This window comes from Elephas maximus, chromosome 3 (genome assembly GCF_024166365.1).
Source record: "Elephas maximus indicus isolate mEleMax1 chromosome 3, mEleMax1 primary haplotype, whole genome shotgun sequence".
NCBI classification, from domain to species: Eukaryota; Metazoa; Chordata; class Mammalia; order Proboscidea; family Elephantidae; genus Elephas; species Elephas maximus.
In genome coordinates, this window is record NC_064821.1 from 7,268,002 (window position 1) to 7,336,213 (window position 68,212).

General features: G+C 51.3%; 5 protein-coding genes across 13 annotated transcripts in view; 4 read left to right on the forward strand and 1 right to left on the reverse strand.

Moving 5' to 3' along the window:
* The first annotated feature begins 1,829 nt into the window (after positions 1-1,829).
* On the forward strand, positions 1,830-14,335 carry EBI3 (Epstein-Barr virus induced 3). Of its 2 annotated transcripts, none has more exons than XM_049875788.1 (5): positions 1,830-2,081; positions 3,629-3,752; positions 4,649-4,827; positions 7,325-7,482; positions 13,923-14,335. In XM_049875788.1, exons 1-5 carry the CDS (start codon positions 2,015-2,017, stop codon positions 14,073-14,075), a joined length of 681 nt encoding a protein of 226 aa, XP_049731745.1. In that variant the 5' UTR covers positions 1,830-2,014; the 3' UTR covers positions 14,076-14,335. The 2 variants fall into 2 exon arrangements, with proteins under 2 accessions (XP_049731745.1, XP_049731746.1); XM_049875789.1 differs by having other exon boundaries at positions 3,632-3,752; positions 13,923-14,334.
* Positions 14,336-16,470: 2,135 nt separating this feature from the next.
* Positions 16,471-34,433, forward strand: YJU2 (YJU2 splicing factor homolog). 6 transcript variants are annotated; one of them, XR_007516424.1, is made up of 9 exons: positions 16,471-16,574; positions 18,903-19,003; positions 21,241-21,385; positions 22,701-22,835; positions 22,988-23,169; positions 26,185-26,305; positions 28,785-28,929; positions 31,388-32,646; positions 33,522-33,542. XR_007516424.1 is itself a non-coding variant. In XM_049876431.1 (9 exons), exons 1-9 carry the CDS (start codon positions 16,551-16,553, stop codon positions 33,599-33,601), a joined length of 1,005 nt encoding a protein of 334 aa, XP_049732388.1. In that variant the 5' UTR covers positions 16,471-16,550; the 3' UTR covers positions 33,602-34,433. The 6 variants fall into 6 exon arrangements, 3 of the variants coding, with proteins under 3 accessions (XP_049732388.1, XP_049732389.1, XP_049732390.1); XM_049876431.1 differs by having other exon boundaries at positions 31,388-31,459; positions 33,522-34,433; XM_049876432.1 differs by having other exon boundaries at positions 31,388-33,615.
* Positions 34,434-39,552: 5,119 nt separating this feature from the next.
* SHD (Src homology 2 domain containing transforming protein D) lies at positions 39,553-48,202 on the forward strand. The gene is made up of 6 exons (XM_049875790.1): positions 39,553-40,394; positions 42,411-42,516; positions 42,595-42,786; positions 43,996-44,119; positions 45,833-45,952; positions 47,831-48,202. Exons 1-6 carry the CDS (start codon positions 40,098-40,100, stop codon positions 48,015-48,017), a joined length of 1,026 nt encoding a protein of 341 aa, XP_049731747.1. The 5' UTR covers positions 39,553-40,097; the 3' UTR covers positions 48,018-48,202.
* Positions 48,203-50,254: 2,052 nt separating this feature from the next.
* TMIGD2 (transmembrane and immunoglobulin domain containing 2) lies at positions 50,255-63,694 on the reverse strand. 2 transcript variants are annotated; one of them, XM_049875792.1, is made up of 5 exons: positions 63,601-63,694; positions 61,854-62,213; positions 51,173-51,208; positions 50,992-51,093; positions 50,279-50,701 (listed from the first exon to the last, which is right to left on the reverse strand). In XM_049875792.1, the coding sequence occupies exons 1-5, from the start codon at positions 63,644-63,646 to the stop codon at positions 50,364-50,366; spliced, it is 882 nt and encodes a 293-aa protein (XP_049731749.1). In that variant the 5' UTR covers positions 63,647-63,694; the 3' UTR covers positions 50,279-50,363. The 2 variants fall into 2 exon arrangements, with proteins under 2 accessions (XP_049731748.1, XP_049731749.1); XM_049875791.1 differs by having other exon boundaries at positions 50,255-50,663; positions 50,992-51,208.
* A 1,723-nt stretch (positions 63,695-65,417) lies between these two features.
* Positions 65,418-68,212, forward strand: part of FSD1 (fibronectin type III and SPRY domain containing 1) — a 10,964-nt gene continuing 8,169 nt past the window's right edge. For both annotated transcript variants that reach the window (XM_049876438.1, XM_049876439.1), the window contains exons 1-3: positions 65,418-65,482; positions 66,478-66,573; positions 66,702-66,833. In XM_049876438.1, coding sequence (XP_049732395.1) covers positions 65,468-65,482; positions 66,478-66,573; positions 66,702-66,833 — 243 coding nt within the window. In that variant the 5' untranslated portion in view covers positions 65,418-65,467. The remainder of the gene's footprint in view (positions 65,483-66,477; positions 66,574-66,701; positions 66,834-68,212) is intronic.

A 68,212-nucleotide genomic window follows, 5' to 3' on the forward strand; every position in this document is an offset into this window, starting at 1 on the left:
CCCAATCCCAGGCCTGGCCGGAGCTGCCCGCTCACAGCCTCCTTGCCCCTTGGCAAATCCCCTGAAAGCCCCTGGGGCTACTTGGCTCTTCCCAGCTGAGGGAGTAGGAGGCAGGGTGTCATCGTGAATCCAGCCTGTCCTTGGGGGTTTTCTCAGGTGCCCAGGGCAGGCACTGAGCCTAGGAAGGGCTCAGCATGTCCCTGGGTGTCCCCATCGTTGGGAGAATCCCAGAGGGTAGAGGCTGCCTCCCCAGGGCCTGGGCTTCTGTGGGCCTTGGGCTGTTTCTCGGGGGCTGGGAGCATGGCTGGCAAGCAGGAGGTTCCCGAGGGGCGGCTCAGTGGTGAGTAACTTGCCCCATGTCCATGCAGGAGCCCTGGTGGCACAGTGGTTAAGAGTTCAGGCTCCTAACCAGAAGGATGGCAGTTCTAATCCACCACCTGCTTCTTGGAAACCCCACTGTATGGCCAACTGGTATCTGTGTAGACCGTCCCTCTCCGCAACCGTCCCTCACTATGGCTTCATCTCTGTGGGTTTCTGTCGTTGTTTCTCTCTCTTTATCTCTCCAAATGTGTCCTTCTCTATCTCTCTGTGACTCATCTCCCTGTTCCTGCCTCTCTGTCTCCCTCTCCATCTGTCTCTGTCCTCCACCTATAGCTGTCTCTCTGTGCGTGTCACTTCCCCCGTCTATCTCTCTCTCTCCTCTTCTGTCTCTCTCCTTTCCTTATCTCTGTCTCTCTCCTTCCCTCTGTGTCCCCGTCTCTGTTTCTTTGTGAGTCTGTCTCTCTGTCTCTCTCCTCCCCTCTGTCTCTGTGTCTCTGTCTGTCTCTTTGTTTCTGTCTGTCTCTTCCCCCTGTATCTCTCTGTCTCTCTCCTCACCCTCTCTCTGTCTCTCTCTCTCCTCCCCCCTCTCTGCCTCTGTCTCTCTCCTCCCCCCATCTCTCTCCTCACCCTCTGTCTCTCTCCTCCCCCCCATCTCTCTCCTCACCCTCTGTCTCTCTCCTCCCCCCCATCTCTCTCCTCACCCTCTGTCTCTCTCTCTGGCTCTGCCTTCTCCTCCCTTTCTCTCTCTGTGTCTGTTTTTGTCTCTCTCCTACCCTGTCTCTCTTCTCATCCTCTGTCCCTGTGTCTTTGTCTTTCTCTTCCCCCGTCTCTCTTCTCATCCTGTCTCTGTCTCTCTCCTCCCCCTCTCCCTGTCTCTGTCTCTCTCCTCCTCCCTCTGTCTGTCTCTATGTCTCTCTCTCCTCCCCCTCTCTCTGTCTCTGTCTCTGTGTCTCTCTCCTTCCCCCTCTGTGTCTCTGTCTGTGTCTCTGTCTCTCTCCTCCCCCTCTCTCTGTCTGTGTGTCTCTCTCCTCCCCGTCTCTGTCTCTGTGTCTCTGTCTCCTCGCCCTCTGTCTTTCTCTGTGTCGCTGTCTCTCTCTGTCTCTGCCTTCTCCTCCCTTTCTCTCTCTGTCTCTGTTTCTATCTCCTCCCCATCTCTCTTCTCATCCTCTGTCTCTGTCTCTGTCTCTGTCTCTGTCTCTGTCTCTGTCTCTGTCTCCGTCTCCGTCTCCGTCTCCATCTCCGTCTCCGTCTCTGTCTCTGTCTCTGTCTCTGTCTCTGTCTCTGTCTCTGTCTCTGTCTCTCTCCTCCCCCTCTGTCTCTCCTGTCCCCCTTCCCCTCGCCGGAGTTTCCCCCTTGACTCTGCAGCCGGAAAGCAGGACGGAAGGACCAGCCTTGCTGGGAAAGGCCACGGGGTCACCACTTCTCCCTTCCCAGCCTCTGCCCGCCCCCCTGGGACATTCCAGCCCCACCCCCACCCACCCTTCTCTGGGCGGCTGGGCGGGGGGCTGCTCGTCCCACTGACAAACCCTGCAGTGAATCAGGCAGAGGGGAAGGCAGTGAGGCCCAGACCCAGCCTGGGCTTCCCCGGGCGGATCCCAGCCCCCTGCTGCCCGAGCACCATTCAAGCGCGTCGGATTGACTGAGCAAGTCTCCGAGGTGCTCCGCTCCAGCCCCTGAAGGCAGCGCCTGCATCATGACCCCCAGGCTTCTCCTGGCTGTCGCTCTCTGGGCCGGCTGTGCGCCCTGCGGTGGAAGGGAAGGTGCGTGGGCCCCCACGGTGGAGGAGGGAAGGGAGTCCCCCAGGCAGTGGGCCTTGACCTGCGGACCTCGCCCTTGACCTCCTATGTCATGTCTGGACAGGTCTGGGACGGGCAGAACTCACACCTAGTGGCACAGGGTTACCAACCCACTGAAGAGATGGGAAACAGGCAGAGAGGGAAAAACCAAAAAACCCACTGCGGTCTAGTTGGACTCATAGTGACCCTATAGGACAGGGGAGAACCGCCTCATAGGGTTTCTGAGGAGCGGCTGGTGGATTCGAACTGCCCACCTTTTGGTTAGCAGCCCATCTCTTAACCACTGCGCCACCAGGGCTCCAGAGAGGAAAAGAGATGCAGATACATCATAGACAAAGATAGAGATATGGATATGGATGAAGTCCCCGGGTGGCAAAAGCAGTTTGCACTCGACTACTAACCTAAAGGTTGACAGCAGCACCACAGAAGAAAGGCCTGGCAACCTGCTTTTGTAAAGATTATAGCCAAGAAAACCCTATGAGGTGGCAATGAGCTAGAATCTACTGGATAGCAATATGTTGTTTTTTTTTTTTTAAAGAGATATAGATAGGGATACAAATATAGAGGGGAAAGGAGCCCTGGTGGTTCGATGGTTAAGTGCTTAGCTGCTAACCTAAACTTTGGAGGTTCGAACCCACGCAGTGGCTCCATGGGAGACAGACCTGGTGATCTGCTCCCGTAAAGAGTATCGCCTATGAGGCAGTCCTACTCTGTCACATGGGGCCACTGTGAGTCACAATGGCTTGTTCGTCAACTAGCACCAAGAACATAGCGGGGCCATTAATGGGTTCACTGGTAGGATTCTTGCCTTCCATGTGGGGACCTGGGTTCCACTCCCAGTCAGTGCACCTTATGCAGAGCCACCACCTGTCCACCAGTGGAAGCTTGGGTGTTCCCAGGACAGTGCACAGGCTTCAGCTGTGCTTCCAGACTGAGACGGGCCAGGCAGAAAGGCCTGGCGGTCTGTTTCCAAAAGCCAACCAGCGAAAACCCTACGGGTCACAACAATCCAATCCACAGCCAAGTAGGGGGATGGCACAGGGCCGGGCAGCGCTTCATTCTGTTGTGAGTTAGGGGCTGACTTGATAGCAGCTAGCAACAACAACACAGATGTGGGTAGAAATATACCTTTTAATTGTGGGTATTCATTTTGGAATAGGGAATGCAGCCATGTGCTTCAACACAAAGATGTTGCAAAATAGAGATACAGTTAAACATCTCCCTCCTGCCTGGGTTCCTGCCACCTAGTGCCCCTCTGTGGCTCACTGAACCTCAGTTTCCCCATCTGGAAAATGGGCTAATAACTCCTGCCTTGGTGGCTTGTAGAGTGGGTGAGAGATGGTGTAGATGAATTCATTCATTAACTCATTCCTTCCACACACATTTATTAAGCACCTACTGTGTGCCTGGCACTGGCTGGCAATATAGTAGGGCTGGGCACACAGTAGGGCTTTGACAATCTTGGGTGAATTGGAAGCTCACACTCCTCGGTCTCCCTCCCATGGCCCCAGCAGGTCCCAGCCACCTCAGGGTGCAGTGCCGAGCCTTCAGGTACCCAATCGCCGTAGACTGCTCCTGGACCCAGCCTCCAGCTCCAAACTCCACCAGGCCCACCTCCTTCATCGCTACATATAGGTCAGAGAGCTAGGAGGGGAGATGGGAAAGGACCTTGGGGACACAAGGCTTCCTGGGGACCCCAGAACTCAGGCTGGGTTTGAGTCCACCCAGAGGTGCCTTGGAAGATAGGCCTGGTGATCTATTTCTGAAAAATCAGCCAGTGAAAACCCTATGGAGCACAGTTCTACTTTGACACATGTGGGGTCACCATGAGTCAGGGTCAGTCCTACTGGTTTTATTCAGATTTGGACAAAATTTGCAGTTGAAGAAACAGATGTACACATCTGTTTTGTTCCTAAAGACTTCCAAGTTTTCTGATAACTGAATGGAGCATCAGCTTTTAAATTTAAATCAACCTAAAACCTAACCTCACCCATTGCCTTGGAGTGAATTCTGACTCATAGTGACCCTATAGGACAGAACAGAACGGTCCCAGAGGGCTTCCAAAGACTGGCTGATGGATTTGAACTGCTGACCTTTCGGTTAGCAGCCAAGCTCTTAACTACTGTGCCACCAGGGCTCCAAATTTAAATTCAGTGAAATTAAGTTAAAAAGTCTCACTTGGTGGCACCTGCAACCACACCTGGCTGGTGCCTGCTACATTGGACAAGGCACAAAGAGAGTGTCTTGAACATTCCAGGCATTCTAATGAACGGTGCTGAGCTGAAGTCTCTGCATTCTAAGGCCTGAAATCCTGGTCCCAGAAATCTAGAGTCAGGATCCTCTCCTTACACATTCCAGAATCTGAGACTCTGTAGGCCTCTGTAATGTTGGAATTCCATAGCTGGGATGTTGCCATTCCACCTCTTGGCTCACCAGCCTGTGCCCCCCTCCGCCCCCCGTTCCTTGCTTTCATCTGGAATTTGGGGTCTAGCCCGGCCCCAAAGCCCTCACAGCCCCCCGCCCCGTGCCAGGCTCGGCATGGCCGCCCAAGGGGAGAGCCGACCCTGCCTCCAGCCGACTCCGGAAACCCCCAGCTGTGCCATCTCCGACGTCCAGATGTTCTCCAGCGTGCCCTACGTCCTCAACGTCACCGCCATCCACCCCGGGGGCGTCAGCAGCACCCTCCTGCCCTTCATTCCAGAGAACATCAGTGAGTGGGGGACGCGGGGGTGTGGGGGGCCACCATCACGTTCCTGCTCCTCCCTCCTCTCTCGCCCCCACTTTCCGCCTGTCACCCAGTCCCGTTGGCTCCGCCTTTACAATCTATCCAGACTCCGCCCACTTCCCCTCCTCTGCCTCCTCCTGGTCCCCACTCCCCACAGCCTGTTCCCCCTGCAGCGGCCAGAGGGCGCCCGTGAGCACCTGAGTCAGGCCCGTCCTCCTCTGCTCACAGCCCTCCAGGGTCCCACCCTCCTTCAGGGTAAAAGCCCAAGTCCTCTTGGAGGCCCACAGGGCCCTGCACACCCTGCCCGGTCGCCTCCGTGCTGTCCCCTCCCGCCCTCTCCTCCTTGCTCACTCTGCTCCCACCACACGGGCTTCCTCACTGTTCCTCCAACTCACCAGGCCTGGTCCTGCCCCAGGGCCTTTGCACACACTGTTCCCCTTGTTTGGAATGCTTTTCCCATAGATACCCACCTGGCTTCCTCCCTCACTTCTGTCAGGTCCCTCCTCATAGGTCACCTCCTCAATGAGGCCTTCTCTGAACACTCTATTAAAACTTGCAAACCCTTAGACATGGCTGGTGGGAATGTAAAATGGTGCAGCTGCTTTAGAAAAGAGTTTGGCAGTTCCTCAGAACTGAATTATCATATAAACCAGTTCCTATATAACAATGAAACAAGGTACCACAAAAATTTATACAGGAATGCTTATAGCAACATTCTTCATAAGAACCCAAAAGTAGAAACAACGCAAGCGTCTATTGGCAGATGAATGGATAACCAAAATGAGGTCCATCCACACAATGGAATATTATTCGGCCGTAAAGGAAAATGAAGTTTTGATACATGCTACAACATGAATGAACCTTGAAAACAGTGCTAAGCGTCTTAGTCATTTAGTGCTGCTATAAATACCACAAGTGGATGGCTTTAACAAAGAGAAATTTATATTCTCACAGGTTAGGAGGCTAGGAAGTCCAAATTCAGGGCATCAGCTCCAGGGGAAGGCTTTCTCTGTTGGCTCTGGAGGAAGGTCCTTGTCATCAGTCTTCCCCTGGAATAGGAGTTTCTCTGTGCAGGAACCTGGGCCCAAAGGATGCTCTCTGCTCCCAGCACTGCTTTCTTGGCACTATGAGGTCTCCAACTCTCTGCTTACTTCCCTTTCCTTTTATCTCTTGTAAGATAAAAGGTGGCGTAGGCCACACCCCACGGAAACTCCCTTTACAGGGATATGACCTGAGCAAGGTGTTATATCCCACCCTAATCCTCTTTAGCCACAGGCAGAGATTATGATTTACAATGCATGGGAAAATCATAAAGTGGAGGACTACCACACAGTTCCGGAAATCATGGCCAAACAAATTGGGACACATATTTTGGGGGGACACAATTCAATCCATGACACTGAGTAAAAGAAGCCAGTCACAAAGGACCATGTATTGTATGATTCCATTTATATAAAAAGTCCACAATAGGCAAATCCACAGAGATAGATAGAAAGTGGATTAGTGGTTGCGTAGGGCTCAGGGGCAATGGAGAATGGAGGGTGACTGCTAATGGGTCTCGGGTTTCTTTTGGGGGTGATGAAAATGTTCTAGAATTAAACACTCATGATGGTTGCACAATCTTGTGAATATACTAAAAACTACTGAATTGTCCACTGTCATGGATTGAATTGTGTCCCCCCAAAATGTGTGTCAGCTTGGCTAGCCCATGATTCCCAGTATGGCGAGATTGTCCACCCTTTTGTCATCTGATGTGATTATCCCATGTGTTGTAAATCCTAACCTCTTTGATGTTAATGAGGAAGGATTAGAGGCACTTATGTTAATAAGGCAGGATATAATCTACAGGATTAGATCATATCTTGAGTCAATATCATTTGAGATATAAAAGAGAGAAAGGAGCAGAGAACAGAGGGACCTCTTACCACAAAAAAGCAGTGCAGGGAGCAGAGCGTGTCCTTTGGACCTGGGGTCCCTGTGCTGAGAAGCTCCTTGACCAGGAGAAGATTGATGACAGGGACCTTCCCCCAGAACTAACAGAGAGAAAATCTTCCCCTGGAGCCGACACCCTGAATTGGGGCTTCTAGTCTCCTAGATGGTGAGAAAATAAATTTCTGTTTGTTAAAGCCATCCACTTATGATATTTCTGTTATAGCAGCACTACTAAGACATACACTATAAAAGGGTAAATTTTGTGGTATGTGCATCATGTCTTTAAAAAAAATTGCAACCCTCTCTCCACCCCACACTCCGAAACTTTCTTGCCTGCTCCATATGAGCTGCTAATTTCTTTCCTGTGTCTTATCTTCTCCCCTAATGGATTGTAAGCTCCAGGAGATCTGGGATTGGATCTGTCTTGGTTACTGTTGTGTCCAGTGTCTGGGATAGCACCCAGCACTCAGTAGATGCTCAATAAATATTTGCTGGTTGAATGAATGAATGAATCTGCCCTCCCCTGACCTTGTCTCCTGCTTGTCCTCAGTCAAACCAGACCCTCCAGAGGGCGTCTGCCTGAGCCACATCCTTGGGAAGCAGCTGCAGGTACAGTGGGAGCCCCCCCGGTCCTGGCCTGTCCCAGAGATTTTCACACTCAAATACTGGATCCGCTACAAGCGTCACGGATCTGCCCATTTCCGGCAGGTGAGGATGGTGAGGGGGAAGGCAGAAAGGGTGGTTGGGTTGGTATCAGCCATGGCGGGTAGAGGGAACAGTACATGCAAAGGCTTGGAGGTGTGCGGGGGCCTGCATGCACTTTGTGGTGGCAAATGTGTGAAACATAGGAAGCCAGCAATTCTGCTCCTAGGTTTCTGCCCGTGAGAAATGAAAACATGTATCCATGCGAAGACTGGTACACCAGTGTTCACTGCAGCACTATTCACAGTTGTCGAAATGTGGAAACAACCCAAATGTCCATCAAAAGATGAATGGATAAGCAAAATGTGGTATATACGGGTGATGGAATATTTTTCAGCCATAAAAAGGAACGAAGTCCATGTCGTTGCTGTTGTTTGGTTCTGTCAAGCTGATTGCAACTCATAGTGATCCTGTGTACAGCAGAAAGCAGCACCGCCCGGTCCTGTGCCGTCCTCACAACTCCTGCTGTGTTTGAGTCTATTGTCGCACCCACTGTGTCAATCCGTCTCACTGAGGGTTGTCTTAGGCAGGTTCTCTAGGGAAGCAAAACCAGTGAAGAAGTGTGTGTGTATATACATATATACATATATATATGTAAAGAGAGAGAGGGAGAGAGATTAATCTCAAGGAAATGGCTCAGGCAGTTGTAGAGGCCAGCAAGCCCCAAGACTGTGGGTAAGGCCTCAGGCTGGAGGCTTCTCCTGACTCCCAGAGCTGCAGGGGCTGACAAACCCAAGATCAGCAGGTCAAACGACAGGTTGACGGCTCACAGATTGTAGAGGCCAGCGAATCCCAAAATCAGCAGGCAATATGGCAGGCTGCTGGCTCAAGTTCCAAGAACCAGAGGTCAGATGATGACGAGTCAGATGCAGAATCCAGAGAGAGCAAAAGCCGTCGAGCTTTGCCAAAATGGCCATATATATTGGATGCAGGCCACACCCCTGAGAAACTCCCATTACAACTGATTGGCTGATCACATCAGGTCACATCATGGAGGTGATGACACTATATCACAAAATGGAGGATAACTAATCATTACATAACTGCCAAATTATGTCATTACATAACTGCCGGAGCACTGAGATTTCAAAGGGCATCTCGAGAAGAAAAAGTATTATAATGACACTGCAGAAACCTGGGGATAGAAAACCAAAAGGGAAGAACACACTCAGCGTTTCTCAAGCTGAAAGAACCGAGGAAAGAATTCAAGAATCGAGTTGAAATAGTGAAGGATTCCATGGGGAAAATGTTAAATGATGCAGGAAGCATCAAAAGAAGATGGAAGGAATACACAGAGTCATTATACCAAAAAGAATTAGTCGATGTTCAACCATTTCAAGAGGTGGCATATGATCAGGAACCGATGGTACTGAAGGAAGAAGTCCAAGCTGCTCTGAAGGCATTGGCAAAAAACAAGGCTCCAGGAATTGATGGAATATCAATGGAGATGTTTCAACAAATGGATGCAGCGTTGGAAGTGCTCACTCGTCTATGCCAAGAAACTTGGAAGACAGTTACCTGGCCAGCCAGCTGGAAGAGATCCATATTTATGCCTGTTCCCAAGAAAGGTGATCCAACCGAATACGGAAATTATAGAAGTTTTTTTTTTTTTTTTTATCATTAGTATCACACGCAAGCAAAATTTGCTGAAGATCATTCAAAAATGGCTACAGCAGTATATCGACAGGGAACTGCCAGAAATTCAGGCTGGTTTCAGAAGAGGACATGGAACCAGGGATATCATCGCTGATGTCAGATATTCTCGGCTGAAAGCAGAGAACACCAGAAGGATGTTTACCTGTGTTTTATTGACTATGCAAAGGCATTTGACTGTGTGGATTATATAAAATTACGGATAACGTTGCAAAGAATGGGAATTCCAGAACACATAATTGTGCTCATGAGGAACCTTTACATAGATCAAGAGGCAGTTGTTCGGACAGAATAAGGGGATACTGATTGGTTTAAAGTCAGGAATGGTGTGCGTCAGGGTTGTATTCTTTCACCATACCTATTCAATCTGTATGCTGAGCAAATAATACGAGAAGCTGGACTATGTGAAGAAGAACGGGGCATCAGGATTGGAGGAAGACTCATTAATAACCTTCGTTATGCGGATGACACAACCTTGCTTGCTGAAAATGAAGAGGACTCGAAGCACTTACTGATGAAGATCAAAGACCACAGCCTTCAGTATGGCTTGCACCTCAACATAAAGAAAACAAAAATCCTCACAACTGGACCAATGAGCAACATCATGATAAACAGAGAAAAGATTGAAATTGTCAAGGATTTCACTTTACTTGGATCCACAATCAACACCCATGGAAACAGCAGTCAAGAAATCAAACAACGCATTGTATTGGGTAAATCTGCTGCAAAAGACCTCTTTAAAGTGTTGAAAAGCAGAGATGTCACCTTGAAAACTAAGGGGCGCCTGCCCCAAGCCTTGCTATTTTCAATCACATCAAATGCATATGAAAGCTGGACAGTGAATAAGGAAGATCAAAGAAGAATTGACACCTTTGAATTGTGGTGTTGGCGAAGAATAGTGAATATACCATGGACTGCCAAAAGAACGAATAAATCTGTCTTGGAAGAAGTACAACCGGAATGCTCCTTAGAAGCAAGGATGGCGAGACTGTGTCTTACATACTTTGGACATGTTGTCAGGAGGGATCAGTCCCTGGAGAAGGACATCATGCTTGGCAGAGTACAGGGTCAGTGGAAGAGAGGAAGACCCTCAACGAGGTGGATTGACAGAGTGGCTGCAACAATGAGCTCAAGCATAACAACGATTGTGAGGATGGCGCAGGACGGGGCAGTGTTCCGTTCTGTTGTGCATAGGGTTGCTATGAGTTGGAACTGACTTGACGGCACCTAACAACAACAACAACAACTGAGAATCATGGCCCCGCTAAATTGACACACGACCTTAAATATCACAAGGGTCTTCTTCTTTTTCCATATGACCCAGCAATTCCACTCCTAGGTATATACCCAAAAGAAATGAAAACAAGGCCTCGAACAGATACATGTACATGTACATGTGTGTTCATGACAGCACTATTCACAATGGCCAAAAGGTGGAAACAACCCAAGTGTTCATGTACAGATGAACGGATAAACAACTTGTGGTCCATTTATACAATGGAATGTTATTCAGCCATAAAAATGAATGAGGTCCTGACACATGCTATGGCATCGGTGGGCCCTGAAAACATGGTGCTGAGCCAAAGAAGCCAGACGCAAGAGATAACATGTTGTATGATTCCACTTATATGATATATCCAGGGTAAGTAAACCCATAGAGACATGAACTGAATTAGGTTGCCTAGGGATTAGGGGGAAGGGGAAATGGGGAGCGACTGCTAATGGGCACAGGGTTTCCTTTTGGGTTGATGAGAATATTTCGAAACTAGATAGAGGTGACGGTTGTATAACATTGTGAATGTAATGAATGCCACAGAATTACACACTTTAAAAGGGTTCATTTTATACTACGTGAATTCCACCTAAACTAAAAACAAATATATTTAAACAAACAAAGGAGCTTCTGAGAGCTGACAGCTGTGTCCCTGGTGGCCTCAAATGCTGGGCTGAGGAGCTGAGCCTTTGCAGGGTTTAGGCTCACCACTCTGCTTGCTGGAAGGGAAGAGAATTTGAAGCACTTACTGATGTACATCAAAGACCACAGCCTTCAGTATGTGTCTTAGTCATCTAGTGCTGCTATAACAGAAATACCACAAATGAATGGCTTTAACAAAGAGAAGTTTATTATCTCACAGTCTAGCAGGCTACAAGTCCAAATTCAGGGCATCAGCTCTAGAGGAAGGCCTTCTCTCTGTTGGCTCTGGAGGAAGGTCCCCGTCATCAGTCTTCCCTTGGTCTGCGAGCATCTCAGCACAGGAACCTCAGGTCCAAAGGACACGCTCTGCTCACGGCACTGCTTCCTTGGTAGTATGAGGTCCCCCTGTCTCTCTTCTCACTTCTCTCTTTTATATCTCAAAGAGATTGGCTTAAGACACTATCTAATCTTGTAGATCGCATCAGTATAGCTACCACTAATCCATCTCATTTCATCATAGCGATGGGATTTACGACACACAGGGAAAGCACATAAAATGATGGACAACCACACAACACTGGGACACATGACCCAGCTCAGTGAACACATATTTTGGGGGGATACAAGTCAATCTATGACAGTATGGATTACACCTCAACATAATACAAAAATTCTCACAACTGGACCACTTAGCAACATCATCACAAACTGAGAAAATACTGAAGTCGTCAAGAATTTCATTTTGCTTGAATCCACAATCAATGTCCATGGAAGGAGCAGTCAGGAAATCAAACGATGCGTTGAATTGGGCAAATCTGCTGCAAAAGACTGCTTTACAGTGTTAAAAAGCAAAGATGTTACTTCGAGGACTAAGGTGTGCCTGACTGAAGCCATGATATTTTCAATTGCATCATATGCATGTGAAAGCTGGGCAATGAATAAGGAGACTGAAGAAGAATGGGCACCTTTGAATTATGGTGTTGGTGAAGCATATTGAATATACCACGGACTGCTAAAAGAATGAACAAATCTGTCTTGGAAGAAGTACAGCCAGAATACTCCTTAGAATCGAGGATGGCGAGACTTTGTCTCACCTACTTTGGACATGTTGTCAGGAGGGACTAGTTCCTGGAGAAGGACATTGTGCTTGGTAAAGTACAGGGTCAGTAAAAAAGAGGAAGACCCTCAATGAGATGGATGGACACAGTGGCTGCAACAATGGGCTCAAACATAGCAACAATTGTGGGGATGAAGCAGGCTGGGTAGTGTTTCTATCTGTTGTACGTGGGGTCTCCAGAAGTTGGAACTGCCTCCATGGCACCTAACGACAAATGCTGTCCAATAGAACTTTGTGCGATGCCCTGCGTCTGGGCTGTCCCCAGTGCTCTGATGGGAGTCACTAGCCACGTGTGGCTGCTGAGTACTTGAAATGTGGTGAGTGCGACTGAGGAAAAAAAAAACCAAACCCACTGCTGTCCAGTCGATTCCGACTCATAGCAACCCTATAGGACAGAGTAGAACTGCCCTGTAGAGTTTCCAAGGAGCACCTAGTGGATTCGAACTGCCGACCTTTTGGTTAGCAGCCGTAGCACCTAACCATTGCGCCACCAGGGTTTCCAAACTGACTTTTAAATTTTATTTAACTTTTTTTTTTTTTTTGCAATTTTCTATTGAGTAGAACTTACATGTTGCAAAATTCACCCTTCTGAAGCATACACAGTTCAGTGGTTTTGCGTGTAGTCACAAAGCTGTGCAACCATACGGTCATCTATATTTAAAACTTAAGGAGTCCGTGGGTGGTGCAAATGGCAAAGCACTGGGCTGCTAACAGAAAGGTCAGTGGTTTGAACCCACCCAGAGTTGCCTTGGAAGAAAAGCCTGGCTATCTGCTACTGCAAGATCAGAGCCTTGCAAACCTTATGGAGCACGGTTCTACTCTGCATACGTGGGGTCGCCACGCGTCAGAATCGACTCAACGACAGCTACCAACAACAGAACTGGCAAATGTTGTGTTATATATGTATTTACAACAATAATAATCATTTTAAAAACTTTAATAGCCAAATCTCCATGTTGGAGAGCTCAGGTCGAGCAAGGGAGGCAGGTCTGGGGCTGAAGAGATACCTTTGGCAGCTGGGATGGAGCGTGGTGAGACAGGAGGCAGAGAGGGCCAGCATCTAGGAGGAGAGTGTGGAGCCGTGGGGACAGAGAGAGGGCAAAAGAGAGAACAAGACATACAGAGCTGTCAAAGATTGGACAGGCCTATAAAGCAAAACGAGACTAAAGGGGCACACCAGCCCGGGGCAAGGACGAGAAGGCAGGAGGGGACAGGAAAGCTGGTAATACTGGTAATAGATGAACCCAAGGCCGAGAAGGGAGAATGTTGACATGTCACGGGGTTGGTAATCAATGTCACAAAACAACGTGTGTACTAAATGTTTAGTCAGAAGTAGTTTGTCCTGTAAACCTTCATCTAAAGTACAATAAAAAATAAAGAAATACAGGGCTGCACAGGGGAAGGAGGAAGTGTGTCATCAAGGTCAAAGTCAGAGGCTCCAGTTTGGGGACCTGGAAAAAAGAGTGGGATTGTTGGGGGTGGGGATCCTGGTGTATGATGACACTCAGTGGTGAGACATCGTGGGGTGGTGTGTGATCTAGGAAGGCTTCCTGAAAGAGGTGGCTCTGAAGCCAAGCACCGAAGGCAGAACAGGTTAGAATGGGGAAGGGCCAAAGGCGTGGACAAGGGGTGTATAGGGATGCTGTTTAGGATGGGGCCAGAGTCCTAGAGAAGGGAGGGCACAGTGTCATGCTGGGCTGTGTACAATGGCACCTCCCAACCTCCTTATTCCAAGTGACCCAAACCCGTCTCTGCCCTCAGGTGGGGCCCATTGAAGACACGTCCTTCACCCTCAGGTCTGTGCGGCCGAGAGCTAAGTACTGCATCCAGGTGGCTGCTCAGGACCTCCTGAACTACGGGGAACTGAGCGACTGGAGTCTCCCTGCCACTTTCCCCATCACTCCGGGCGAGTAGTGAGGTCTTCCAGCAGCCCCGCAGAGGGACTGTGTCCCTGCCACCCATTCCAGGTGTGAACGGGACCAGACTGGCCTGGGTTCAAGCCCTGGGTTTGCCACCACATTGCTGGGCCACCTTGGAACAATGACTGTAACCTCTCTGAGCCTCAGTTTCCTTATCTGTGAAATGAGGATGTTCCCCCTCCTTTGACCATGGTGCAGGGGTCTGTGAACTATGAATATGAGATCGTCTTTATTGTTTAATTAAAAAAAGAATAATCATTGTTGAAATTGGGACTCTTCCTCACTTCATTGAACGGACACGAATGAAAACCCAGGGAAGACTCAGTCTGGGCTTTGCCTTCAAAGAGTCTGAGATGAGACAGACAGAGCAGGATACAAACATGGGAAATTGTTGCTCCCAGAGGGTCAGGGCTGGGCCAGCGGAGAAACCTGGGGCTGGGGTTGGGGGGTTGGGCAGAGGTGGTCAGGGTTCTGCTTGGGACAGGACAGTGGAATGTATTCAGTTCCGTAGTTTGGCTTGCTCACCCCCTCAAAAGCTGCCCAGAAGTGAGCCTCTGTGGGTGGGTGGAAATGGGACGTGAGGGAGTCTGGAAAATTTTCTCCAAGGAGGAGGTAAGTCAGAGAACATCCAAGGGCTTGTCTGTGTGTTTACTCAGGACTCAGCTGAAAGGCATCTCAGTAAGGCCTGCGCTGACCATCCCACCTGCCTGGTAATGTCTGTGTCATAATCCCCAGGCCCTGTTTACAAGGCAAAAGGGACTTTGCAGATGTGATTAAAGTAAGGTTCTTGAGATAGGGGATTACTCTGGATTATCTGGGCTGGTCCAGTGTAATCACAAGGGCTCTTATAAGAGGGAGGCAAGGGAGTTAGAGTCAGAGGAGGAAATATGAGGACAGAAGCAGAGGTTAGAATGATGTGGGGCCACAAGCCAAGGAATGCAGCTGGCCTCTAGAAGCTAGTAAAGGCAGGGAAACATATTCCCACCGGGAGCCTCCAGGAGGAACACAGTCCTAGTCTTCCATTTCAGACTTATGACACCTACAGCATTAAGAAATAAATCTGTGTTATTTGAAGCCAGTAGCTTTCTGGAAATGTGTTCCAGCAGCAGTAGGGAGCTCATACACCATCTAACATAGGACCCTTCTCATCACTTTCCATACATCACCCTGATTTATTATCTTCAGAGTTTTGATGTTGCTGTTAGGTGTTGTTCAGTTGAGTTTGACTCATAGTGACCCATGTGACATAGGGTTTTCTTTGCTGCAATTGATTTACTTATCGTTAATACCTTTTTCCAACAACATAAACGGTGACTATACAAGTGGACCTCACCAGATAGAATACCCAGGAATCAAATTAACTCCATCTGTGGAAAAAGACAATGAAGCAAAACTGTCTTGGAAGAAGTAGTGCAGCCAGAATGCTCCTGAGAAGCGAGGATGGCGAGACTTTATCTCACGTACTTCAGATATGTTATCAGGAGGGACCAGTCCCTGGAGAAGGGTCGCTATGAGTCATAACTGACTCGAGGGCACCTAACAACAACAACAACAGCAATCTGTATGGAAGCCGATCACCAGGTCTTTCTCTCACAGAGCTGCTGGGTGGGTTCGAACCGCCAACCTTTCGGTTAGCAGCTTTTGGTTAGCAGCCTTTCAGTTAGAGCTTAACTGTTGGACCACCGGAGTATTTACGACCTTCTGAAATGGTCCTATTTTTTATCTATTATCCATCTGTCCCACCAAACAGATAATGTCCCTTGTGAGAGCAGGAATCTTATCTGTCTTGTTCTCCGATGTGTCCCCAGTTACTGAGCACGACACTTGACAAAGAATAAACATTTATGAAGGGAGAGAAGACACTAGGAAAGGAACAGAGTGTATGGGGGAGATGGTGTCCTTTTTTAAGGGGATTACACAGGCAGGCGATGGAGGGGCTTTTGGGAGATGGTGTGTGTGTAGTGGGGAGGGGAGTTCGGACCCTTATCTTTAAATCTATGCCTGTCCTAAGATAAGCATGGTGCGGGGCGTCCAGCGTGCTCCTTTGTTGTGACATGGGTAGCCCGTGGGAGCTGCCCCGGTTCCCAAGTTGATCACTGAACACATTTATTGAATAAAAGAATGAACAGCAGGGAGTGTCGCGGTTAGCGGCCATGTCACGACGACATTAACTAGCGGCTACAAAACTCTAGGGGGCGCAGCATCCCCGCGGGACATCTTCAAATGGAGACACCTCCCCCGGAACCCTTGTGCCGCGCCACCGAGGTTGCAAAGCCGGAGGGACAACAGGAGGCTTCGGATCTTGACTGACGGGAACCTGAGCCAATGAAAAGGCAAGCTGCGCATGCTGCGGCCGATAGTAGGGGCTGGAGGAAGTGACGTCACGGAAGTACTCGGCCGATTGTGGAAGCTAGATTAAACACCGACCTCCCCGGTTCTGTGGTGTTTGTGAGAAGAGTAGAAGGCCAAAATGTCGGAGCGAAAAGTTTTAAACGTAAGTGCTGGGTGTCTGGGGCTTTCCATCGGGGTGGGACATCTAGGGGCTCCAACAGAATTGGGCTTCCTATAGTCTATTGCAGCCCTTTTCCTTCTTCCCCGTGGGCGGAGCTTCCCCCAAAGACCGCCTTGAAGGCGGGCCTCTCAAACTCCTCCCAATCACCTTCCGTGGGGGTGGGGGGGCTTTGCTGTGCCCAATCACCTCTGTGGGGCGGAGCTTCAGGCGTTTACCCAATCACACCCCTGATTGGACTGTCCGAAGGGAATTATCCAATCACTTTTCGTGGAGGCGGGGCTTCCTGTAAAAATATTGACCGTCTTGCTCCATGCCTTCACCTTCAGGGATGAGGCTCTCGTTAGCCCCGCCCATCTGGCACGTCGCGCTAGTCGTGTGCCTTGGAGGAGTTAGGCTTTGCCAAGCCCTGGCATTGAACTCCACGGGCAAGCAAACTGACATTTATTTCAATATCTTGTTCATGATGGGTGCTGCTGTCGAGTTGATTCCCATTCATAGTGACCCGAGTAGAACAGTCCCATAGGGTTTTCTAGGTTGTAATCTTTACAAGAGCAGATCGCCACGGGTTTCTCCCTCGGAACCCCTGAGTTGGTTCAAACTGCCGACCCTTCAGTTAGCAGCCAAGTGCTTAATTGTTTTGCCACTCAGGGCTCCTTTCCATAACTTAAAAAAAAAAATCTCACTGCCATCAAGTTGATTCTGACTCATAGAGACCCTTTAGGATAGAGTAAAACTGCCCCGTAGGGTTTCCAAGGAGTGGCTGGTGGATTCGAACTGCCGACCTTTTGGTTAGCAGCCGAATGCTTCACCACTGCACCACAGGGGCTCCTTCCATAACTTACTGGTAGATATTTCTGCGTGCCAGGCACTGTGCTTTACTCAGCAAATCCTGATGACAGCACTCTCGGGTGATAGATTTGAGGAAACAGGCTTAGATAGGAAATCCTGGTGGCACAGTGGTTAAGAGCTACGGCTGCTAACCAGAAGGTCAGCAGTTCAGATCCACCACATGCTCCTTGGAAACCCTGTGGGGCAGTTCTATTCTGTCCAGTAGGGTTGCTATGAGTCAGAATCAACTTGATGCCACTGGGTTCAGTTTCGAGGCTCAGATAGGATAAGTAAGTGCCAGGGAGTGGAGGGCTTGAACCCAAACCCTCTGGCTCTGTAATCCACACCCCTGATTGCTAGGCCACCCTGTGCCACCCAGAATTGAGACCTGGGGTTTCAGTTCTGGCTCATCTACTCTGTGACCCTGAGTAGCTGAAGCCTCATGGGACTCAGTCTCCTCCTTTGTAAAATGGGTGCATTGTTCACTGTCTTGTAGAATCTCCACAAGGATGAATGAGGTAAGGCGTATGAAGCACTCTGTGCAGGGTCTGGAGCCTAATAAGCACTTAAAACACAACATATTTTACGTTCTGACTGTCCGATGGAGTTATTTTTCATAATCCAAACTCACCCACTCCGTGTCTTTCACACTGGGCTGCTGTGCAGAGAAGAGTTATCACGCAGGCCTGAGAATGCTGTCCCTAAAATAACCTGCCTGTAAGGCTGGCTTGTGGCTGGCATTTGGGAACTTGGATTTGGGGAGGGTTCCCACCATTTCCTAACCAATAAGAGTGGCTCACTGTGCCCAGGCTGTGCAAACAATAGGCTCATGATGAACATCTGCTGGCCTTCTGGGGCCTGGAGTCAGGTACACGTCAAGCAGAGGGTTTAGACGTGACAAGCCCCCCGATAACAACCCTGGGCGCTGGGTCTCTGAGGAGCTTTCCTGGTGGATGACACTTCCCACGAGTCGTCACAACTCATTGCTGGGGGAATTAAGCGTATCCACGTACTCCCTGGGGAGAGGACTCTGGAAACTTGGCCTGATGTCCCCCAGACTCCACCCCACGCACGCTCCCCTGTGCTGATTGTGCTCGGTCCTTTTATTGTAAGAAATCGTACAATTAGAGGGGCCCTCCTCGCAAATCATCCAACCTGGGAGTGGTCTGAGGTCCCTGGGTGCCGCAAGCGGTTTACTCTCAGCTACGAACAAAAAGGTTGGCTGTCTAACCCCCCAGCGGCTCCACAGAGGAAAGGCCTACTGACCTACTCCATAAAGATCGCAGCCAAACACCCTGTGGAGCACAGTTCTACTCGGTAACACACGGGGCTGCCATGAGTAGGAATCAGTTCCACAGCAATGGATTTTTGGGCCGTGATCTTAGGGACCCCAGCACAACTCCCCAAAGCCCCTTCCCTCTGCCCACGGCCCGCCGCCAAGTCTGAAAACAGCTCACTCTAACGCTTCCTTCTTCCCTGCAGAAATACTACCCGCCAGACTTTGACCCCTCCAAGATCCCCAAGCTCAAGCTTCCCAAAGACCGACAGTACGTGGTGCGGCTGATGGCCCCCTTCAACATGAGGTGAGTGCCCCCACAGGGCCCCCCAAACCTCTACACCCGCTGTGGCAGACAAGCCCACTTCCCGGCATCCACAGAGAGATGGCCGGGGCTGACGTTGAGACCACGTTACCAGTCCTGGCTCGGACCCAGATTTGATGAGCGAGCGACTGCTCCAGGCCCCACTCCCTCACCTTTCAGGATTAACGCCCTTGCCTTCTGTAGAAGCCCCACCCAGTCCCTGCCCTGAGGTTTTTATTGTGCTTTGATATTTATTTTTGGTGGCAGTATACACAACCAAACGTACATCCATTCACCATTTCTGTGAGAATAGTTCAAGAACACTGGTTACACACGTCACGTTGTCTCACCATTCCGTCTCTACCCGTGTAGTTTCGTCACCGTTCGTTTAGGCTCTCTGCCCCTGGACGTTCTCATCTGTGCTTTAGATAAACCGTTGTCAGATTAAACTTACATAGGTCATCCTTTACGAGAGTGCTGTGCTCGAGGCAAACATCCTTTATTAATTGAGCTAGGCTGTTGTTTAACGGTAACTTCATGGGATAGTTTCGGTTCAAGGTTTAAAGATTATTTGTGGGCATTAGATTCGGGGGTCCCCCCAGTCTCCATGTATCTAGTAAGTCGTGTTTCTGTGTGAGTTTGAAGTCCTGTTCTGCACTTTTTCTCCTTTTGATTGGAATCCATCTACTGAGTCCTTGATCAGAATGTTCAGCAGTGGTCACCGGGCACCGCCCGCTTGTTCTGGTCTCATGGTGACGGAGGTAGTAGATCACCGACTGCGCTAAGGTTTTGATCATTAATTACTGAGTGAGCAAAGAGGTGGCGCCCTGACCAGGAACCTGGCACATATATTTCAGGTCCTCCAACAAACACAACAAGCTTGTCCCTACCACAGGGCCTTTGCACAAGCTGTTTTCTCTGCTAGGAGCACTCTGATTTAGCTCTCGCCGGGTGGGCTCCTCTTTCCCCTTCAGGCCATGGCTCAAATCCATCCCTCCACACAACAGAGGGACCTCCCAGTCCCCCTGCTAACCCCCTCCTCTATTCCTTCTCCATAGCACTTTGTGATTACCATATTTTGCCAGTTCTGTACCCCACAATTTTTCACATTTGAGCATATCTGAAATTGGGTACGCCTAACAATCAAAGGGAGCCCCTGGGCAGTGCATACAGTTAAGCACTCCACTACTAGCCAAAAGGTTGGTGGTTCAAACCCACCCAGAGGCTCCTTGGAAGAAAGGCCTGGAGATTTGCTTCTGAAAGGCCACAGCCTTGAAAACCCTATGGAACACAATTCTACTCTGGACAGATAGGGTCGCCAGGAGTCAGAATTGACTTGATGGCAACTAAAAACAGCAATGACAACGGCATCAAAGACACCTTTGATTTGATGAAATTTAGCACATGTATATGTACTACCTTTCTCTGTCTTCTTCACTCGTTCATTTATTTATTTAACACACACTTAGTGGGCTCCCCCTGTGTGCTGGGGTCTGTGCTGTGTGCGTGGCACACTCTGGGGACAAGACAGAGTCCCCATCCTCATGGGGCCCATGCTTGATGGGGAGTGGCGATAGTAAATAAGAATTCAGGTGGATTCATGCCAGGCGTGAAACAGGCCGGGGAGAGGGGCTGGGTTGGCAGTGGGGAGGAGACAGGAGGAGTACTTAACCAAGGTGATCAGGAGAAGTCAGAAGAAATGGCGGTGGGGCTGAGGTGTGAGGGGTGGATGGTGTCCCAGGTATGAGAACTGCAAGGACAAAGACCATGAGGCGGGACCGAGCTGGGGGCATCTGTGGGAGCAGCCAGGAGGCCAGCATGCTGGGCCTGGGGAAAAGGGGCAGAGCGGGAGGACGTGAGGGAGAGCAGGGTGGTGGCAGCACTGCCTTCCTCTGTGTGGCCTCACTGCCAGGTGGAACCTTCCCTCGGGGAGGCAGGATGCCCTTTAGCACCAGGCTTGCGTCTGGAAGTGTGCGACAGGCACAGCTCACCTGGTCTGGTGGAAACAGGAGTAGGGAGGGACTGCTTCCCAAGGAGGTGACTCTTGAGCTCAGACCCAGGCAGACGGTAACAAGCAGAACTGTGTGCTAGCGTGGGAGAATGCACACACATAGTCAGGCCGGCTGCCTTGGAAGGGAGGGAGTCCCACGTCACTAGAGGCATACAAGCACCCATCACTCAGGATGCCCTCCCAGAGTGCTGAGACAGCATGTGTGCTTCCCTCCCTCCTGCCCCACCAGGTGTAAGACGTGCGGGGAGTACATCTACAAAGGCAAGAAGTTCAACGCGCGCAAAGAGACTGTGCAGAATGAGGTCTACCTGGGTCTGCCCATCTTCCGCTTCTACATCAAGTGCACACGCTGCCTGGCGGAGATCACCTTCAAGGTAGGGCTGCTAGCCAGGCGCATGCTGCCTCCTCAACCCTCTCGAGTAGGGGAGGCCCGGGGAAGTTACCCGCTCATATCCTTGCCTGCCCAGGGAAATCTCATTTCAGTCTATCTCAAGGAAACAAAGATTTGGGGAAGGATGTTCACTGTACTGTTATTTATAAAGGCAAAGAACTAGAAGCAACCTAGATATACAATAATAGGGGGCTACAAAAACCCATTGCCGTCAAGTTGATTCTGACTCATAGTGACCCTATAGGCCAGAGTAGAACTGCACTCATAGGGTTTCCAAGGAGTAGCTGGTGGATTCCAACTGCTGACCTTTTGGTTAGGAGCTGAGCTCTTAACCACTGCGTCACTGGGGCTTTAGATGAACAAAGTATTAAACAGTGAAATACTACATAACCAATAAAAACGACAGCTTTACTTTTTTTTTCAATCGAGGTGAAATTCCCTTAAAGTGCAACCAACCATAAAGCTTACAACTCCAGCTGCCGCTTGGGTGACACAAACAGTTTGCGCTTGACTACTAACCTATGGGCTGGCAGTTCGAACCCACCCAGTGGCACCACGGAAGAAAGGCCTGGCGACCTGCTTCCGTAAAGATTACAGCCAAGAAAACCCTACAGAGCAGTTCTACTCTGTGATACCTGGGGTCGCTGTGAGTTGGAATCAACTAAACGGCAATGAGTTTGTTTTGTTTTTTTATACAACTCAGAGGTTTTTAGTATGTTTGCAAGGCTGTACAACTGTTGTCACTATCTAATCCATAACATTTTTGGGACTCCAAAAAGAAATCCTGTACCCATCAGCAGTCACTCCCCATTCTTCTCTTGCCCTAGCTCCTGGCAACCACTCATCTGTTTTCCGTCTCTGTGGCTTTAGCCTCTCTGTTTTATAAACATAGTAGGAGCACACCGTATATATTCTTGAATACATAATTTATAATGAAGAAAAAAATTATTTTTTCTTTAGTAACCAAAAGGGAGGAAAGAAAGGCAGAAGGCACAACATGTTCAAAGGCCTGGCAACTTTTATTTGCACAAATGTTGAGCAGGGAGTGGAGGGAGATGGATGGCAGGAAGGCTGATGGGCAAGGATCTTCAAATCCATGCTGAGGTGGTGGGTGTTTTTGCAGAGGGGAGCGAGAAAGAAAGAACCCTCCCAGCCAAAGCAATAAGACAAGAAAAAGAAAGAAAAGGTAAAAGGATTTTATAAAGGGAGAGAAGATGCCCCAGACTGCTGGTAGCTCGTTGGTAGAAGCTTCCAGTGCCCAGGGACATAGGATTGACACTGCCCTGTCTCTCTGCCAGACAGACCCCGAAAACACAGACTACACCATGGAGCACGGAGCCACGCGGAACTTCCAGGCCGAGAAGCTCCTGGAGGAGGAAGAGAAGAGGGTACAGAAGGAACGAGAGGATGAGGAGCTGAACAACCCCATGAAGGTGAGCCTGGTGCCTTGCACATACACATGTGTGCGTGTGCGTGTGTGTGTGTGTGCGTGTGTGCGCGTGTGTGCGAGTGAGCAGGCACTGTAGATCGAGGCTCTTCCCCTTGCCTCATGGCACACTGAGCTCCCCATCCTCGCACCCACCAGGTGCTGGAGAACCGCACCAAGGACTCCAAGCTGGAGATGGAGGTCCTGGAGAACCTGCAGGAGCTCAAGGACCTGAACCAGCGGCAGGCCCACGTGGACTTTGAGGCCATGCTGCGGCAGCACCGCCTGTCGGAGGAGGAACGGCAGCAGCAGGAGCAAGAGGAAGACGAGAGGGAGACGGCGTGAGTGTGGGAGCCCTGGGAGCCGGGCCCACCTCCTGGCCGTTGCACGGGCCAGTCCCCCTGCTGTAACTCCCTTTCCTGTCTCCCCAGGGTTTCCTCAGGTGTCTTAGTCTCCTCGTGCTGCTGTAACAGAAATGCCCGAAGTGGGGAGCTTTCAAGAACAGACATTTGTTTTCTCACAGTTCTGGAGGCGGGGAGCCGAAATCAGAATCTCAGCCAGGCCGATTCCTTCTGGGAGCTTCTCTCCTGGTTTCTGGTGTCTGTGGCGATCTTGGCACCTGTTTTCCCCCTGCTGTGTCTCTGTGTCTGTTCTGCTCTTTGTCTGACTGGGGAGTGATTAGATTTAGGACCCATCCTACTCCATCCCATACAACCTCATGAACGTAACAACAGAAAACCCCTAATTCCAAATAGGGTCATATTTATAGGTACAGGGGTTAGGATTTCAACATGTATTTTGGGGGATACACAATTCAAGCCAGGTCACTTTCATGGGGACACCTTCCTGGTGGGCTCAGGACTTAGCAGGTAGCTGTAGTCGCAGCTGTGATTTCTTAGCAACAGGACAGCACCATCAGCAAAGGGAACAAGCGCCCAGGGCAGAGTCTGGGGAAAAGCAGGTGGCGAGCTGCCAGGGTCCTGCTGGGTGGCAGTGCACCAGTTACAGCAGGTGCCATCTTCTCAAGCCTGGCTCCTGGTGACCCCACGTGTGTCAGAGGAGGGCTGCGCTCCACAGGGTTTTTAAAAATTTTAATTAATGAATTTTTTTAGTAAATTTTTTAATTAAAATATTTCATTGGGTTTTCAGTGAAAGTTTATACAGCAAATTAGGTTCCAACTTAAAAAAACCAAAAAAAAACCTTGTTGCCATCGAGTTTATTCTGACTCATAGCAACTCTGTTTCTTTTTCTTGCTTTATTGCTCTAGCTAGGAGTTACAGCACAGTGTTAAGTAGGAGTGGTGATAAAGGGCATCCCTGCCTTGTTCTTGTTCTCAGGGAAAATGCCTTCGGCCTCTCTCAGTTTAGAATGATGTTGGCTGTTGGTTTTGCACAGATGCCCTTTAATATGCTGAGGAATTTCCCTTCTATTCCTGTTTTAAAAGAGCACAGTTCTCACGGGTGATACTGTTTATGGTATGAGCCAGTCTCTTACCTAGCCAAATGATGACCTCGTGGGCTAGTTCTGGTTCAAGGTTTAAAGAGTATCTCATGGCAGTAGTCTCAGGGAGTCTCCATAGGGTTTTCAGTGGCTAATTTTTTGAAAGTAGATCACCAGGCCTTTCTTCCAAGGCACCTATGGGTAGGCTCAAACCTCCAACGTTTCAGTGAGCAGCTGAGCGCGTTCACTGTTTGCACCACCCAGGGGCCCTTGGAGTCGCACAGGAGGCGCTTCATTTCCAGCAGTGAACTGTGACAACACGTGAGAAGTGCCGGCCACCGGGGAAGCGCATCAGGGACCCCGGCGCCCGTGGTGGTTATCAGGGGCTGGCCACATAGGCACCTCTGCCTGGCACGTCCCAAACTCCCAGAAGGAAAGCTAGGGTTCAGCAGAAACCACATTGTGTGCGTGGTTGGGGCACAGTGAGCCACTCTTAACGGTTACGGGATGGTGGAAACGCAAAATTCAAGTTCACGGGCACCAGCCAAGGGCCCGTCTTGTACACAGGCCTCAGTACTGCTATTTTAGTTCTGTTTTGCATGATATCTATTATTTTCTAAGGTCCCTGAGTGGCACAAATGATTTATGCTTGACTACTAACCTAAAGATTAGCAGTTTGGCGCCACGGAAGAAAGGCCTGGTAATTTGTTTCCATAAAGATACTAAAAAAGAAAACCCTTCGGAGTAGTTCTACTCTGTAACACACGGGGTTGCCATGAGTCAGAATCGACTCAACGGCATCGAGTTACGAGTTTCTAGAAGCTTCTCGGTGACGCATCCCTTTCCTGGTTTATTATCTGTCTTCCCATCTTTAGAGTCTGACCTCTCTGAGAGCAGGGGCTTTTTGCCTGGCGTCTACGGCTTTCCCAGGACCTGGAACAGCTAACCTTAGCTGGCACCTATTGGGTGGGCAGATCAGGGGGTGATGGGTAACGGTGAGCCCCTTCTCCATGCCAGGCAATGTTTGTCTTTCTCGCTCCTCATCACAGCCACCGAGGTCAGCGTGAGCATTACGACAGGTGAGGGGGCTGTCGTGAATTGAATTGTGTCCCCAGAAATGTGTGTCAGCTTGGCCAGGCCATGATTCCCAGTATTAGTGTGGCTGTCCACCATTTTGTGATCTGATGTGATTATCCTATGTGTTATAAATCCTAATCTCTATGATATTAATGAGGTGGGATTAGAGGCAGTTATGTTAATGAAGCAGGACTCAATCTACAGGGTTAGGTTGTGTCTTGAGTCAATCTCTTTTTAGATATAAAAGAGACTAGCCAGCAGAGAGGCGAGGGACCTCATCATCACCAAGAAAGAAGAGCCAGGAGCACAGCGTGTCCTTTGGACTTGGGGTCCGTGCACTAAGAAGCTCCTAGACCAGGGGAAGATTCAAGACAAGGACCTTTCTGCTGACAGAAAGGATTCCCCTGGAGCTAGTGCCCTGAATTTGACTTCTAGGCCCCTAGACTGTGAGAGAATATATTTGCTTGTTGAAGCTATCCACTTGCAGTATTTCTGTTATAGCAGCACTAGAGAACTGAGATGGGGACCGAGGTCCAAGGAGGTCCGTTGACCACCCCGCAGTCCTTAAGCCAGGATTCAAATCCAGACAGGTGCATCCCAACATCCAAGTGCTTAACCACCCCACTGTCTTCAGCAGACAGAAAAGTTAAAAAAAAAAAGAAGGGAAACTATGCAACCCCCCTGCGTACCATGGGCACCCCAGCTCTCCCCCGCCACGTTGGTGGGAATGGGGGAGTTGCAGCACTATCCCCTCTACAGGGAGTGTCTCCGAGCCCCCGCCCCCCATGATCTGTCCCTGCAGGGCATGTCCCCGAACCCCCGTGTTCTGTCCCCACAGGGCCTTGGTGGAGGAAGCCAGGAAACGGCGTCTACTCGAGGACTCAGACTCAGAGGAAGATGCTTCCCCAGCCCCACCTCGGCCGGCCACCCGACCCAACCCCACTGCCATCCTGGATGAGGTGAGCAGGGCCACCGGAATCCCCGCGAGCTCTCCTGTCCGGTGGGGTCAGCTCAGCCTTTTCCTAAGGAGCCATCGAGCAAATATTTTCTGCTCTGCCCTGGTGGCATAGTGGTTAAGTGTTATAGCTGCTAACCAAAGGGTTGGCAGTTCGAATCCGCCAGGTGCTCCTTGGAAACTCTATGGGCAGTTCTACTCTGTCCTAGAGGGTCACTATGAGTCGGAATTGACTCGACAGCACTGGGTGGGTTTAGCCTAGGTAGTCTCTGTCAGACCCATTCAACTCTCCTGTTACGGCAGAAGCAGCCATCAGTGATATGTAAATGAGTGGGCGTGGCCCTGTGCCAATAAAACTTTATTTATACAAACAAGTGGCAGGCCAGTGGTGCTGTAGTTTGCCATCCCCTGTTTAAGCTGCTGAAATAAAGAGATGCCCACATCCAGGGAGATCCCTGGGTGGTACAAGCCATTTATGTTTGACTACCAACCTAAAGGTTGGTGGGTCAGACCCACTCAGTGGTGCTGCAGAAGAAAGGCCTGGCATTCTGCTATAAACATGACAGCCAGGAAAACCTACTGGAGCCAGTCTACTCAGAGTCAATCCCATGGCAACAGGTTTGGTTTCGTTCACATTCAAGGCCATAAAGAACAGAGAAGTTTATTTCTCAGTGATGTGAAAGTCCTGGGGTGAAAGTCCAGGACTCTCAGGCAGCTTGGCTCCATGCTGTCATTCAGGGATCCAGGCTTCTTTCATCCCCTGGCTCTGCCCTCACCTGGAGCATCAGTTCTAGCTTCATGAGCACAGCTGGTTCAGTGGTTAAACGTTTGGCTGCTAACCAAAAGGTCAGCGGTTCCAATCCACCAGTTGCTCCTTGGAAGCCTTATGGGGCAGTTGTACTCTGTCCTGTAGGGTCGTTACGAGTCAGAATCGCCGATTGGAGGGAGGCAAAGGGTGTGCAGGAGTGCCCCCCAGTGCCTTGAGGCCCAGACTCAGATGATCCCTCTCACTTCCCATTGGCCAGAACAGGTCACATGGCCACACCCAGCTGCAGGAGAGTCTGGGAGACGTGTCCGCTAGCCGGGCAGCCCTGTGCCTGGTTGTGCCTCTCACCAGAAAGAAGAGGGGATGTTGGTGGACAGCTAGCAATGGCCACCACAGCTGTTGTATCCCGGGTGGCCTCAGCCACTCATTGGTTTGCTAATTAAGAAGAGTTGGTTAAAGTGGGGAAAGAGCCCTGGTGGCACAGTGGTTAAGAGCTACAGCTGCTAACTAAAAGGTCATCAGTTCGAATCCACCAGCTGCTCCTTGGAAACCCTATGGGGTAGTTCTCCTCTGTCCTAGAGGGTCACTAGGAGTCGGAATCAACTCGACAGCACGTAACAACAAGAACAGCAAAGTGGGGAAACAAAAAAAATAATATCTGCACACCAGAAGCATTTTATCTCTTCTTAAAACATACTTGTGTTCAGTATTAATGAACATACAGGATCAGCCACAGGGCAAGACCCAAAGTAACAGCAGCTTCAGTGGGATCGAAGTTCACTTTTCTCTCAAATAACAGCCTCGCAGGAGCAACCCAGAGAGGGCACGGTGGACACGTGGGGTCAGGGGTCCAGGCACCTTCCTTCTCATCTGTCCCTAGGATGGTGTCCTTTTTGTGTGGCGTTTCAATGCCACGTCTGCATCATGCCCAGTGGACAGGGACAAGGAGGGGGAGGACATTTAAAGCCACCACCCTTAGTTGAAGGAGCCCTGGTGGCACAACAGTTAAGCACTCAGCTGATAACTGAAAAGTTGGTGGTTTTAACCCACCCATTAGCTCTGTGGAAGAAGGACCTAGCAATCTGCTCTTGTAAAGCTTCCCAAAAACCAAAACCCAGCTCGTTGCTGTCGAGTCCATTCTGACCCGTAGCGACCCTGTAGGACAGAGTACAACTGCCCCATAAGGCTTCCAAGGAGCAGCGGGTGGATTGGAACTGCTGACCTTTTGGTTAGCAGCCAAACGTTTAACCACTGTGCCACCAGGGCCCCCTTGTAAAGATTACAGCCCGGAAAACGCTATGGGGCAGTTGTAGTCTGTCAGAGGGGGTCGTCGTGCATCAGCGTTGACTTCGTGGCACCCAGCAACAACAAGCCTTGGTTAAGCACATCCCCTTGGTCAGAAATTAGCCACCTGACCATATCCAGCTGCAAAGAACTCTAGGAAATGTAGTCTTTCCCAGAGACAGCCACGTTGCAGCCCAGAATTCCATACGTGTTAGAAGGGAGAATGGGCGGAGGGCTTGAGTGCCAAGTTTAGGGCAACAGGGGGCTATAGAGGAATGTAGAGCAGGGGAGAGACTTGCTCATAGCAGAGGGGGCGGGGCTGGTAAGGATCTCTCCAGCAGCTAGCTCAGCAGGGGTCTTGTGGGCCAGGAGGCCAGGGAAGAGGCTGAATCTGGGGCTGACCACCCACCCACGTCCCCCTATTGCCCCACAGGCCCCAAAAGCCAAGAGGAAGGCAGAAAGCTGGGAGCGCAGCATTGGCACCCTCGGTGGCAGGTCCCAGCTGTCGGGACTGGTGGTGGTGAGGAAGACAGACCTGGACCATGGCACCCAGAATGGCCAACAGGCGCCCTCCCCAGGTGAGTTCCTGGGGTCTAGAGCTGGATGCAATGTCCCCTATGGCCTACAGGGGGCACCAGCACCCTCACTGCTTTCCGGGGCCTTCATGGGATGGACTGGTGAGCTGTGCCTCCCCTCCCCAGAGCCAATTCCAGAGGGGTATGGGGAGAAGGAACAAGCCCTAAGAGCGTAAATGGTTAAGCACTGGGCTGGTAACTAAAAGGTCCCAGGTTTGAACCTGCCAGCCCCTTCTTGGAAGAAAAGCGCTGGCGATCTGCTCCCGTAAATATTGTCGTTGCTGTCGAGTCAGTTCGACTCATAGTGACCCTGTACACAACAGAATGAAACACTGCACCACGCTCACAATCGTTGCTATGTTTGAGCCCATTGTTGCAGCCACTGGGTCAGTCCACCTCGTTGAGGGTCTTCCTCTTTTTCACTGACACTCTTATCTTACACTCATCTGTCAGTTGGTCCTACTGTGGTGGCTTGCATGTTGCTGTGATGCTAGACTGTTACTGCAAATACCAGCAGGGTCACCTTTGGTGGGCAGGCTTCAGCTGAGTTTCCAGACTAAGACTAGGTAGAAGGACCCGGCAGTCTACTTCTGAAACTATTGGCTGGTGAAAACCTTATCAATAGCAGCAGAACACTGTCTGATACAGTGCCGGAAGATGAGCCCCTCAGGTTGGAAGGTGCTCAAAAGATGACTGGGGAAGAGCTGCCTCCTCGAAGTAGAGTCGACCTTAATGACGTGGATGGGACAAAGTTTTCGGGACCTTCATTTGCTGATGTGGCACAACTCAAAATGAGGAGAAACAGCTGCAAACATCCATTAATAATTGGAATGTGGACTTTATGCTTGGTAAAGCAGAGGGTCAGCATAAAAGAGGAAGACCCTCAGGGAGATGGACTGACACAGTGGCTGCAACAATGGGCTTACGCATAACAACGATTGTGAGGAGGGCACAGGACCGGTCAGTGTTTCCTTCTGTTGTACATAGAGCCGCTATGAACCGGAACCGACTCGACAGCACCTAACAACAACAACAACTACTTTACCAAGCCTGGTGTCCTTCTCCAGGGACTTGTCGCTCCTGACAACATGTCCAAAGTACGTGAGAGGAAGTCTCCCCATCCTCGCTTCTAAGGAGCATTCTGGCTGTACTTCTTCCACGACAGATTTGTTCATTCTCTGGCAGCCCATAATATATTCGATATTCTTCACCAACACCATAATTCAAAGGTGTCAATTCTTCTTCCGTCTTCCTTATTCATTTTCTAGCTTTCATATGCGTATGAGGCGATTGAAAACACCATGGCTTGGGTCAGGTGCACCTTAGTCCTTAAAGTGACATCTTTGTTTTTTAACACTTTAAAGAGGTCATTTGCAGCAAATTTGCCCCATGCCATGTGTCATCTGATTCCCTGACTGCCGCTTGCAGGGGCGTTGATTGTGGATCCAAAAAAAATAAAATCCTTGACAACTTCAATCTTTTCTCCGTTCATGATGTTGCTCATTGGCCCAGTTGTGAGGGTTTTTGTTTTCTTTATGCTGAGGGGTAATCCATACTGAAGGCTGTGGTCTTTGATCTTCATCAGTAAGTGCTTCAAGTCCTCTTCACTTTCAGCAAGCAAGGTTGTGTCATCTGCATAATGCAGGTTGTTAATGAGTCTCCCTCCCATCCTGATGCCCCTTCTTCTTCATATAGTCCAGCTTCTCAGATTATTTACTCAGCATACAGATTGAATAAATATGGTGAAAGGATACAACCCTGATGCACAGCTTTCTTGACTGTAAACCACACAGTATCCCCTTGTTCTGTTTGAAAGACTGCCTCTTTGTCTGTGTACAGGTTCCTCACGGGCACAGTTAAGTGTTCTGGAATTCCCATTCTTTACAATGTTATCCATAGTTTGTTACGATAATTACTGGTTATTGGAATGTGAAATTCAGAAACTAAGAAGATAGAAGGATCAATAGTTGGAAAATATGGCCTTGGTGATAGAAATGATGCCAGAGTTTGCGTGACAGAATTTTGCAAGACCAATGACTTATTCGTTGGAAATACCTTTTTCAACAACATAAATGGAGACTATACACATGGACTTCAGGAGTTGGAATACACAGGAATCAAACTGACTACATTTGTGGAAAGAGACGATGCAAAAGCTCACTGTATCAGTCAGAACAAGACCAGGAACCAACTGGGGAATAGAGCATCAGCTGCTCATATACAAGTTCAGGTTATACTGAAGAAAATGAAAACAAGTCCACAAGAGCCAAAGTACGACCTTGAGTATATCCCATAAAGATGGTAGCCTAGGAAACCCGATGGGGCAGTTCTTCTGTCACATGGGTTGCTATGAGTCTAACAACAAGGGGAGGAGAGATGGAGTTTCTTTCTCTCTCTTTTTAATTACAGATTCTTAAAATCCAAGTCACATAGCCAGTGACCCGTTCTGCTTCTCCCCCAGGCACCCTGCACAACCGGAAGCCAGCTGACCCTGCACCCCAGACACCAGGCACCTCCTCCTTGAGCCAGCTGGGTGTGTACTCAGACAGCGAGGACAGCAGTGGCAGCAACTGAGCCCCACCCCACCCTTCCCAGGTCTTGGGGCGGCAGGGGGGCTCAGCCACCTTGGAGGGGCCCGCGGTTGGGGCAGAAGTCAAGGTACCTACCAGAACCAGGAGCAGACAGGCAGGAGTGTCCTCTGAGGGAGTCGGGTTCTCTCCTTCCCGCCACCTGCCCTCCGTGACCTCAGGGGCCCCGCTCATCCTGCCCCGCCTGGCGCGGTGGCCAGGGCTTGGATGTCCCATGAGCTTCCCTCAGCTTTCAGGGGGCCTCCTGGGTCCCCGTTTGGACTGCCTTCGAGATGCTCAGCCATGTTTTGGGCACATGGCGGAGCCCGCCCACCCCTGTTGGCTCCGTCCTTCCACCTCAGAACTATCTGGAACCAATAAAAGGAAGCCAGTGTATGAACAGGCCCAGGTGCCTCCTCTCTGCCTCCCTTTGAGGTGGGAATTTCGTAAGCGAAGCATCGATGAGCACCAAAGCCCAACCGGTTGTCATCGAGTCTGCGCCACCTCATGTGTGTCAGAGCAGAACGGTCCTCCTCAGGGTTTTCAGTGGCTGAGATTTTAGGAATTAGTTGGCCAGGCCTTTCTTTTGAGCCGCCTCTAGGTGGATTCGAACCTCCAGCCTTTTGGTGAGTAGCTGAGTGTGTTAACCATTTGCACCCCCCGGGGGTCTCCCCATCCTTGTATTATTCCCCAGAGACGTCCAGTTGCCTCTGGTGTGCTCCAGGCTTAGGGTCAGGCATGTGGGATTGGGCTGTGAACAGACTAGGAAGAAACAGCTCTGTCTACCCTCGAGGGGCTTACACTCTGGCAAGGAGAAATACACAGTGAGCATAATAAGTAAGGGAATTAAGTGGTATGTTGTTAGCTGCCATCGAGTTGACCCACTACTCACGGTAAACCCCTGTGCACTGAACACTGCCCAGTCCTGCCCCATCCCCATGAACAGTTGTGGCTCGGACTGCGGTGACCCGTAGGGTTTTCACTGGTGATTCATGGAAGCAAATCGCCAGGCCTTTCTTCCTAGTCTGTCTTTGAAAGCTCGATTGAAACCTGCTCAGCATCCTAGCAACAGGCAAGCCTCCGCGGACAGACAGGTGGTGGCTGCACGCGAGGTGTCTTGGCCGGGGATCAAACCTGTGTCTTTTTGTGGAAGGTGGGGATTCTATCCCTGAGCCACCATTGCCCCTGGAATTTTTGTAAATTCTGATTTTCCCTGCAGGCTTGCCAGCTTGCAGCCTTTGTTCTCCGGCCCCGTGTCCTGAGAGCGGTTTGCCCTTGGCCCCCAATTCCCCGTGGGCTCCCATGCTGGGGTCTGTCGCTCGTGCCGACCCGGCCCGCTGCCTGCGTTGTCCCCCTTCCCGGGCACCCTGCCCTGGAGACTGCCCTCTTCTGTCAGCATTGACAGTCCCCCCTCCTCACTCGCTTCCATTGCTGTCATCCTGTCCTTGGAGCTGTCGGGCCTTATCCGAAATCTCCTCCGTCAACTCCCGGGGGGCCGGCTGAGCTGCCAGAGCACATTGGAGGTGGTGCTGGGGACTCCCCGCCCTCCCGAGCCCCGAGCTGGGCTTCGCAGAGGAAAGGGGCTGCTCACGCTTCCCAGGGCCTTCTCAGCACACCAGGCTCTGGGCCAAGCTCTCTGCGCCAGCGCCTCAGCCTGCTTCTCCTTAGGCACCCGCTGTCCGAGGGTCGGCTCGCAGGAAGCAAGGGACAGCCTGGGGGTCAGCCTGCGAGGCTCCAGGGGTTATGCCTTGTGTCACCCCATGTCCTAGTTCCGCTAAAGCAGCAATACCACAAGCGGGCGACTTTAACAAGCAGAAATGTCTCCTCTCACAGTTCAGGAGGCTGGAAGTCTGAGTTAGGGCGCTGGCTCCAGGGGAAGGCTTTCTCTCTCTGTCGGCTCTGGGGGAAGGTCCTCGTCGTCGGAGCTGCTCCTGGGCGATTTTCATGTGCCCTGGCATCCCCCTCCCCTGTCTCTGCCTGCTTCTGTCTCCCTAATCAGCTTGGTTTATATCTCTTATATCTCAAAAGGGATTGATTCAAGATACACCCAGCACCAACCCTGCCGCATTAACATAACAAAGAGAATCCATTCCCTCCTGGGATTGTAACCACAGGCATAGAAGGTAGGATTTACTACACGTGTTGGGGGGACACAATTCAATCCATAACACCCCACTTCATGGCAACTCCTGCAGACTGGGAGTCTCCAGGGGCAGGGCCCTGCCTCCTCCTTCAGGTTAGGGACTTAGGAGGACAGGGCCACGTCTCGCCCATCATCTGAGCCGCTTGGAGGTTGGACCACACCACCCCCATCAGTCCCGGGAGAAGGATGTCATGCTTGATAAAGTCGAGGGTCAGTGAAAAAGAGGAAGACCCTCAATGAGCTGGAATGACACAGTGGCCGCAACAATGGGCTCAAGCATAACAGTGATCGTGAGGATGGCACGGTGTTTCGTTCTGTTGTGCGTAGGGTCGCTATGAGTTGGAACCGACTCGACAGCACCTAACAACAACAACCCCTGTCAGACTAGGGGCCCTTGAAGGCAAAGCCTTGCCTCGCCATCAGATTGGGGGCCAACTGGAGGTCCATGAAAGTAAGTGCATGTCTCCGCCATCAGCCTGGGAACATCTGGCATCAGGCCGATGCCTCTTCCATCAGACTGGCGGGTCCATGAAAGTAATCACGTGTCTCCTCCATCAGACTCGGGGGTTCTAAGGGCAGGGCCATGTCTCCCCCATCAGACTGGGAGTTGTTGAGGCCAAGCTGTGTCTGGGGCCTTCTGAGCATCACTAGGGTTGGTGTCACCCCCCTCACGGGCCTCTTCCCCTACCAGACCATACAGAGTCCTTAGTAATGTCTGTTATAAATTTTAATCATAAAATAATATGTGATAAATGTGGTTATAAATTGCTTAAATGTAATTATTAAATTATATGAATACCAACAATAAAATTGTTTTGTAAAATCTTTCTACATTGAATTACATTATTAGTAACTGAGCAGAAGCCTTTTTTAATTTTTTTTCCTTTATTTGCTACTTCATTCCCAAAAAAGTAATTATAAACCCGTTGTCATCGAGTAGATTCCGACTCATAGAGACCCTATAGGATAGAATAGAACTGCCCCGTAGGGTTTCCAAGGAGTGGCTGGTGGATTGGAACTGCTGACCTTTTGGTTAGCAGTTGAGTTCTTAACCACCACGCTGCTAGGGCTCCAGTTTTTGATATAGGTTCACAAATTATCACAATATTGTAGCTAAAACACCAGAAAATTTGACAAAACCAGCAACTATGGAAACTCCAGCAGCATGGAGCATGTGCGGACAAAACCACGTGATTCGAAGAGTCATTGTCCTTGGGTAATAATGACAGCTCTGACCAGAGCACGTTAAAACTAAAAACAAACCCACTGGCGTCGAGTCGATTCCAACTCATAGCGACCCTATAGGGCAGAGTAGAACTGCCCCATAGGGCTTCCGAGAAGTGCCTGGTGGGTTTGAACTGGCGACCTTTTGGTTAGCAGCCATAGCACTAAACCACTACGCCACCAGGGTTTCCAAAGCACATAGAAGGTTCAAAAATGAAATTAGCGTAGAGTTTTAGCCTTGTAGGTGTACTGATGCATGTAAGCTGAGCTTACAAAAGTGTTTTCGTTGTTATATCTAGGAGCCCTGGTGGCACAGTGGTTAAGAGCTTGGCTGGTAACCAACAGGTCGGCAGTTTGAATCCACCAGGCGCTTCTTGGAAACCCTGTGGGGCAGTTCTGCTCTGCCCTGTCGCTGTGAGTCAGAAACGACTTGAAGGCAATGGGTTTTAAGAGTGTTATAACTAAGTACAGGGACAGCTTTATAAAAAATAATAAATTTCTGCTGAAACACTACAAAAAATCTTTAATAGTCATTTTGGTGTCAACCCGATAGTGTCACTGGTGCTGCCGCACGCCCCTAGTGACACCAGTCTTCTGAGGACAGAAGTTGTCTTCCCTGTCAGAATAGTAGCCCCTGAAGGAGGGCCACATCTCCCCCATCAGACTAGTTTACATGTCTACCCCCGTCTGGTCCACTTCTGGCCTGGTGCCTCGGCTCCCATCCCCCTCCAGGCTCAGGAAACTGGGTCTCTTCCTCAGAGACGGGGAAGAGCAGAGAGACAGGCACAGCCCCCAGCCAGGGACCCCCGCCTGGCCTCTTTCTGAGGTTCCTCCATGCTTGAGTACCTGCTGTATCCCACACACTGCGTGTGGTGGTTGAGTGTGCGTACTGGAGCCAGGCCACCCTAGGTTCAAATCCCAGCTCTGGTACACCTGCTGTGTGACCTTGGGCAAGTGACTTCTCTGTGCCTCAGCTGTCTCATCTGAAAAATGGGGATATGCAGATTCAACGAGTTCATTCATGTTTCACCAGAAACATGCTCATTCAGAAAGCACCAGCAATTCCATTCCCAGGCATACATCCAGGAGAACAGAAAGTACGTACTCACACGAAAACCTGTACACAAGCGTTTACAGCCTCATAGTTCCTAACAGCCAAAAGGTGCAAACACCCCGAGCGTCCGTCAACAAATGATGGATAAGCACAATGTGATTCACCCAAACGATGGAATATCATTACTCAGACATAAGCAGGAATGGAATTCTGATACGCAAAGCAACGTGCACGACTCTTGATAACATCACACTCAGTGAAAGAAACCGAACACAGAAGGTCACGTGTTGTCTGATTCCATCTGTATGAAATATCCAGAACCGCCAAACCCATAGAGACAGAAAGCAGGAGAGTGGTTTCCAGGGGCTGGGGGCTGAGGGAGAATGAGGGGTACAAAGAGGTACAGGGCTTCTTTTTGGGGTGATGAAAATGTTCTAGAGCTTGATAGTGGTGGTTGCACAACCTTGTGAAGACATGAAAAACCACTGAAGTGTCCACCTTAAAAGGGTGGGTTTTATGATTATGTGAATTCTCTCTCAGTTTAAGAAAAGAAGAAACGAAAAAAGGAAGGAAGAGAAAGAAAAAGGAAGGAGAGGGAGGCAAGGAAAAGCACTGAGGACAGCCCCTGGCAATAACGGCTCGATAGAGGATAGCTGATATCATGCGCCCATCGCATGGGTGAGGAAAACAGTTCCCGTGAAGACCCAAGTTCAAGCAGGTTGACCCAAGGCCAGAACCTGCTCTCTGGAGAACCTAATTCCAGGGAGACTCACGCTGCAGGAGCTGCTGATAAAATGCATCTCAGACACGGACTGGAATCTACTACCATGGACTGCCAGAAGAATGAACAAATCTGTCGCAGAAATACAGCCAGTATGCTCCTGAGAATCAAGGATGGCGAGACTTCGTCCCATGTACTTTGGACATGTTATCAGGAGGGACCATGGAGAAGGACATCACGCTTGGTAAAGCAGAGGGTCAGCAAAAAAGAGGAAGACCCTCAACAAGATGGATTGACACAGTGGCTGGAACTATGGGCTCAAGCGAAACAATGACTGTGAGGATGGCGCAAGTCCGGGCAGTGTTTTGTTCTGTGGTACGTGGGGTCCCTGTGAGCCTGAACTGACTGGATGGCACCTGATATCAACAACAGAGACGGAGCGCCGGCCGGGGGAATAGGGATCCCCACAGCCTGGGGTCTCCAGACCACCCCACCTTGCCTTTGTCCACACAGCACCATCCCCTACCCCGCGCCCCTTGTCCCCCTCCTCTCCCCACCGGAAAGCCAGAGCCCAGCAGGTTATGTGGCTGGATCAAGGTCACACCCAAGGTCACCTAACCCCAGCCTGGCTCCTCCTCACCCTCCTCCTACTGCCCCTCCCCAGCTTCCCTCTCACTCCCCTCCTCAGAGTGGGAGGCAGCCCCAGGAGAAGCCACCTCAAAAGCGCAGGGAAGTCAAACGCCCGTTTGATTCTGCCTCGGGGCTTCTAATTGCTATTCCTGCCACAGACTTTCATTAGAAGCCCCTTTCAAATATTTATACCGCAGACGCCACGTGTTTATCCGACAGGGAGAAGACTCGGATTTGATGAGATCTGTCAACAGCTCGTCCCCAAGTCGGGAATTGCCTTGTGGCTGACAGAAAACAGGACAATTACCCGCCGTGCTCCTGGGCAGTCCCGGGGGACACCGCTTTGTCACTGATAGGAGCGGGCGGGGCTGGCGGGGAGGCGCACTGTGACTGCGATTCCAGAGAGAGGACCGAGTTCAACAGGTTGGTGTTAGAAGACACCGCCAGTGCGGGGAGGGGAGGAAAGTGACGTGTAGAGGCCTCTGCTGCTGTCAGGCGCCTTGCCTTGTCATCGCAGGGCCTCAGTTTCCCCCTCTGGAAAATGGGGCTAATAGTGGAGGGGAGGGAAAGAACCATTTGATTCCACAAAAAGATTCTGGTGGGCCTTGAGTACTGCCCCAACCCCTGCCAGATGATGGTACTCAGAAATGAGCTGTGAGACCCTCCCCCACTCTGTGTCTCAGTTTCCCCATCTGCAAAATGACAAAGTTGGGCTCTTGTGTGGTGGGACTTGGTGATAACTTGCTCCCTTCTGGAGATCTTTCCTTGAGCTCTTTGGGTTTACCTACTGTCGTTTTTGTGTCGTTGAGTCGATTCCGATTCCCAGTGACCCCACGTGACAGAGTAGACCTGCACCATAGGGTTTTCTAGGCTGTGATCTTTACAGGAGCAGGTCACCAGGTCTTTCTCCAGTGGAGCAGCTGGGTGGGTTCAAGCACCAGTCTTTTGGTTAGCAGTCTTTTGGAGCGTTTAACCATTGTGCCACCAGGGCTCCTCGTTTACCTAGTAGAAGCCCCATTTTTCAGATGAGGAAATGGAGGAGTAGGGAGTGGCAGGGCCAGGGGACAGCTGGCAGCAGTGTCACCCCTGACCTCTGTGTGGGGCTCTCTCCCCTCCAGACCATCCCATTCTTCCTGACAATTTCACTCTTAACTCCAGTCATTGGGGGGAACAGCGCAAGCCCCCTTACAGGGAAAGAAGAAATAGCTGCCCCCTTTTTTGCCCTCATCCCCCAAACCTCTTAGTGTTGCCCCCCACACACATACACAGCTACAGCTGCCAACAGGGGCCCAGGACAAGCGAGACCCCTCTTCTGTCCCTCTCTTCCCCCCACCCCCTAAGAAGTCACAAAGGGACAGATGCTGAGGCCACAACCCAGGCACAGATACCATCTCTTTCCCTGACCAGCTGCCCCAATCCCAACCCCCATCCTGCAATTAGTCCCCTGGGGAGAGGAGGGCAGAGACAGCCCTCTTGGGGGAGGGGAAGCCAGCCTCCCTTCCCTTCCTTTGCCTCCCCCAGCTGCATCACTGTCGACTTTGTCAATGTCAGTTTGAGACAGTGACCTCTCCGACAGTCTCCACACTGCCAATCTCCTGGGCAGTGTTGCAGCCAGATCTCGGTTTAATTTCAACCCTCAATAGCAGCCAATTTCACCCCTTGTCGCGGTCAAGTCCAGCCCCCTATTTCCGGGTCAATTTGTCCCTCCCTTCCCTCTGCCTCCTCCTCCCGGCTGCCCCTCCGGCTCTCCTGAGTCTGTCAACCCTTGTCCTTGCCCACCTCCCGCGCCCTTCGCTCGCTCCAGCCACCCTCGGGCCTCCGGGCCGGTGTCCAGCTGCCGCGGCCAGAGCCCAGCGACTCCTGCCCCCGCGTCCCCCCTTCCCTCCGCAAGCAGCGGCTCCCCACCCTCCCCAGAACAGCTGAAGGTCTCAGTCACCTCCGAGGGGCGCGCGGGGGAAAAGAGGGGGCTGCGGATGCAACGGAGGGGGAGGCGGGGGAGCTTTGACGTCGCTGCCCCATACGTGGCCCGCAGGGGCTGGGGCGTCCGCCTGTGCGCCCCCTCCCCGAAGTCCCACCTCCCGGCTGCGCGCTGGCGGTGGTGGCAGCGACAGGGAAAGTGTCTCCGAAAGCGTGAAGGGGGATTGGAGGAGGGTTTTATTTCCCTTTGTGAAGGATTGAGGCGGCCGGGCCGGGGGGCGGGGGGGGGCGGGGGGCGGCGGGATTGGGGCTCCCCCGGCAGCGCAGAGGAGTACAACAAAGGCTGCCCCTAGCCGGGGTCGCACTCGCCGCCGCCCAACTTTACGCTCGGCGCCCGCCCCCCGGGGGGATCCTCCAGCCGAGCTGAGGACCCAGGCGTCCCGGCTGAGAGGAAGGCCGGGGGGACCCTGGAAGGGATCTCCGAGCTGCCCGAAGGCGCGGGTGGCCAAGCCGCGCACCGGAACCGCGCTGCCTGCGGCAACTCCGCGCGCCTCCGCGGATGTCCCTCGCCCTGGCCGGACGACCCAGCGCTCGGCGTTCAGGGCCCTGCGGGGCGCCCCCTTCCCCCGCGGTCCTGTCTGAGCCCGGCTAAGGTGCGCTGTCTCTCCTCCCTCTCCTTCCCGCGTCCTCTATCTCCCTCTCCTTTTTCTCTCCCTTTGCGCCCACTTCTTTTCACCTTCTCGGCGCTGAGCTCAGCCTAGGGGCACACCTGATCTCTCTCCTCCTCGTTCCCTCTTCTTCCTCCCGTCCTTTTCCTCTTCTCCCTGGAGGGATTCTGCCGAGGAAGGCAGCCAAGAAGCGGGGATGTGGGTCCCCCTCTGACAGTGGCCAGGTTTGGGGAGGACACGCGACCAAATGGCCAAGTGGCTCCGGGACTACCTGAGCTTCGGAGGCCGGCGACCCCCTCCGCAGCCTCCGACCCCCGACTACTCGGAGAGCGACATCCTGAGAGCCTATCGAGCACAGAAGAATCTAGACTTCGAGGACCCCTATGAGGATGCTGACAGCCGCCTGGAGCCGGACCCCGCGGGCACCGGGGACCCCAAGGGCCCTGGAGACACCAAGTACGATTCTCCCAAGCACCGGCTCATCAAGGTGGAGGCCGCAGACATGGCCAAGGCCAAGGCCTTGCTGGGCAGCCCTGGGGAGGAGGTTAGTGGCTGAGGCTGGGTGGACCGAAGAGGCTGGGTGGGGAGGGTCGGGCTGGGTTCCCAGAATTTGGGAGCTTGTTTTGTGTGCCACCCCAGGGGCAGCCTGGGCACCAGCCAGACCTCAGTCCAACTGCTTGGGGGAATTGGATATTCTGTTCCTTTTCAGTGCCTGGTCCTGGTTGTCCTCTTACCTCTCTGGTTGTCCCTGCTTTGCCCCTTAGTAGGTCTCTCCCGATTCTTCGTCCCCATCCTCCATTTCCCCTCTTTCTCTTCGCAGCTGGTAGGCTCTTCCTGAAGCAGATCTGAGCCAGTTAATCCCCTGCCAGGCCCTTTAAGATTCTCACCACTACTTCTTGCCTTGGCTCCTTGGGTGGCGCAGTTAAGTGCTCAGCTATGAGCCAAAAGGTTGGCAATTGGAATCCACCCAGAGATGCATCAGAAGACAGGCCTGGCAATCTGCTGCCAAAAGGTCACAGCCTTGAAAACCCTATGGAGCCGTTCTACTCTGCACACATGGGGTCGCCAGGAGTCAGAGCTGACTCGACAGCAACGAACAGTCTTTGCCCTTCTTGCTGCCAGTATTCCCATTTTACAGAGATGGAAGCTGAGGCTTACAGAAGACAAGCAACTCACCCAAGGTCACACAGCTCTAGCTCGTTAGGATTTGAACCCAGAGCTGACCCCAATGCCCACGCTTCTCTTGAATACTTTTTCTAGGGGATCAAGGAGTCCACCCCAAACTTAGTAGAGTCAGGAGCCAGAGAAAGGTTTGAGGAGGGCTACAAGAGTCTGGGGGCAGTGGTGGTTCTGTGGTAGAATTCTCTCCTTCCACGTGGAAGACCTGGGTTCAGTTCCCTCCTGGCCAGTCCACCTCAAGTGCAGCCACCCCCCATCCGTCAGTGGAGGCTTGCATGTTGCTATGATGCTGAACAGGTTTCAGCAGAGCTTCCAGACTAAGACAGACTAGGAAGAAAGGCCTGGCAATCTACTTTCAAAAATCAGTCAATGAAACACAACGGTCTGATCCACAGCTGATCGTGGGGATGGCTCAGGACCGGGCAGCGTTTCATTCTGTTGTGCACAGGGTCGCCGTCAGCCTGGGGCCGACCTGACAGCAGCTGACCACAGCAAGGAGAGCTGTGCTGGGTAGCGCTAAAGAGCACAGGAAGAACGGGAGAAGGCAGGGGCTCTGAGGAACTAGACAGCCAGGGATCAAATCCTGCCTCTATCTCTTACCAGCTGTGTGACCCTGGGGAAGTCACCTAATCTCTCTGGGCCTCAGTTCCCTCATCTATAAAATGGGATGATGTACTTACTGAGTGCTGCTATTACAAGTAAGTACATGTAAAGCACTTAGAACGATGGGGTATGCACCTGATAAACACCCTGGTGGTGCAGTGGTTAAGAGCTCAGCTGCTAACCAAAAGGTCGGAAGTTCGAATCCACCAGCCGATCCCTGGAAGCTGTACTGGGCAGTTCTGCTCTGTCCTACAGGGTCGCTATAAATCAGAGTCAACTTCATAGCAAAGAGGTTGCTTTCCTTTCTTTCTTTTTTTTAATTGTGGAAGGAGGGAGGCATATGTCTGTCTGGGAGAATCAGAATGGAAGGAGGGAGAGAGTGGGAGAAGCCAGCATCCGTATGTAAGAATTTTGGGGAGACAGAAGATCCCCTGCTTTTGTTGGGTGCCCTGGAGTCAATTCTGACTCACAGCGACCCCATGCGACAGAGCAGAGCTGCCCCATAGTGTTTTCTGGGCTGTAATCTTTACAGAAGCAGATTGCCAGGCCTTTCTCCTGCGGATCCACCGGGTGGGTTTGAACTGCCAACCTTCTGTTAGCAGCTCAGTGCTTAACCTATTGCGGCTCCTTAGAGAAGACTCCCTACCCCCAAAAAATGAACTGGTAGGAGATGTGTCAGAGAGGTTAGGCAAGCAGCGTAGCCTCTCCCAGCAGGGGGTGTCCACAGCTGGGCCCGGCTCCCTAAGCCCTTGTTCCCTTCTATTCTCTCTCTCCCCAGCCGGAAGCTGACACCGAATATTCGGACCCTTTTGATGCCCAGCCTCATCTGCCACCCCCAGATGACGGTTACATGGAGCCTTACGATGCGCAGCGGGTCGTAAGCGGTGAGCTGACAGGGGCTGGAGGGAGGTGACAGGGTCTTAGATGGGCATGGGAGCTGACCAGTGTCCTCGGCTCCACAGAACTGCCTGGCAGGGGAGTGCAGTTGTATGACACTCCCTATGAGGAGGAAGACCAAGAGCCAGGGGACGAGCCCCCTTCTGGAGGACAGAAGCCTCGACAGAGCCGACTGCCCCAGGAAGATGAGCGGCCAGCGGATGAGTATGACCAGCCCTGGGAGTGGAAGAAAGACCATATCTCCAGGGCATTTGCAGGTGTTTCTCCAGTACAGACCCTGACCTGAATACCTTTATACCTCCACTTCCTGATTTGATCATATCCCCTGTTTCCACTACAAAATAGAGCCCAATCACCTGCCACGTGGTGGTTTTCTAATTCTTGCTAAAGTGTGAATGACTGATAGTCACAAATTCCTCTTCCCAGGAGAACCCACACCATCTTCCTTGGGAACCAAAGTACCTTTTAGAGTGGAATGGGACATCCTTGTTCTGCTCAACAGAGTGCAGGGATAGGAATATGTATTTGGCGTCAGCGGAGACCTGGGTTCATGAAACTTACTTGGCAAGTCACTTACTTGACCTCCCTGAGTCTCAGTTTCCTATTCTACACAATGGGTATTGTTATAGTACCTACCGAGCAGGGTGCGTATAAATTGAGAGCTACAAAAAAGCTCAATTATTCAGGAGCTCTTGTGGGCGGTAGAGGGATGCAGTTCTTAGAAGAATTAGGGTCAATTCCTGATGGAGCTGGGTGACCTTGGGTAAGTCTCTGGACCTTAATTTTTTTCTTTTCCATGAAAAGAAGTAATAATAAAGTCAGCTTTAAGGAATAACATAACTGGGTCTTGGAAGAGTTGTGTGAACTTGACTTGGTCCCAGGGGCTCAGTGCCTCTGTCTGTCTGTATTGGGCGTGGTTTTCTACCTCTAGTACTTGGCCAGAGTTGAGGCTGACTGGGGAATTGAACTCAGGAAACCTGTCTACTAATTGGAAGCGTTCAACCCACTCCCTCTAGCCCCGCCCCCTGCTCTCTGATTTGTGGTTCTTGACATGGCCTCGCCCCTTCCATAAACCAAAACAAAACCAAACCCACTTCCATCCAGTCGATTCCAACTCATAATGACCCTATAGGACAGAGTAGAACTGCCCCATAGAGTTTCCAAGGAGCGCCTGGTGGTTTCAAACTGCCGACCTCTTGGTTAGCAGCCCTAGGACTTAACCACTACACCACCAGGGTTTCACCCCTTCCATACCACCTCGTTTATGGATGGCCATGCCCCTTTACCCTGAAGATCAATTGGTTGCTCCTTGTGCCAATTCCGCACCTTAAACCCAGCCCCCTCTTTTCTGGATTCTGATAGGTTACCCCAAGCTGGCACCTCCTTCCTAGTGAAATTCCATTGGCTTGTCCGATCTCCGCCCCAACAAGGTAGGCAGGACTTAACCCTCTAACTCTCCCCTCCAGTGCAGTTTGACAGCCCTGACTGGGAAAGGACCCCAGGCTTGGCCAAGGAGCTCCGGAGACCCCTGCCCAGAAGCCCCCAACCTGCAGAACGCGTGGACCCGACCCTGCCCCTGGAGAAACAACTGTGAGTGGGGAAACTGAATGTGGAAGAGCCCCGTTGAACCCCTCCCAGCCCCATACTAGCTGTGGCCTCCTCAGGCAAAAGTTTTGGTTTTTTTCCCTCCCTGAGAGCTTTCATTCATTCATTCATTTCTTCAACTAATCTTCTTGGCTGCCAACACCTACTGTGCGCCAGGCACCCAGAAAGACAAAATCTCTCAGTGATCTCAGGCTCTGGGTTCAAATCCCTGCTCTTCAATGCTCCTTGCTGTGTGGTCTTAGGTAACTCACTTAACCTGTCTGGGCCTCAAGCTCAAAACCCTTAAGAGGGTGCCTGGCTCAAAGAAAAGTAAAAGGGAATTTTCTCCCTCCACTTGGGTGGTGTCTTAGTCTCCTAGTGCTGTTGTAACAGAAATACCACAAGTGGGGGCTTTAAGGAACAGACATTTACTGTCTCACAGTTCTGCAAGCTCAAAGTCTGTATCAGGGGCTTGCCTTGTCAATTCTTTCCTTGGCAGTATCCTCAGCATGCCTTGGTTTCTTGGCGAGTCCCACATGGCATCTGTCCCCCCGCCCCCCGCGTCCTCCTCTCTCTATCTAAGCTGCTTTTTGATACTCAGAAGTGATGGGGTTTAGAACCCACCCTACACTGGTGTGTTCCATTAACATAACAAAAGCCCTATGTCCAGGCAGGATTACAGCCACAGGTATGTCATTAGGTGCCGACATAGCAACCCCATGTAACAGAGTAGAACTGCCCCAGAGGGTTTCCAAGAAGCGTCTGGTGGATTTGAACTGCCGACCTTTTGGTTAGCAGCTGGAGCACTTAACCACTACACCACCAGGATTTCCTTTACAGGTACAGGGGTTAGGATTCTAACACATATTTTGGGGGACACAAATCACTCCATAACAGATGAGGCTTGAAGCTTGGGAGCAAAGAGACAGAAATCATTTTGACCCCCAGGAGATCTTGGGATGGGACTGGGAGGAGCAGGATTTGGGGGAGAGGGGGTCCCAAGTTTGGGCTGGGGTGGGGGGCACAGGCTGGGAGGTCTGGGTCTTCTCTGTGTCCCTGCTGCCTGGGAACTTCTTGAGGGGCTCTATGTCCCCAGAGCCAGTCTTGTGGGTAGCAGGGTGTGTTTATCAGTCTACGTATCACCCTCTTAGATGGGTGATACGTAGACTTCTGGCTGATGAACACTGAGGCAGAGGGTGAGAAGGTTCTCTTCTCAATTGTCTCTCAGTACAACCAACAGGCAGGTCTCTGTTTAGTGCTTCTCTGTCTTTAAGACCTTACTCACTTAAATCTGCTAACCGTGAACACGTGAGTGAGCTCTCTGTCACTGGGTGTATACAAGAAAATATTCGGTAAAGAATGACATTGGTGGGGTGTGAATGTGGTAAAACTTATGAAAGTGATGTACAAGTGATTGAAGTTGGGGGGCTGGGGGGAGAGGGGCCAGGGACACGTGGGGACCCAGCCAAGGGGGGGCTGTGAAGATCAAGGTCAGGTGCGCTGTAGAATTGGAGGTAGCAGCTCCACCTTCACCTGGGCTTCGCTACCTCCCAGGGAAAACCATGTGTGCTGGTAACCAGGCTCCCCTTGAGAAATCCAAGGGGCTTCTCCTCACCTGTGTGCGCAGGTGCCGCCAGTTCTGGCATCCCCTGTGTCTGAGGCCAGTTCGAAGGGGGGGGGGTCGCATTTCATATGCCATCTGACCCTGTCGTCCCCTAGGTGGTTTCACGGCCCGCTGAGCCGGGTGGATGCTGAGAGCCTGCTGTCCCTTTGCAAGGAAGGCAGCTACCTTGTGCGACTCAGCAAGACCAGCCCCCAGGACTGCTCCCTGTCCCTCAGGTGAGACCTCAGCTGAGACAGGGGGTCACAGGACTGCATGCGTCACACTTCCGGGTTAATTCGGTGGGAGCAGTGGGCCGGGATTTCATGGCCAGTGGGTGGGGCTTTGGAGTCAGTGGGTGGAGCTTTACCAGGGCAGTGGGTGGAGATTCTAAGGCTGGTGGGTGGGGCTTTTGGTGCCAATGGGACCAGTGAGTGGAGATTTTGAAGCCAGTGGGTGGTGCTTTCAGACTAGTGGGCAGAGCTTCCCAGGAGGCACTGTTATGGTTTCAACTGGGAATGAGTTCCCCATCACTGGAAGTATGCAAGAAAATGGAATGGAAGCCATACCGGAGATCCAGTATTGGATCAGCCTTGGATGAGACAGGGAGAGACTAGGTGCCCAAGATTCCTTTGGACTCCTTCAGTCCAAAAGTTGAAGGATATCCATTGTCTTTGAGAGCAGAATTTCACAGTGGCCCTGTGAGCATTTGAGTTTGAGACCCTGGTTCTAAGTGCTTCTGTCTCTAAAATTCTAAGTGTGTCTGATTATAAAACTTCCCTAAAATTCTACAAGATTCCTAAGAGTACAGGACTGGAAGAGGGCTTTGGGGCCAGGTTCAAATCCTGACTCTGCCACTTCCGAGCTGTGTGACATTAACTAAGTGATTCAGCCTCTCTGGGCCCCAGTTTCCTTATCATCTCTGAAGTGAGGATAGTAATAGCATCAACTTCATGGTGGTATTTGGATGATGAAATGAACTAATACGTGAAAAACATTGGGAATAAAACCAAAACCCATTGCTGGCGAGTCGATTCCGGCTCACAGCGACCCTACAGGACAGAGTAGAACTGCTCCATAGGGTTTCCAAGGAGCGGCTGGTGGATTTGAACTACCAACATTTTGGTTAGCAGTTGAGCTCTTAACCACTACATCACTGTGCCACTAGGGCTCCGAGTTTGGGAACAGTTCCGGGAAAACAGTGAGTGCTTAATTAATATTAGCGAGGATGATAAAATGATTCCCTGGTTCTGGGTCATTCCATCCACAAGGATGGAGAGAAGAGGGGGACCCCAGGCTGGGGGTTGGGTGGGGGGGAACCCAGGGGAGCACACAGGGTCAGGAGATTGGAGAGAGAGTGGGGTGAGTCTAGGGGTGCTTGGAGTGACCCAAAAGAGGTCCTGGGGGCCCCCTGGCCACTATGATTGTTCCCTTCATTGAATAAACATTTATTGAGCACCTACTGTGTTCCAAGCCATGTTGTAGGCTCTGAGGCTTCGGCCGTCCCAGACCTGTTGTTGTTATTTGCTGCCGTCAAGTCGGCTCCTGACTCATGGCAACCCCATGCACAATGGGATCAGACTGTTGTGATCCACAGGGTTTTCACTGGCTGGTTTTCAGAAGTAGATCGCCAGGCCTTTCTTCCTAGGTGCCTCTGGGTGAGTTTGAACAACCAACCTTTAGGCTAGTAGTTGAGCACTTAACCGTTTGTGCCACTCAGGGACTCCTTCCACAGATATAAGGGCTAGGATTTACAACACATATTTTGGAGGGACAAAGAGTTCTGGTGGCACAACGGTTAACCATTCCACTGCTAACCGAAAGGTTGGCGGTTCGAATCCACGCAGCAGCTTTGTGGGGGAAAGGCCTGGCAATCTGCTCCCATAAAGATGACAGCCTAGGAAACCCTGTGGGGCAGTTCTACTCTGTCACATGGAATCACATCAAGTCGAAATGGACTGGAAGGCACCCAGCAACAACAACATTTGGGGGGGAACACAATTCAATCCATAGCAGACCTAACCACTGCTCACCAGAGGGACTTGGCCCCTGGGGACCTCGGGGATGGAGAGATCTGGGCACTCAGGCCCCCTCTGACCCTGTGTCCCCCTCCTCAGGAGCAGCCAGGGCTTCCTGCATCTGAAGTTTGCGAGGACCCGCGAGAACCAGGTCGTACTGGGCCAGCACAGCGGCCCCTTCCCCAGCGTGCCTGAGCTGGTCCTCCACTACAGCTCACGCCCGCTGCCTGTGCAGGGCGCTGAGCACCTGGCCCTGCTCTACCCGGTCACCACGCAGACCACCTGACTGGCTGCCCTTCGCCGGGGAGCCCGCTGGTGCAACAGCTGGAGGTCTTTACAGTCTAGAAAGAGATAGACAGATGGATGGACAGACTCCCTACCCCGGGTGCTGAGTCTTACATGGGGGCCACCATCTCTGCCCCCTTCTGGGTTCTGGTGCCCAGAATTTTGTCTCCAAGCCCTCCATTGCCATGGAAAATAAATTATTGTCTCTTACATGTCCTTGCTGGGCACCAGGGAGGGAGGTGTGGATCCCAGACCCCCAGTGTGAGCTTGCACCCCTCTGTGTCCCCTCTGTGAACAGGCCACGGAGATGGTGTCCAGCAGGATGTTGGGAGGGCCCCCGGGGGGCACCCAAAGGCACAAGCTCCACGGAAGGGTGACGGGGGGCTGAGACCCTTGGAGGGGCAAAGGCTTCCCCTCAAGAAAACAAAAACTAAACCCATTGCCACTGAGTTGATTCTGACTCACAGGGACCCTATCACTATAGGACAGAGTAGAACTGCCCCATAGGGCTGCCAAGGCTGTAATCTTCATCGAAGCTGACTGCCTCACCTTTCTCCCTCAGAGCAGCTGGTGGGTTCGAGCCACTGGCCTTTAGGTTAGCAGCTGAGCACTTAACCACTGCCCTGCCAGGGCTCCCGCCAGCTGCTGGATTGGGGGACGGAGCTGGGGTTGAGGGTGTGAGTCACACCTGAGGAGAAGTCAAAGCTCAGAGAGCCAGAGGGCAGGGAGAGAGGGGCCTGGGGGTGAAGGAGAACCCAGGGGTTAGGGACAAAAGACAAGGGCAGAAACAAAGATGGAGAAACCGGGGGCGGGATAAGCTCTCAGGCCAGCCCTGCCCCCACCCTTCCACTCCTCCCAACCGGGCAGCTGGCTGAAGCTGCAGAAGGGACATCTGTCCCCATGGAAACAGCAGAGGTGGGGGAGGGGAGCAGGGCCCATCCCAGCTGGTGTCACTTCAAGGTGATAGTCTGGCAGGAGACCCCGGGGCTGGTAAACCCCAGGGAGCCCCTGACCTACCCTTCCTCCCCCCTCTCCAGGGCTGCCTGGGGGGAGGTGTCAGCTGGGGAGGGGGTGGTCCCAGAGTAGGGCACTGCTGAGAGGCTGGGGACACTGCCTCCCTGCTCCTTGGACCTGTCCCCCCACCCAAGGCTGGTGAGATGTCAGAGTCCCCTTGCAACAGAGGGTCTCTCCAACCATCTCTGGGAGCTCTGGGCCCCTACTGTCTGTCATTAGCTGTTGGGCGCTGGGGATAAGGGTGTGAACAGGGCAGACGTGCTTCTAGTCCACTGGGCATTAACCAAGTCACCGACAAATTACATAATCGACTCATAGCAAACCTATAGGACAGAATAGAACTGCCCCATAGGGTTTCCAAGGAGTGGCTGGTGGAACTGCCCCATAGGGTTTCCAAGGAGCGGCTGGTGGAGTCAAACTGCCCACCTTTTGGTTAGCTGCTGAGCTCTTAACCACTGTTGCACCAGGGCTCCACTAACCTAAAGGTCAGCGGTTCAAACCCACCCAGTGGCTCTTTGGTAGAAAGGCCTGGTGATCTGCTCCTGTAAAGATTACAGCCTAGGAAACCCTATGGGGCAGTTCTGCTCTGTCATATGGGGTCACTAGGAGTCAGAATCAATCCGATGGCACTTAACAACAGCAGGCATCACAATCTGTGTTGAGTGCCACAAAGGAGAGTAACGAGAAAGCGTACCGGGAGGGCCCACCTAGTCTTAAATCCAGGAGGGCTCCCAGGAGGGGGAGGCTGAGCTCCTGGCAGAGGTGTTCCGAGGGTCTGCCATTCTCCTCCCACCCAGACTTGCACTTACTGAGTTTGTCTCTGTGCCCACATGGGCCTGATGTCGCTCCCTGGCTTAGCCTGAGCCATGTTGCTGTTAGCTGCCATCGAGTCAGCCCCTGACTCGCAGTCCCGTGCACAACGGAACAAAATGCCGCCTGGCCCTGCGCCATCCCCACGATCGCCTGTGGATCACACTGCTGTGTCCCACGGGGTTTTCACTCATTTTTGGAAGCTGATCGCCAGGTCTTTCTCCTAGTCCATCTTAGTCTGGAGGTTCTGCTGAAGCCGTCAGCAGCCTAGCAACACGTAAGCCTCCACTGACGACAGGTGGTGGCTGGCTGCTCATGAGGCCCACTGGCTGGAAATTGATCCTGGGTCTCCCGCATGGAAGGTGAGAATTCTACCACTGAACCGCCAAATCGCCATCAACTCTGCCTTTGCTTTCTTCACTAGGCTTTATTGGGTGTTGTGGGGGAGGAGGGAGGTCCAGGGTCAGTTACATTTCCACATAGCCTGAGCCGCTGGTGGGGTCCCTCCGGGATGCCCAGGAGCTCAGACTCTCCTTCCCGCTCTAGGAGACCCTCTTGGCCATGGCTGCTCAAAGGCACGTGGGCTGGGAGAGACCATGGTAGAGATGGGGTGGCTAGGTCCCAGGCTGGGGCAAGGTCTGGGGGGCAGACATGGCTGGAGGTTGGGGGGCAGACACGGCTGGGGGTTGGGGGGCAGACACGGCTGGGGTTTGGGGGGCTGGGGGAAAGAGGTCGAATAGAAGCTCTGGCCTTTCTGGTCCGATCTGGGTGGGTCCAGCACCTTCCTTTCCCCAGGCCACGCCTTAGTCTTCTTTGGGGTTCCCTGGGGCCGGTATAGGACATTGCTGTAGAAATGATTTCCTGGCGGGAGAGGGGGGTGACACAGGCCAAAAGTTGACAGTTGCTCAAGAGAGCCGGCCTGGCCCACCTCTGGGGACTCTGTCTTCACTCCTGAAAAACACGGGTGCAGGGGACAGCCTTCTCCATCTATCTCCCCCTCCCCGCTGCCCTAGCCCACCCCCTTCCAAGGGCTGGTACATAAACCCTATGGGAATCCATTCCCTCAAGTCAAGCGGCTGCAGTTCCCGCCTCCGCCACGAGGGGGCGGGTCGCCAGCAGATGGGGGAGTCCTCAGTTACCTGGGCCCTTACCTGAGTCCCTGTGCAGACGGCGACGGCGGCCCCAGATCCCAGCGCCCAGCGCGATAGCGGCCACGACCACGACCCCCGCCATCAGCAGCGAGGAGAGAAGTCCTGTGGGGACCGTGGGCGTTCTGAGAGGAGAACGGGAGTGGGGACGGAGCTGGGGGAGAGACATGCGGGCGGGGCTCACCTGGGAAGCTGGAAGCAGGGGTCCCTTGGGGATCATCTGCGGACAAGAAAACTTGGTTGCGGGGATGCCCACCTTGGAGTCTGGCCTCCTGTACTCTTCAGCCTCAGAAGCTTCCTCTTTCCCCACGTGAGACCTCGGAACTCCTGCCCTGCCATGCTGCATGACTCAGGGATGGTGTTCTCTCTGACCCTCGATTTCCTCTTCTATTAAATGGGGATAATCGTCCCTACCTTGGCAGTTATTGTGAAATAACTGCCAACTGGATTTTTTCATCACGCTCATCACTGGTCCCATCACCCTTATCATGCGCTCCACCATCCACATCACGACCCCTGTCATCCCACTGTCAGTAATCTAGTGCTGTTACAACAGAAATACCATAAATGGGTGGCTTTAACAAATGGAAATCTATGTTTTCACAGTTGTTGTGGTTAGGTGCCATCGAGTCAGTTCTGACTCGTAGCCACCCACTGCTCGGTCCCGTGCCATCCTCACAACTGTTGTTATGTTTGACCCCATTGTTGCAGCCACTGTGTCGAACCATCTCGTTGAGGGTCTTACTCTTTTTCCCTGACCCTCTACGTTACCGAGCATCATGTCCTTCTCCAGGGACTGATCCCTCCTGATAACACGACAAAAGTGTGAGGCGAAGTCTCGCCATCCTTGCTTCTAAGGAGCATTCTGGCTGTACTTCTTCTGGCAGTCCATGGTATATTCAGTGGTCTTCACCAACACCACAATTCAAAGGCATCAATTCTTTTTCAGTCTTCCTTATTCATTGTCCAGCTTTTCATGCATATGAGGCACCTGAAAACACCAAGGCTTGGGCCGGGCACACCTCAGTGCTCAAAGGACCATCCTTGCTTTCTAACACTTTAAAGATCTTTCGCGCAGATTTGCCCAATGCAGTGAATCTTTTGATTTCTTGACTGCTGGTCCCATGGGTGAGGATTCTTGTTTTCTTTATGTTGAGGTGTAATCCATACTGAAGGCTGTGGTCTTCGATCTTCATCAGTAAGTCCTTCAAGTCCTCTTCACTTTCAGCAAGCAAGGCTGTGTCATCTGCATAATGCAGGTTGTTAATGAGTCTTCCTCCAACCCTGATGCCCCGTTCTTCTTCATATAGTCCAGTTGATCAGATTATTTGCTCAGCATACAGATGGAATAAGTATGGTGAAAGGATACAACCCTGACACACTCCTTTCCTGATTTTAAACCACACAGTATCCTCTTGTTCTGTTCCAACAACTGCCTCTTGGTCTATGTACAAGTTTCGTACGAGCACAATTAAGTGTTCTGGAATTCCCATTCTTCGCAGTGTTATCCATAGTTTGTTATGACCCACACAGTCAAATGCCTTTGCATAATCAATAAAACACAGGTAAACATCCTTCTGGTATTCTCTGCTTTCAGCCAGGATCCATCTGACATCAGCAATGATATCCCTGGTTCCATGTCCTCTTCTGAAACCGGCCTGAATTTCTGGCAGTTCCCTGTTGATACACTGCTGCAGCCGTTTGTGAATGATCTGCAAAATTTTACTTGCGTGTGATACTTATGATATTGTTCTACAATTTCCGCATTTGGTTGGATCACCTTTCTTAGGAATAGGCATAAATATGGATTTCTTCCAGCTGGCCGGCCAGGTAACTGTCTTCCAAGTTTCTTGGCATAGAGACGAGTGAGCACCTCCAGCGCTGCATCCGTTTGTTGAAACATCTCAATTGATAGTCCATCAATTCCTGGAGCCTTGTTTTTTGCCAATGCCTTCAGAGCAGCTTGGACTTCTTCCTTCTGTACCATCGGTTCCTGACCATATGCCACCTCCTGAAATGGCTGAATGTCGACTGATTCTTTTTAGTTCAGTGACTCTGTGTATTCCTTCTGTCTTTTTTTGATGGTTCCTGCATTGTTAAATATTTTGCCCAAAGACTCCTTCAATATTGCAACTCAAGGCTTGAATTTTTTTCATCAGTTCTTTCAACTTGAGAAATGCTGAGAGTGTTCTTCCCTTTTGGTTTTCTAACTCCAGGTCTTTGCACATATCATCATAATACTTTGTCTTCTCAAGCTGCCTTTTGAAATCTTCTGTTCAGCTATTTTACTTCATCGTTTCTTCTATTTGCTTTTGCTACTCTGTGTTCAAGGTCAAGCTTCAGAGTCTCTTCTGACATACATTTTGGCCTTTTCTTTCTTTCCTGTCTTTTTAATGACTTTTTGCTATCTTCATGTATGATGTCCTTGATGTCATCTCACAACTCGTCTGGTCTTCGGTCATTAGTGTTCATATGTCAAATCTATTCTTGAGATGGTCTCTAAATTCAAGTGGGACATACTCAAGGTTGTACTTTAGCTCTCATGGACTTGTTCTAATTTTCTTCAGCTTCAACTTGAACTTGCATATGAGCAATTGATGGTCTGTTCCATAGTCAGAATGCCAAAGATGAAGAAATTGAAGATTTTTACTAACTTCCGCAGTCTGAAATTGATCACATGAATAATCAAGATGCATTGATAATTACTGGTGATTGGAATGTGAAAGTTGGAAATAAAGAAGGGTCAGTAGTTGGAAATATGGCCTTGGTGATAGAAACGACACTGGAAATCTCATGATAGAATTCTGCAAGACCAACGACCTATATTCATTGGTAATACCTTTTTACAACAACATAAGTGGTGACTGTACACGTGGACCTCACCAGATGGAACACACAGGAACCAAATCAACTACATCTATTAAAAGAGATGACGGAGAAGCTTAATATCAATAGTCCTCACATTAGGAGCCTGGGAGTCTGAATTTGTGGTGATGTTCATGTGGCTTGGCTTTTCTCTTCCCCCATATCTGCTTCTCTCACTTGCTTGTTAAATTTCTTTTGTATCTCGAAAAAGGTTGACTTAAGACGCACCATACACTAATCCTGTCTTATTAACATAACAAAGAAAACTCATCCCCAAATAGGATTAATAACCACAGACAGAGGGGTTAGCATTTACAACACATATTTTTGAAGGACACAGTTCAATCCATAACAGCCATCATGTGTTCCACCATCTCCATGATGAACCCCAACATCCCAACCATGAGCTCCATTATCCTTGTCCTGAGCTCCATCATCCCCATCATGAGCCCCATCGCCCTCACCATGAGCTCGATCATCCTGCTATGAGACCCACCATCCTCATCATGAACTTCGTCATCCTCATTGTCAGCTTCACCACCCTTGTGAATTCCACCATCCCCATCATGAGCTCCATTATCCACATCATACCCACCATGAACCCCGTCATCTTCATCACGAGCTCCACCATCCCCATCATGAGCTCCGTCACCCTCATTGTCAGCTGCCCTACCTTCATGTGTTCCACCATTCCCCCATTCCCACTATGAGTTCCACCAACCCCATCACCCTTATTATAAGCTCCATCACCCCCACTGTCATGGATTGAATTGTGTCCCCCCAAAATATGTGACAACTTGGCTGGGCCATGATTCCCATGATTGTGTGGTTGACCTCCATTTTGTGATTTGATGTAATTTTCCTATGTGTTGTAAATCCTAATCTCTGCCTCTGGTTAATGACGCAAGATTAGGTTACGTTAAAGAGGATTAGGGTGGGATGCAACACCCTTACTCAGGTCACAGCCCTGACCTGAAGTAAAGGGAGTTTCCCTGGGATGTGGCCTGCATCATCTTTTTTTTTTTTTTTTTTAACTTTTATTGAGCTTCAAGTGAACGTTTACAAATCAAGTCAGTCTGTCACATATAAATTAATATACATCTTACTCCTTACTCCCACTTGCTCTCCCCCTAATGAGTCAGCCCTTCCAGTCTCTCCTTTCGTGAAAACTTTGGCAGCCTCCAACTCTCTCTATCCTCCCATCCCCCCTCCAGACAGGAGATGCCAACACAATCTCAAGTGTCCACCTGATATAATTAGCTCACTCTTCATCAGCATCTCTCTCCCACCCACTGTCCAGTCCCTTTCATGTCTGATGAATTGTCTTCGGGGATGGTTCCTGTCCTGTGCCAACAGAAGGTTTGGGGACCGTGACTGCCGGGATTCCTCTAGTCACATCCAGACCATTAAGTATGGTCTTTTTATGAGAATTTGGGGTCTGCATCCCACTTATCTCCTGCTCCCTCAAGGGTTCTTTATTGTGCTCCCTGTGAGGGCAGTCATCGGTTGTGGCCGGGCACCAACTAGTTCTTCTGGTCTCAGGATAATGTAGGTCTCTGGTTCATGTGGCCCTCTCTGTCTCTTGGGCTCTTAGTTGTCGTGTGACCTTGGTGTTCTTCATTCTCCTTTGCTCCAGGTGGGTTGAGACCAATTGATGCATCTTAGATGGCCGCTTGTTAGCTTTTAAGACCCCAGACGCCACATTTCAAAGTGGGATGCAGAATGTTTTCATAATAGAATTATTTTGCCAATTGACTTAGAAGTCCCCTTAAACCATGGTTCCCAAACTCCCGCCCTTGCTCCGCTGACCTTTGAAGTATTCAGTTTATCCCGGAAACTTCTTTGCTTTTGGTCCAGTCCAGTCCAGTTGAGCTGACCTTCCATGTATTGAGTGTTGTCCTTCCCTTCACCTAACGCAGTTCTTTTCAGCTAATTAATCAGTAAAAAACCCTCTCCCTCCCTCCCTCCCTCCCCACCTCGTAACCACAAAAGTATGTGTTCTTCTCAGATTATACTATTTCTCAAGATCTTATAATAGTGGTCTTATACACTATTTGTCCTTTTGCCTCTGACTGATTTCGCTCAGCATAATGCCTTCCAGGTTCCTCCATGTTATGAAATGTTTCACAGATTCGTCACTGTTCTTTATCAATGCGTAGTATTCCATTGTGTGAATATACCACAATTTATTTACCCATTCATCCGTAGATGGACACCTTGGTTGCTTCCAGCTTTTTGCTATTGTAAACAGAGCTGCAATAAACATGGGTGTGCATATATCTGTTTGTGTGAAGGCTCTTGTTTCTCTAGGGTATATTCCGAGGAGTGGGATTTCTAGGTTGTATGGTAGTTCTATTTCTAACTGTTTAAGATAACGCCAGATAGATTTCCAAAGTGGTTGTACCATTTTACATTCCCACCAGCAGTGTATAAGAGTTCCAATCTCTCCGCAGCCTCTCCAACATTTATTATTTTGTGTTTTTTGGATTAATGCCAGCCTTGTTGGAGTGAGATGGAATCTCATCGTAGTTTTAATCTGCATTTCTCTAATGGCTAATGATCGAGAGCATTTTCTCATGTATCTGTTAGCTGCCTGAATATCTTCTTTAGTGAAGTGTGGGTTCATATCCTTTGCCCACTTCTTGATTGGGTTGTTTGTCTTTTTGTGGTTGAGTTTTGACAGAATCATGTAGATTTTAGAGATCAGGCGCTGGTCGGAGATGTCATAGCTGAAAATTCTTTCCCAGTCCGTAGGTGGTCTTTTTACTCTTTTGGTGAAGTCTTTAGATGAGCATAGGTGTTTGATTTTTAGGAGCTCCCAGTTATCGGGTTTCTCTTCGTCATTTTTGGTAATGTTTTGTATTCTGTTTATGCCTTGTATTAGGGCTCCTAACGTTGTCCCTATTTTTTCTTCCGTGATCTTTATCGTTTTAGTTTTTATGTTTAGGTCTTTGATCCACTTGGAGTTAGTTTTTGTGCATGGTGTGAGGTATGGGTCCTGTTTCATTTTTTTGCAAATGAATATCCAGTTATGCCAGCACCATTTGTTAAAAAGACTATCTTTTCCCCATTTAACTGACACTGGGCCTTTGTCAAATATCAGCTGCTCATACGGGGATGGATCTATGTCTGGGTTCTCAATTCTATGCCATTGGTCTATGTGCCTGTTGTTGTACCAGTACCAGGCTGTTTTGACTACGGTGGCTGTATAATAGCTTCTGAAATCAGGTAGAGTGAGGCCTCCCACTTTCTTCTTCTTTTTCAGTAGTGCTTTACTTATCCGAGGCTTCTTTCCCTTCCATATGAAATTAGTGATTTGTTTCTCTATCCCCTTAAAATATGACATTGGAATTTGGATCGGAAGTGCGTTATATGTATAGATGGCTTTTGGTAGAATAGACATTTTTACTATGTTAAGTCTTCCTATCCATGAGCAGGGTATGTTTTTCCACTTAAGTATGTCCTTTTGAATTTCTTGTAGTAGAGCTTTGTAGTTTTCTTTGTATAGGTCTTTTACATCCTTGGTAAGATTTATTCCTAAGTATTTCATCTTCTTGGGGGCTACTGTGAATGGTATTGACTTGGTTATTTCCTCTTCGATGTTCTTTTTGTTGATGTATGGACTGCATCATCTTTTATCTTACAAGAGCTAAAAGGAGAGAGAAGCAAGCAGAGAGGTAGGGACCTCATGCCACCAAAAAAGAAGCACCAGGAGTGGAGAGTGTCCTTTGGACTCAGAGTCCTTGTACTGAGCAGCCCCTAGACTGGGGGAAGATTGGTGACAAGGACCTTCCCCCAGAACCAACAGAGGCAGAAAACCTTCCCCTAGACCTGGTGCCCAGAATTTGGACTTCTAGCGTCCTAGACTGTAAGAGAATAAATTTCCGTTTGTTAAAGCCATCCACTTATGGCATTTCTGTTATAGCAGCACTAGATGAGTAAGACACCCATCATCCCCACCATGAACTCCATAATCTTCACCATGAGCTCCAAATCCCCTTCATGAGCTACACCATCCTTGTCATGAGCTCTATCATCCTCGCTGTCAGCTCCACCACCTTCACGAGCTCCACCATCGCCGTCATGAGCTCCATCATCCCCATCATCCCCACCATGAACTCTTATCATCTTCATCATGAGCTCTACACACCGACAATGAACTCCATCACCTCCATCATGAGCTCCACCACTCCCATCATGAGCTCCATCATCCTCATTGTCAGCTCCACCACCTTCATGAGTTCCACCATCCCCACTATGAGTTCCACCAACCCCATCACAAGCTCCATCATCATGCCCATCATCCCCACCACGAGTTCCATCATCTCTACCACGAGTTCCATCATCACCATGAGCTCCACCACCTCCACCATGAGCTCCACCACCCACACCATGGGCTCCACCACCCCCACCATAAGCTCCATCATATCCACCATGAGCTCCACCATCTCCACCATGAGCTCCATCATCTCTACCATGAGCTCCACCACCCCCACCATGAGCTCCGTCATCTCCACCATGAGCTCCACCACCCCCACCATGAGCTCCATCATCTCCACCATGAGCCCCACTACGAGCCCCACCACCCCCACCATGAGCTCCATCATCCCCATCATCCCCACCACGTACTCTATCATCTGCATCGTGAGCTCCATGTCCCCACCATGAGCGCCATCACTGTCATCATGAGCTCCATCATCCCCATCCTGGACTCCCTCATACTCATGGACTGTGCCAAGCCCATTCTACAATAAAGGAAACTGAGGCTTGGAGAATCTAAGTGACTTTTCTGGGGTCACACACCCTAATGGCAGCAGGGCCGAGCTTCAAACCAAGACCTTGCTTGCCTCAGCCCTCCCTTCCTTCCCTGTCTCAGAGGTGAGGGCGGGCAGGACCTCAGCTGTTTCTGGGGGGAAAAGTGCCTCCACCAGCCTGAATATTTGAGTGTTGCTGAGTAATCCTCAGCCTAGAAATAATAATCACTTACATTTACTGAGCGCTTACTATGTCCTGGCCTCTAAGTGCTTTAGATATGATCATATACCCATTCAACCTGGGGAGGAGCTGAGGAAACAGGGCCAGAGAGGTTAAACCATTGCCCAAGACCACATAGCACATAAATGGCACGTCAGTGTGAGGGGTATGAACTCCAGCCACAGGCTCCATCTGCTGTGGCTAAGAGGAGAGGAAGCACCCCCAGCCTCTTCATCTTATAGGTTCTGAGGTTGGCGGGCGCTTCCTGAGTCTCCGAGCAGCTGTGGAGTGGAGGGGGGAAGCCAGCTGTGCCAAGCTGGACTGGAGCCAGCTCCCAGCACACAGCTTGATGTCTCTCTGCCCCGCCCCTGCTAATTGATAATTAGCCCCCTTGCCTCTTGAGGGGTGGGGGCGGGCAAGACAGCCATAACAGTCACTCCAGAGGCAGACGGGTTCCCCTGCCAATGGGCAGGATGTTGCCAGCTGGAGAGCCGTGGGCATCCATCCTCTGGGGCTGTGGTGAGGGGAAAGGAACGGGGGTCAGGGACTGCAGTCTGCCACATGGGAGCCGGGCACGTGCTCAGAGCAAGCAGGAACCACGGAGAGCAGAAGCTGGGTCTGGGTCAGCTTGGGTCTCCAGCCCCCATACAGGGTTTGGCCAGAGTGTGGGAAATGTGTGAGCCAGGCTCTTGTGCTCCTGGCTTGTGTGCAGCACTGGACACGTTTTGGCCCACTCTGAACCTCAGTTTTCTCTTCTCTGTAAAATGAGGCCTCTGGCTTAACTGATCTGCAAAGTCCTTCCGGCTTGGAGGCTGCTTTCTATTGCAGACTCTTGGGTTCTAGAATTCTCTGCCCTTACACTCTGGGACTGCAAAATTCTGTCTTTACTAAAGGATTTAAGAGTGTGTGAGTCTAAGATTCTAGAATGGGCTGTTCCCTTAATTCAGCCTTTCTAACTTTTTTTACCCCAAAAAATATATTGATGTCCTAACCACCACCCCCCCCGCCACCCCGCAACGGTGAACATGACCTTGTGTAGAAATGGGGTCTTTGCAGATGGTATCAGTTAAGTTCACACGAGGTCATACTGGAGTAGGGTGGGTCCTGATCCTATATGACCGGTGTCCTTCTAAGAGGAGAAGAGACAGACAGACAGACACAGAGGGAAGCTGCCATGTGAAGATGGAGACAGGGATTGGAGTGATGCAGCCACAAGCCAAGGAACGCCTGGGGCCACCAGAAGCTGGAAGAGATGAGGAAGGAGCCCTGAAGCCTTCAGAAGGAGCATGGCCCTGCGGACACCCTGAACTTGGACTTCTAGCTTCCAGACTGTGAGACAACACACTTCCGTTGTTTTTAAGCCACCCAGTTTGTGGGGCTTTGTTATGCAGCCACAGGAAACCAATACACCCTCCCAAGGAGACTTTTTTTTTTCCTCTTTAATTGTACTCCTTGAAATTTTCATACCGTAGACATACTGTGTATCTGTTTAGGTACTGTGGGTGTACTGTACTTTATGCATAAAAAGAGTGAGATGCTTTCTGCCCCACAAGAACCAATACTCGCCCCTGTTGACAACACACAATCTAATTCTAAGAGTTAGAATTTAATGTCTCCATGATTCAAGAGAGGAACCCTGGTGGCACCGTGGTTAAGTGCTCGGCTGCTGACCAAAAGTTCAGTGGTTCAAACCTACCAGCGGCTCAGGGGCAGAAAGATGGGGCAGTCTGCTTCTGTAAAGACCATAGCCTTGGAAACTCTATGGGGGAGTTCTGCTCTGCCCTACAGGGTCGCTGTAAATCAGGATCAACTCGACAGCAATGGGTTTCACGATTCAAGTATATGCGCAGTGTTGGGTCACTGTAGAGTTCTCGCCTTCCACGCGGGAGACCAGGGTTCGATTCCCAGCCAGGGCACCTCATGTACAGCCACCGCCCATTTGTCAGCGGGGGCTTGCACGTTGCTAGGATGCCGAACAGGTTTCAGTGGAGCTTCCAGGCTAAGATGGACTAGGAAGAAAGGCCTGGCAATTGACTTCCGAAAATCAGCCTATAAAAACACTATGGCTCATGTTGTGGATTGAATTGTATCCCCCCAAAATGTGTGTCAACTTGGCTAGGCCATGATTCCCAGTGTTATGTGGTTGTCTACCATTTGTGATCTGATGCGATTATCCTACATGTTGTAAATCCTACCTGTACGATATTTATGAGGCAGGATTAGAGGCAGTTATGTTAATGAGGCAGAACTCAGTCTACAAGATTAGGTTGTATGTTGAGTCAATCTTTTTTGAGATATGAAAGAGAGAAGTGAACAGAGAGGAGAGGGACTTCATACCACCAAGGAAGAAGAGCCAGGGTCAGAGCGTGCCCTTTGGAACTCGGGTCCCTGTGCTGGGAAACTCCTAGATCCAAAGGGAGGTTGATAACAAGGACCTTCCTCTGGAGCTGACAGAGAGAGAAAGCCTTCCTCTGGAGCTGACAGAGAGAGAAAGCCTTCCCCTGGAGCTGGTACTCTGAATTCGGACTTCGAGCTTCCTAAAGTGTGAGGGAATAAACTTCTGTTTATTAAAGCCATCCACCTGTGGTATTTCTGTTATAGCAGCAATAGATCACTAAGACAGATCAAAACTGTCCAAACCTCAACCAATCATGGGGATGGCACAGGACCAGGCAGCCTTTCCTTCTGTTGGGCTTGGGGTCACCATGAGTCAGGGGCTGACACAACAACAGCTAATGACGACAATAATTATAGAGCCTTATGCTTCTAGAGGAGTCCCTGGATGGCTCAAATGGTCAAGAGCCTGACCACCAGCAGAAAGGCTGGCAGTTCAAACCCACCCAATAGCACTGCGGAAGAAATGCCTGGCGATCTGCTTCTGAAAAGACTACGGAGCGGTTCTTCTCTGTGCGCATGGCATCGCCACAAGTCGGAGTTGATTCAACAGCACACAACAATAACAGCGGTAACATGCTTTTAGGTGTTCAAAGTCCCCAGCACCTTCCCCACCCTGCCTGTTCTCATACCTGGCGCCACCAGCAGATGCGTGCCATTGCCCTCGGACTCCTCCAGCTCAGGAATCTCCACGGCCGCCCAGCACACATAGTCCCCGCTGTCGTTGGCGCTCACCTGGTCCAGCCTCAAGGTGAGGTTGCCAGGCGACTGCCAGACGAGCCATCCCCGGGGCCCACAGACCCCCAGGCTGAGGCTGTTGTTGGTGACGTGTGTCTGGCACAAGACTTGGCCGTCTTTGGTCCACCCGATGCGGAGCCGCTCCCAGGCCTGGGCATAGGCCACCTGGCAGGTCAAGGTCACCTGGCTGCCTTGCTCTACCCACAGTGATGTGGGTCCCTGCTTCACGCTCAGGCTTGTGGTTCCTAGTAGGGCTGGGGGACGGGAGAGGTGGGTGAGGCCTTGCTTGGGAGGGCGAATGTGTGAGCTGCAGGGTTGAGGCATGGTCTGCCACATTGCTGGCTGAGTGATCTTGGGACCGTCACTTCTCCTCTCTGAGGCTCAGTGACATTCCCTGTGAAATGGGTCTAACTTGCTCAGCTCTCATGAGGCTTCGAGGTGGGCTCTATGACATGCCCAGCTCTTGGCCACATAGATAGAGAGCAGAGAAAGGACAGAGGCTGGTGATCTGGCCAGGGGAATCTACCTGTTGAGGAGGTGATGTTTGGAGCCATGGGGAGCTCAGTGGGAAGAGCATCCCAGGCAGAGGGAACAGCCTGTGCAAAGGTCCTGAGGCAGAACCATGCCTGGTGAGTTGGAGGAACTGAGAAGAGGCCCCTGTGGCTGGAAAAGAGTGAGCAGGGGGAGAGTGGGAGGAGTTGGGATCAGAGAAGTCAGCAGAGGATGGTTTATACAAGGCCTTGTAGACAACTGGGTGGGGGGCTAAGGGGGTGGGGGCGGGGGAGAACCCTGTGCCAAGAAACCAGGGGAGCAGGGAGAAAACATGATTCCCTTTCAGTTTGAAAAAGGCCACCCTGACTGTGTGGAACAGACTTGCAGGTTGCCCCAGGAAGAACTACAAGTTGAATTGGAAGAGATGGAAACAAGAACGGCAGAGAGCTGCCAGCAAGATGGGAACTTGGGTGGGGGGTGGGCATGGCTGAGGCTAGGAATAAATTTTGCTTTGGGCCACAATAAGGCTTGTCAGACCCCGAGGAGGGGACGTTGTGTCCAGTCCGTGGCATTTGAGGTGGAATTTGAACTGAGGCTAGAAGGATGAGATCTGGGGAAGAGTGTTCCAGGCAGCGGGAATAATATATGCAAAGGCCCTGAGGTTGGGTCCAGTCTGGCGTGTTGAAACAAAAAGAGAGAAAAGCCAGCAGGTCAGAGGAATGGGAAGAGGGAGCAGATCGGGGGTTGGCGGGGCAGGTCACACAGGATTGCAATGGAGGTCATGGTTGGGTTTGGATACTATCCTAGGAGCCCTCACTGGGGGGACATTCTGGAATCCTCGAAACCACATAAGGCTCTGAGTATCAGAAAACCAAAACCAAACTAAACCTGTTGTCATTGAGTGGATTCCAACTCATAGCAACCCTACGGGATAGAGTAGAACTACCCCATAGAGATTCCAAGGAGTGCCTGGTGGATTCAAACTGCTGACATTTTGGTTAGCTGCCATATCTCTTAACCATTCTCCCACCAGAGACAGCCTATTTGGCTGAGCAAGTGAGGTCTAGGAGTGTTTGGAGAGGAAGGGGCAGGCAGCCGGGGTAAGGGAGAAGAGGAGGGTGCAAGGGAGAAGAAGGGCCAGGTACTCACCCGAGAGCTGCACCAGGAGGACCAGCGCTGTGCTCGCGGACTCCATCCCTGGCCCATCGATCCCCCCTCTCCTAGCCTGAGCCGAGTCACGCACTCTCCCCCTCCCACTCTACAGACTTCCTGCCACAGTCCCCGCCCCCCCCAGGCAGTTGTGACACCCAGGCCAGAGGTCAAATGTCTGGTGGCTGGTGTTGCTTGGGGCTCTGCTTCCTGCCACCTCGTGCCTCCGTTTCCCCAAAGTGTTTTTTTGCCTGAAAGTCAGTATGTGTGTGTACGTGTTTAGGGGTGATGTGTCTCAGAGAGTGGGAGTTACTTAGAAGATCATATATACACACATATAGGCTGGGGGGACGCATTTGAAGGGTAGGTGACACAGGGGTGGGGAGGGGGCCAGGGGGTACAGCCTGGCTTGACTAGTGGTGGATTGAATGGTGGAATCTCAGCCTTTTTGGCCCCCAAAATGTCTTCCTTTGAGGTTCAGAAGAATGGGTTTCTGCTGATGGCTTTGGGTCCCACAACAGGTATAGGGAGTTGGGGGCCCAGTTGAGGGGTTGCATAGGCTCTAGAGTTCCTCCCAGCCCTGCACCCTTGGCCCACCCAGCAGGAAATGCCCCCAGGAGGGGGTGACAGACCAGTGGCCTCAATGTCTCACTCCCAACCACAGCATGACCTCTTTTCTTACCCAGAACTGAGAGCCCAGCTGCCTTCAAAGAACTGTTCCCATCAGTCAGTCACAGGGAGGCACCCTGTAGAGGAGCTCTGCCTCCCCTCCTAGATACAAACAGCCTCCCAGCCTTCCCGGCCCAGCCCTTCTCTCTTTTTGTGCCTTTTTGAAGCTCCCAGTCCCTCCCCATCTCCACCGTTGGCTGAGGGGCAATGCGGGGGACCCTGCATAGATCCAGCCCCAGGGCCTGCCAGTCTGATGGAGTTGGGGCATCTCAGTGATCTCAACTGTGAAATATGTCAGCTCTTGTGAGGTTTAGAGTTGGGCTCTTTGAGTGGTCAGCTCTCGGCCACGCAGATAAAAAAAGCACCTAGTATATGCTAGGCCCTCCCATGCTCTCCTCTCCATTGCCATGGCCCCACATATTGCTCAGTCTTTTCCTGTCCTTACACACCATCTCCAATTTCTCAACTCCTCCCACTGGTCCCTCAGATCTGAGGGTATCACTCTTGCTAAAATATCACCCATGGAGGAGACAGCGCTGGGCACAGACATTCCTAATCCTGTGAATTTCGCCGTGGCATCCAACTTCTGGAGGAGATGTTAGAGCCTGGGGCTTTGTGGGATGTGTAGGAGTTGGGTTGTGAAGTGGGGGTGGGGGAAGAAGACATTGAAGGCTGAAGACCCTCCTGGGCAAAGGCCTTGGCTTTTCAATAATGTAAGATGTGTGATTGGTTAGGGCCAGATCGTGGAGGGCCCAGAAAGCTAGTTCGAGTGGCAGCAAGAAGTTGTGTGTATGGGGGTGGGGTGGGGAGGCGAAAAATGGGAAGACTGAGACACCAGGTGAGGCAGGAATGGACCCCAGGTCACAGAGCAGGGCCAGGGCTCGAACCGCAGCATCGTGCCTACCAGCCCGGGCTTTCTCCGGCTGAGCCAGCCCTACCAACGTCACCTGGTGCGCCCCAAGCTCCGGGGCCCCAGCTCTCGGCGACTCCGCGCGGAACTACATTTCCCAGGCTGCCGCGGCGGGCGCGCCTGCGCACTACGCGAAGTGATGGAGAGCTGACGGGGGGCGCGGCGGCGGCAACGAGGGCTCGGCGGGCCATTGGCTCCCAGCAGCGGCAAAGGCAGCTCCGAGACCAGAAGAGCGAGTCGGGCCCGCGGGCCGGGCCGGGCTGGGCCGGGGGCGTCCGGGGTGCAGCCATGGAAGACCAGAGGGTAGGACCCAGGCGGGGCGAGGCGGGGCCTGCGCGGGGGAGGGCAGGGGACGGGACCAGGTGATGCCGCAGCGCACCCCCAGCCGCTCTGCAGCCGAGGCCCCACCCCCGCCCAGCCTCGCCCTGCTGGCCCCACCGGACCCCGGACGCAGACCCCCAGGAGCCCATAGCACCTTGGCCTGGGTCCAGGCGCGTCCCCTCCGTGTCCCCCTCGCCCGGCATCCCAGTCCCAGCCCTGACCCCATCCCCACACCTTTCATCCGGGGCGCTGACCAGGTGTCCCCGGAGGACGCCCTCCAGCTCAGCAGGGGCGACCCCACACCCCTAGAAAAGAGTCTCAGAGCCAGAGGCCCTCGCAGCGTTCGCCCACAGACCTCCTCTTTTCCCCAGGCTATCCCCATTGACCTGGGCTGTCTGGCCCCTGGCATCCTCTGTCCCCAGTTCCCCCTTTCCCCAGGTCATCTCCCTTCTCCCTGTTAATTCCTTTCCCCAGGTTGTCCTTTCCCCCCAGGTAAGCCTCATCTTCAAGATATCCCATTCCCCTGGCCTTATCCCAGGCTAGCCCACCTCCCCTAGGGTGTGTCTTTGCTCACGTGGCCCCTGTCTCCAGGTTAGCCCATTCTTTGGCGGCGCTCCTTTTCCTCTGGGGTTTTCTTTCCCCAAGCTAGCCTCTTACCCCCCCAACAGATCACACCCCACCTTCAGCATCCAGGTATCTGCTTGAAGGCTTTGTGGTTGGGCAGACCTGGTTCTGGGCCCAGTCTGTGACCCTGTCCCTAATGAGAGGCTCGCTCTGAGCTTCGATTTCCTCTTCTGTAAAATGGGTTTGTTCACGGTGCCCAAATGCTAGACAAGGCATCTCACGGCCAGAGCACCGAGGCCCCCACTTCTCCTCCCTGGGACCCTGGAGGGCAGAGCTGGGAGGGGGAGTCCCGGGAGGGGGAGCCGGGCCAGGTGAGGGGCTCACAGGCCTGCGTGTGCTTCTGGCGGGCGCAGGGGGCTCTGCGGAAAATCATCACCACGCTGGCTGTGAAGAATGAAGAGATCCAGAGTTTCATTTACTCCCTCAAGCGTATGCTACTGAATGTGGAGGTGAGGAAGGTACCACCCCCAGCAGGGCGGGCAGGAGCAGCCAGGGGGCGGGCCAGTCGGTTCACCCCCAGGCCTCAGTCTTCGCATCTGGTCAAGGGGTTTGTCTGAGCCCTGGTGTCCTCTGCCAGGCAAATTCGGCCAAGGTGCAGGGGGACCTGGAGGCAGAATTCCAGTCCCTCTTCTCCCTCCTGGAGGAGCTGAAGGAGAATATGCTCATGAAGATCAAGCAGGACCGCGCCAGCCGTACCTACGAGCTGCAGGTGGGGCAGCTGGCCTCAGCATCTCCCTCCAAACAGGCTCCTCCTTCTGTGCCCTGACCTGGAGGTGGCCCTGAGTCTCGCCGGTGTCCAGAGCCTGAGACCTGGTGTCGGGCTCACCTCCCCTTTTCCCTCATCTCCCTCTCCCGTGCCTTCTCTGCCTGTGATCTAGTGTTGCCATAACAGAAATACCACAAGTGGGTGGCTTGAGTGAACAGAAATTTATTTTCTCACAATTGAAAAGGCTGTTAGGTGCCCTCAAGCCAGTTCCGACTCATAGCAACCCTATGTACAACAGAATGAAACACTGCCCCGTCTTGCACCATCCTTACAATCGTTGTCATACTTGAGCTCATTGTTGCAGCCACTGTGTCAATCCACCTCGTTGAGGGTCTTCCTCTTTTCCGCTGACCCTGTACTCTGCCAAGCATGATGTCCTTCTCCAGGGACCTATCCCTTCTGACAACATGTCCAAAGTATGTAAGACACAGTCTCGCCATCCTTACTTCTAAGGAGCATTCTGGTTGTACTTCTTCCAAGACAGATTTGTTCGTTCTTCTGGCAGCCCGTGGTAGATTCAATATTCTTTGCCAACACCATAATTAGGTGGCTAGAAGTCTGAATTCAGGGTGCTGGCTCTAGGGGAAGGCTTTTTGTCTCTGCTCTGGGGCAGGTCCTTGTTCCTTGGCTCCTTGGTGATCTTCACGTGGTGTGGCATCTGTCTTCCCCCAACTGCGTTTGTCCCTCTATGCCTAATCTCCTGTTTTTATATGTCAAGAGAAATTGACTCAAAACATACCCTACACTGTCTCCCTAACATAACAAAGAAAACCCTATTCCCAAAGGGGATCATAACCACAGGTATAGTAGGATTTACAACACATATTTTTGTGGAATACAATTTATCCCTAACACTAGCCATGGCCCATCAACCCCCACGTCCTTCTGTGCTCCCTCTTAATTCCCTCTCTCACCCAACCCCTCCTCTTCCTGTCCTTATGCACTGCCTCCCACTGGTCCCCAGATCTGACGGTATCACTGCCTCTCAAACACCTCCCATGGCTCCCATGGGTCTCAGACTCCAAGCTAGTTTCCCTCGGGCTGCATCCAGACTTTCTGGGCAACGTCCTCAAATCCCAAATTCCCATCTCCAGGGACTGGAATCTCTGGGCTCAGGTGTGGCCAGGTCATGTGAGTTTTTAAGAAAGGGATCCCACAGGTGACTCTGAGCTGTCAGGTGCGAAGCTAGAATCCAGTGTGGCCAGAGTGAGGTAGGAGCAGAGGTGGAGAGGCTCCAGGGCCTGGAGCACACGGGCCCTGAAGTATTGCTACAGCAGCACTAGGGCTTCAGGTACCTTCCTTTGTGTTTAAAGAGCTGGTTC

Excerpts from the sequence above, each read along its gene's own strand:
- EBI3 (XM_049875788.1), top strand. The coding sequence starts at position 2,015 with ATGACCCCCAGGCTTCTCCTGGCTGTCGCTCTCTGGGCCGGCTGTGCG. Across the intron at positions 2,082-3,628 it reads GCCCTGCGGTGGAAGGGAAG|CAGGTCCCAGCCACCTCAGG; the intron begins GTGCGTGGGCCC and ends CCATGGCCCCAG. Across the intron at positions 7,483-13,922 it reads GATCTGCCCATTTCCGGCAG|GTGGGGCCCATTGAAGACAC; the intron begins GTGAGGATGGTG and ends CTCTGCCCTCAG.
- YJU2 (XM_049876431.1), top strand. The coding sequence starts at position 16,551 with ATGTCGGAGCGAAAAGTTTTAAAC. Across the intron at positions 26,306-28,784 it reads CCACTGCCATCCTGGATGAG|GCCCCAAAAGCCAAGAGGAA; the intron begins GTGAGCAGGGCC and ends ATTGCCCCACAG. Across the intron at positions 31,460-33,521 it reads CTCCTCCTTGAGCCAGCTGG|GGATTGATTCAAGATACACC; the intron begins GTGTGTACTCAG and ends ATATCTCAAAAG.
- SHD (XM_049875790.1), top strand. The coding sequence starts at position 40,098 with ATGGCCAAGTGGCTCCGGGACTACCTGAGCTTCGGAGGCCGGCGACCC. Across the intron at positions 40,395-42,410 it reads TGGGCAGCCCTGGGGAGGAG|CCGGAAGCTGACACCGAATA; the intron begins GTTAGTGGCTGA and ends CTCTCTCCCCAG. Across the intron at positions 42,517-42,594 it reads TGCGCAGCGGGTCGTAAGCG|AACTGCCTGGCAGGGGAGTG; the intron begins GTGAGCTGACAG and ends TCGGCTCCACAG.
- TMIGD2 (XM_049875791.1), bottom strand. The coding sequence starts at position 63,646 with ATGGAGTCCGCGAGCACAGCGCTGGTCCTCCTGGTGCAGCTCTCGG. Across the intron at positions 62,214-63,600 it reads CCTCCTGGTGCAGCTCTCGG|CCCTACTAGGAACCACAAGC; the intron begins GTGAGTACCTGG and ends CCCGTCCCCCAG. Across the intron at positions 50,664-50,991 it reads CCGTCTGCACAGGGACTCAG|GGAACCCCAAAGAAGACTAA; the intron begins GTAAGGGCCCAG and ends TACCGGCCCCAG.